This window comes from Nerophis lumbriciformis, linkage group LG01 (genome assembly GCF_033978685.3).
Source record: "Nerophis lumbriciformis linkage group LG01, RoL_Nlum_v2.1, whole genome shotgun sequence".
Lineage (NCBI taxonomy): Eukaryota > Metazoa > Chordata > Actinopteri > Syngnathiformes > Syngnathidae > Nerophis > Nerophis lumbriciformis.
Genome location: NC_084548.2, coordinates 59,155,688 through 59,212,978, shown reverse-complemented (window position 1 = coordinate 59,212,978; position 57,291 = coordinate 59,155,688). Strand labels below are relative to the sequence as shown.

General features: G+C 40.7%; 1 protein-coding gene across 1 annotated transcript; it reads right to left on the bottom strand.

The window, feature by feature from the left end:
* Positions 1-22,013: 22,013 nt before the first annotated feature.
* LOC133624637 (uncharacterized) lies at positions 22,014-47,582 on the bottom strand. Its single transcript, XM_061988382.2, has 2 exons — positions 47,305-47,582; positions 22,014-24,939 (listed from the first exon to the last, which is right to left on the bottom strand). Exons 1-2 carry the CDS (start codon positions 47,477-47,479, stop codon positions 23,411-23,413), a joined length of 1,704 nt encoding a protein of 567 aa, XP_061844366.1. The 5' UTR covers positions 47,480-47,582; the 3' UTR covers positions 22,014-23,410.
* Positions 47,583-57,291: the final 9,709 nt, after the last annotated feature.

The window sequence follows — 57,291 nt, the reverse complement described above, 5'->3', positions numbered from 1 at the left end:
TTATAAAGTGCAATGTCAGCACAATTTTATTTCCTGCAATTTAAAATGCACTTGTTTTAATAAATAAATACAGCATTTGAAAAGCATACACAATCTGTGTTAATATATTAGTCTGTGGTTAAAAGGACTTGAAAGGACTCGAAACTCAAAATGCAGGACTTAGGACTTGACTTGAGACTTTCCAGTCTTGACTTTGGACTTGACTCGGGGCTTGCCTGTCTTGACTCGGGACTTGACTCGGACTTGAGGGCAAAGACTTGAGACTTACTTGTGACTTGCAAAACAATGACTTGGTCCCACCTCTGGTAAATACTGCATTTAAGGTCAAGATTTAGGAATTGGCATTATCCATATTATGGCAACATTGAGTCATTTTGCTGTTTTCACAGCAGGTTTTATTTACTGACATGTATCTGTTTTTATTGCATAGGAGCCAAGCGTGCCTACTCCAGCAATCATGCTCCATAACACACATGAGGGGAACCCTTTGCAGGCACAAAGGATAACCCTATACCTGGATGGTATACAGGTTTTGACTGAGGACAGCAGCATGGACATATCATATGCTATGAGTGCATTAATGTCACTCTATATTGTTTTTGCTGTCCAGTAACCAAAGGAACTGAGAAAAACTCTTATTTTCATTGAAAGATTTGTGTTGGGGATCAAGGACCACAGTGTTGTACCCATTTCAGTGAAGAGACTATACAACTGTGTCGGAAGTGGGGAGTAGTGAGTACCGTAGATGTGTTGCAGCATGGGATTTCATGCTTTATGTTCTTGTTTATGGTCAAATTCCTGCTGCTGCCCTTTGTTTGTACATATTGATAAAAAAAAATATCCCTTATTTAATACATATTTTGGACCAATACATTTTGTTTGATTTTGGCATAGTGACGTCTCTAGATTTCCATTATTGTTACAATACGTAACATTTTGAGTACTTATTACATAACACTGAAAAGTATTTCAACATTATTTAAATCAATGTGAAAACTTTGTGGGATTCCCTCACTTTCTCACGATTCTGTTCCACTGTCACAATTAGTACATACAGGATGTACACTGATTCTTTTCATTGGACCATGCATTATTTTATTGTTTGTAGATAGCTTACAATAAGGCGCAGTAAATGCAGTAAGTGCACCTTGGATTGATTGAACTAAAACTATTTTGTGTAGGTGAATTTGTGTAAATAAATCTCCAGCAATGGTGACATGGCAGAAAGAGACTGAGGACAGCATGATGTGTTTGGCCTGTCATGTTGCTGATTCCACTGGACCTATGCTGACTTTTGCCCTGTTCTCCCCTGGGACCTACACAGCCTCTCCTGTTTTGTTGGACTATCTTTAAATAAATGTTTTTCTCATTAAAATGTTTTGAATGTTTGTTCAATGTCAACATGATAAATGACCACAATATAATATGAACTAAACTGATCTGTAGAATACAATATGGTTCTTTATAGAACCCTCAGAAGACAAGACGGTTATCGGTGAAAACCTTTGAAAAGGGATGTTTTTAGAACCCCCTGTGTCAGGTCTAGATGAAACCCTTGAAACATGAAAGAGTTCTTAGTGGAACTCCCTGTGTGGGTTCTAGATGAAACCCTTGAAACATGAAAGGGTTCTTAGTGGAACTCCCTGTGTGGGTTCTAGATGAAACCCTTGAAATACGAAAGGGTTCTTAGTGGAACTCCCTGTGTGGGTTCTATATGAAACCCTTGAAACATGAAAGGGTTCTTAGTGGAACTCCCTGCGTGGGTTCTTTGTAGAACCTCTCATGGGGGGTTCTGGGTGGAACCTTACACACACAGTTCTAGGTATAACCCTTCATGTTGGGTTCTAGGTAGAACCCTCCAAAAGGGTTCCAGGTGGAACCTTTATAAAAAGGTTCTACCTGGAGCCAAAAAGGGTTCTCCTATGAGGACGAGCCAAAGAACCTTATATGGTTCTACTTAGCACTTTTATTTCTAAGAGTGTGTGACACTATTGTTCTTTTTTTTATATATATATAAATGTCTAATGATAATGTCAATGAGGGATTTTTAATCACTGCTATGTTGAAATTGTAACTAATATTGGCACTGTTGTTGATAATATTCATTTTTTTTCACTACTTTTGGTTTGTTCTGTGTCGTGTTTGTGTCTCCTCTCAATTGCTCTGTTTATTGCAGTTCTGGGTGTTGCTGGGTTGGGTTTGGTTTTGGAATTGGATTGCACTGTTATGGTATTGCTGTGTATTGTTTTGTTGGATTGATTAATTTAAAAAAAAAATAATAATAATGAAAAAAAAAATGAAAAGAAAAGAAAAGAAAAAAATTGTTTTTTTTTTAAATTAAAATCGATTCGGAATCGCACAACGTGAGAATCGCAATTCGAATTCGAATCGATTTTTTCCCACACCACACACCACAAAAAAACACGGCAACAAATGATATTTCAAGTATATAAACCGTATTTGACTTTAAATCAGATAAATATGAAAATAATTAACAAGTACTATTTTTAATGCACTTATTTTAGCTCTTTTTTATCTGCCACATGTTGGAAGGCCTGTCGGTGAAAACAATTGATTGATTGATTGACACATTTATTAGCAGACTGTGAGGGAAGAAAATACATTACATGAATCGGTACAGTTTACACAGTACAGTTCATCTGGGCCATCTACCAACTGGTCTTAGAGTGACGTAGTACTTTAGCGTGCATGTGTGTACATGTAGTATTTACAGGTCCTTAAGCTTTTGTCTGTCAAGAATGAGTGAATGTTGACCATACAGCTGAGTGCTGACCCTCACTTCACCCTGTCCTGGCATCTTGACAAGAACTGTGACTTCATTTTCACCAGAAACTACCTTTACAGGGGAATGTAAGTGCATGGAGATCTGGCCTGCTCCCCACATACCATACATAGTTCAATGAGGCCTCTCTCCTCTGACTTAGACTGGGATGTATTTTGTATGTCAGCATACGTGTATGCTAAAGCAGTTTATGCTCATAAATGATTATGTAACCACAAAGACGGACCACTATTTATAAGAACTGGCTGTTGGCTTGCCTTACACAGTCCTACAGAACATGTGATTTTCTATTGCAGCAGATACTATAATTGAAAATACAAACAACCGAACATCTGACTGTAGAACATTTTGTCATCTAGTTACCAACGATTTTAGCAGCTTTGTTTAATTATCATCCATTTAACAGATGTGCATAAAAATGTGAGTTTTGTGGAAGAAACGTAAGAAATATGAAGGAAGAAAATAAGCTTGATCTCCTCTGCAAAATGTTTTTGTGTTTAATCTCTCAAATCTCCTGTTTCCATTTTGAAGTTTACCCAAAGATAAAGATGAAAGTAAGAAGTGTGCAGTGCTTTTGAAGAATACATAATTATTTGCAAGCAATTTCTCAGTGTGGTGGTTTTGATAAGACAGAAAATATTGTTTGACACAGAAATTATTTCATTCCTTCATCTTGACTACCAGTTCACCTCCAAGGACTAGATGTGTCATCACAAAGTCCTTCAGCAATGATAAATGTAAATATTGTCAATCACAGTGTAGGCATTTATTAAATTATTATGTTTAGGTACTATGCGTCTTCGTTTTAGCTGGAAAAGGGCAGGAATAGCCTACATCTTCCTCCAGAAGAGAACATGTCTGTGACCTCTCAGGTGATACAGAAACTGGAACCTCACACTAGGGGTGTTGCTAGGCATAAAGCTCGACTGGGGCACAGCCCCCACTATAATTACTTTGCATCCCTCCAAAACACACACACACTTTGTCTCTGTCTCTGATTCAAGGGAAATAATTATGACATGTAGTCTCTTCTCAAGGATAGGGCTTCAAGGATAGGGCTATCACTTTTGTATTGCGAAGTCCAAATTAGGGCCTCTGTGGGCATACTTGCCAACCCTCCCGAATTTTCCGGGAGACTCCCGAAATTCAGCGCCTCACCGGAAAACCTACCGATTTTCAGCCAGAGCTGGAGACCACGCCCCCTCCAGCTCCATGCGGACCTGAGTGAGGACAGCCTTTAGACTAGAGATAAATTGTATTATTATGTTTATCTTACCTAAAAATAAATATATTTATTAACTAAAAAAAAAAAAAAATGTTTACTATATTTTGCTAAAAACATCAAAATTAATTGTATTTTTATTTGTATTTTTTCTGACTCCTTATTACATCCAGCCATAGAATTATACATTAAAATAAACATATTTGAAATAATTAATTTTAAATTATCATAATAATTCATTTAAAATGACCATATTTAATTATTGAAATAATTGCTTGTTTATCAACAACTTTAGCATTTTATTCATTACATTTTGAAGCTCTCAGAAGCCAAGTTATGTTATATTCCTTAAGATTTATTTATGCAAGTTTGACGTATCAATTATCTAAACACAGTTTTGTTTGCATATTTTCAGGATGTAGATATATACAGTATATATATATATATATATATATATATATATATATATATACATATATATATATATATATATATATATATATATATATATATATATATATCTGTCAATATACTCCTCCCCTCTTAACCACGCACCGCCCCACCCCCGGCCACGCCCCCACCTCCCGAAATCGGAGGTCTGTGGGCCTATGGAAAGTGATCCAGTCCACCTGCAAATGTCAAACTAAGGGGCCTTATCTTATTATGTGCTCAAACTGAAACGCTACTATTTACTTAAACTTGGTGGTTCGCTTTCTCCAAAGTGGATATAAACCTTCACCATAAGCAAAACATAATATGAGTTAATTAATTCACTTCAGTACCTAATGGTGCATCAGAATTGGGGTTTTGTAGAAAGAATGTTGTTCATGTATTGTGTGGGCCTTGTGTGTCCTCACCCAGCCAGTCTCTGGTAAACAATGTTCCATCATGCTGACATCCAGTGAATGTGAGGGGTCATAAAACACCACATAAACATACATACGCCAGCCTCTGGGTTCGACTTCTCAAGAATGCTGAGTGTCTCCTATCTTGGGAAGTTGTGAAGAAGTTGTAACGAACAGGACATTGAACTCAAGTTGGAGCCCCAAAATTGTGAACTGACTGACACTGTGTAAGAGAGACATGGCTCCATCTGTGTCCTAATTGATATGATGACATACAGCAATTTTCAAGGTCCAACTTTCAGACAAGGGTCGATGACATCAAATGGAAGTATACATCTGACCTGGCTCCTCACAGGAACTGCAGTCTTGTTCTAATACTCTGAATAAAGTTCTCCTAGGACTGTCCATTAGTCCGCCCCTGATGCTGGTAACATGTTACTTAGTAACGCAATATGACCACGTTTTTCAGTAACAAGTAAAGCGTTACTATTTTCAAACCACTAATCCAAGTTAAAATCTGTTTCCTAAATGAAAACATGTAATATTTACTTTATTCTTGCCTCTTCGGGAGTGATGTCATGCATGCATATCACGTTTCAGCACAAGGATGTGTCACGTGAGCAGCAATCATGAACATTACAACACAAACCAAAACAAGCTCTGACCTACTCTGACAGGTCATGACAGTTATTTTGTTCCAGCTTTGATTTATCGCACTATGTGGTATTGTGCCATATAAGTGTGTGTGTGTGTGTGTGTGTGTGTGTGTGTGTGTGTGTGTGTGTGTGTGTGTGTGTGTGTGTGTGTGTGTGTGTGTGTGTGTGTGTGTGTGTGTGTGTGTGTGTGTGTGTGTGTGTGTTTTGGTGCAAATATGGTGCTTGTATTGTGAATCTATACCCTGTGATTCCTGGCAAAAGGTTGGCTTACTGAAATAGCAAAAATCTACATTTTTGTGGTACTTGTTTTGGTTGAAGATTTTTCTTCAAGTATTTTTTCTTACATGTTTATGCTGTATTACTTGTTTTCTTCTGCCTGTCTCACTTTGCTAGATGCATCATATTCAGACTAATGTCTCACCTTACTGAGAGTGTTTACTTTTCCTAACTAAGAGTTTCCTGCTTGTCTCCAACCCTTCCCCCATGCATTCCTGAGCTAAGATAAAAAGTGTGTGCCTCACCGACACTCTCCTATAAACAGACAACTTTTGTCTTTTGAGGCCTCAAATAAATACTAAAAAAAAAGGTATTCTCTGAACATTTCTTATTAAATACACTATTAAATGGTAAAGCAACAGACACTTTACTTTTGCTTCTCACTGCAAGACAGTGACGTGCGGTGAGGTTCATGGCTGGTGAGGCACTGACTTCATCACAGTCAGATTTACAAACATATGAACCCTAAAGAGTATCTTATTCACCATTTGATTGGCAGCAGTTAACGGGTTATGTTTAAAAGCTCATACCAGCATTCTTCCCTGCTTGGCACTCAGCATCAAGGGTTGGAATTGGGGGTTAAATCACCAAAAATGATTCCCGGGCGTGGCGCCGCTGCTGCCCACTGCTCCCCTCACCTCCAAGGGGGTGGAACAAGGGGATGGGTCAAATGCAGAGGACAAATTTCACCACACCTAGTGTGTGTGAGACAATCATTGATACTTTAACTTAACTTTAACTTTACACATACAAACTGTAGCACACAAAAAAGCACATTTAATAAAAAATATTAAAAAAACGTTATTATGGTCTTTGCTTTACTTATAAATGAAGTCCATGCGCAGCTCCTTTTGAACAAAAGTATCGATAACTTGTTTATAGAAGTCTTCCTTATCTTTCTTCAGTTTTAAAAGTCTCTCTGTCTTGATGGAGATCTTCCTTTAATTATTACCTCCTGCTTCGATTGAAAGTCCAGTTTAGAAAACTGTTTTATTTTAGATATGTAATCCTCCATGTTAATAGTCCAGGCAAGAGGAAAAAATAAACGATCGCTGCTAACTGTTGCCGCTTGTTGTCACTTCTTCTGCAGCCGAGTAGTCGCAAGAATGATCTCTGGGATCACTAGCGCCCTCTACCACCAGGAGGCGGGATTACTGCGAGCCTCACACAGTACGTCTTCGCAGCAGTTTTATGATTGCTAAGCACAAGAAATACGTTACACACATACAGTTGTTGACAAAATACACTGTACATTATATACCTCAGCTAACTAAACTATGGAAATGTATAATATAATTAATATAGCACAGCAGGCCAGCAGTTAGCCGAGTCATTGCGCAATCCATGGTGAGGCTCAACTCAGTGACGTGCCTCAACTGGCTGGTGACTCACCGCAAGTCTCTTCTCAGTAGGATAGTCGAGCAATCACATATAGCGCTTTTGAAAGGGACCCAATGATATATATATATATATATATATATATATATACAGGGGGAAAAAAGAGGGAGGAACAATTACTTTCGAGTGTGTGTGTGTGTGTGTGTGTGTGCGTGTGCATTTACGACCCCCACCCTGAAGAATGCAGAGGGGGATGTGGACTAGTAAGTAAGCTGCAGCTCGCGACTCTTTAAATTTTCTAGCAGTGGCGCTAATTGGGAATAAAAGCTTTAATCCATAATATGAAAAAGTTGAAGCGTTGCTGCTATTAGTAACTAATAAGTGACATAAAATCTAATGCATTTTATTTATGTAGCACCGTCTGGAAACATTTTAATGGTTGCAGAGTGATGGATAGGAAACAATAAACATTTAAGAGCTAGATAGAACTGTACACGAGCTCGAACCGGAACCAGTCGTAGAAGAGATTACATATCTCTCATGTGAATTAAAAGAAAAAGAGTAAAATATGTTTTAGGAGGTGATTAGATTTAAATGGAAATATAGAAGGTGGTATTTAGATTGATTGATTGATTGAAACTTTTATTAGTAGATTGCACAGTACAGTACATATTCCGTACAATTGACCACTAAATGGTAACACCCGAATAAGTTTTTTAAGCTGTTTAAATCGGGGTCCACATTAATCAATTCATGGTAAGGGCACTAAAGGATACATTTCTGAAGCTTTCAACCAACAGCAGGTAAAGTATGCGATCCCTTCTGGATCTTAATCGTGTAGAAATTATTCAGCAAACCCCAGAGACTGTGTGATGGTCTACATTTTTGAAGAGGTCTTAAAATATTATGAGGTGAGGCAAGCGATTTGAAAACAGGACAATACAGTTTAAAAATAATTTTAAAAGTAAATTGGTAACCAATGGAAAGGTGTTGAATTATGGTAACATGGTCACCTTTTAATAATCATCAGAACCAAGTGGCACGTAGTTGTACTAACGCAAAAGTTCAATCCGACGTAAGGTGAAAACTGAATAGATAAATGAATAAATAAAAGCAGTGATTGCACGCTCAAATTTAGTAAATGATAAAACTTGTTTGATGTTAGCAAACAGACTAAGTGGAAAGATGGATCAGATAACAGAATTAATCAATCAATCAATCAATCAATGTTTACTTATATAGCCCTAAATCACGAGTGTCTCAGAGGGCTGCACAAGCCACAACGACATCCTCGGCTCAGATCCCACAGATCTTTACAGAAGGCCCGCCACACCCGGGAGGTGAACTGGGGGCCACAATCAGAAACGATATCTATCGGTATACCATGCTGTTTATTGATGTGTAGAGTGAGGAGGTCAGTCGTCTCAGAGGAGAATGGAAGCTTGGGAAGCGGGTTAATACAGTGGTGTTTCCTCTCGACACCGGAAATCCCGCAACGAAGTCCAGAGCTATGTGAGACCATGGAGGGCCAGGAATAGGCAAGGGGGACAGGAGACCAGCAGGAGGTCTGTGAGAGGGTGTGCTGCGGGAACAAGTGGTACAAGCGGCGATGAACTCACGTTTGTCCGCTGCTATAGATGGCCACCAAAAACGTCGTATGATGGATGATCAGCTCCTTCATCTTGGTGGTGTTAAAGGGGAACATTATCACAATTTCAGAAGGGTTAAAACCATTAAAAATCAGTTCCCAGTGGCTTATTTTATTTTTCGAAGTTTTTTTCAAAATTTTACCCATCACGCAATATCCCTAAAAAAAGCTTCAAAGTGCCTGATTTTAACCATCGTTATATACACCCGTCCATTTTCCTGTGACGTCGCATAGTGATGCCAATACAAACAAACATGGCGGATAGAACAGCAAGGTAGCGACATTAGCTCGGATTCAGACTCGGATTTCAGCGGCTTAAGCGAAATTGAAGAAGAAACTGAAGCTATTGAGCCATATCGGTTTGAACCGTATGCAAGCGAAACCGACGAAAACGACACGACCGCCAGCGAAACCGGAGAAAGCGAGGACGAATTCGGCGATCGCCTTCTAACCAACGATTGGTATGTGTTTGTTTTTAAGTGTTGTAATGTTTTTAAGCTAAATTATTGGTAAACACAGTTTATGTATAATAATTTACGTAAAACCGCGAGTAATGAATAAAGTTTTCATCAATTAATATATTCTGTAGACATACCCTCATCCGCTCTCTTTTCCTGAAAGCTGATCTGTCCAGTTTTGGAGTTGATGTCAGCAGGCCAGGGAAGCTAGGGTCGATATTCTTCTCTTGATCATCTTCGGTGGCATAAGGGACGGTAGAAGCAGTGTGAGCCAAGACATCCAGGGGGTTTAGCTCGCTGGTCTGCAGGAACAAACTGCCGCCATTGCTTGCCGTGCTACCGAGGTCCTTTGTCCCTGAATAGCTCACACACCGGCAGATTCAATGGGGGTCTGGCGGCAGATTTCTTTGACTTTATCGTTGGAAATGCATCTGCTTTGAGTGTCGCAGGATAGCCACACATTCTTGCCATCTCTGTCGTAGCATAGCTTTCGTCGGTAAAGTGTGCGGAACAAACGACTGACCATTTTCGTCGGCTTTCCCCACACCCTCGTATTTTGAACAAATTTCGTCCAATTTCTTGCCACTTTCGCATCTTTGGGCCACTGGTGCAACTTGAATCCGTCCCTGTTCGTGTTGTTACACCCTCCGACAACACACCGACGAGGCATGATGTCTCCAAGTTACGGAAAACAGTCGAAAAAACGGAAAATAACAGAGCTGATTTGATTCGGTGTTTGTAATGTGTTTGAGAAAATGGCGGATTGCTTCCCGATGTATATATGTGTATATATATATATATATATATATATATATATATATATATATATATATATATATATATATATATATATATATATATATATATATGTGTATATATATATATATATATATATATATATATATATATATATATATATATATATATATATATATATATATATATATATATGAAATACTTGACTTGGTGAATTCTAGCTGTAAATACACTCCTCCCCTCTTAACCACGCCCCCAACCACGCCCCGCCCCCAACCACGCCCCCCACCTCCCGAAATCGGAGGTCTCAAGGTTGGCAAGTATGCTTAATTCCTTGTTTCTTTGTTAAAAGACAAGACAGATAAGATGTAGTGATACCCAGAATGGTTTTGTAGATGAACACATACCAATGATTAAACCATCACTGTATCCCTGGAGTTATAATTACCATAACAATACTGTATGCCTTTCCCATATATTTTCACATATCCACATCATCCCTCCAAAACATACAATATAGTGCCCAATTAGACCTTATTTCACTGTCTTGTCTTTCTCAGGAATATTCACATTTAACTTAATGCACTTTTTTAGCAACATTCATAATTTTAAGCACTTTACATTTCTTCATATTCTTCTTCTTATAATAGCAGCTTTAAGTTACTGTACTTGAAATGTGCATTGACCATTCCTGAGAGCTTAACTTACATAACCATGTCTAAACACAATAAAATAGCATGTAAACCCTCTTTCAGAACACACACATTACACAAAAATACATTATAATATCAATAATAACCTTGATCCTCACCTCATGGTAAACTACCGACCGCTGTCCCACCTTCCCTTTATTTCGAAAATCCTCGAAAAAATTGTCGCACAGCAGCTAAATGAACACTTAGTGTCTAACAATCTCTGTGAACCTTTTCCATCCGGTTTCAGGGCAAATCACTCTACGGAGACAGCCCTCGCAAAAATGACTAATGATCTACTGCTAACGATGGATTCTGATGCGTCATCTATGTTGCTGCTCCTTGATCTTAGCGCTGCTTTCGATACCGTCGATCATAATATTTTATTAGAGCGTATCAAAATACGTATTGGTATGTCAGACTTAGCCTTGTCGTGGTTTAACTCTTATCTTACTGACAGGATGCTGCGTCTCCCATAACAATGTGACCTCGGAGTATGTTAAGGTAACGTGCAGAGTTCCTCAGGGTTCGGTTCTTGGCCCTGCACTTTTTAGTATTTGCATGCTGCCGCTAGGCGACATCATACGCAAATACGGTGTTAGCTTTCACTGTTATGCTGATGACACCCAACTCTACATGCCCCTAAAGCTGACCAACACGCCGGATTGTAGTCAGCTGGAGGCGTGTCTTAATGAAATTAAACAATGGATGTCCGCTAACTTCTTGCAACTCAACGCCAAGAAAACGGAAATGCTGATTATCGGTCCTGCTAGACACCGACATTTATTTAATAATACCACCTTAACGTTTGACAACCAAACAATTACATAAGGCGACTCAGTAAAGAATCTGGGTATTATCTTCGACCCAACTCTCTCGTTTGAATCACACATTAAGAGTGTTACTAAAACGGCCTTCTTTCATCTCCGTAATATCGCTAAAATTCGTTCTATTTTATCCACTAGCGACGCTGAGATTATTATTCATGCGTTTGTTACGTCTCGTCTCGACCACTGTAACGTATTATTTTCGGGTCTCCCTATGTCTAGCATTAAAAGATTACAATTGGTACAAAATGCGGCTGCTAGACTTTTGACAAGAACAAGAAAGTTTGATCATATTACGCCTATATTGGCTCACCTGCACTGGCTTCCTGTGCACTTAAGATGTGACTTTAAGTTTTTACTACTTAGTATAAAATACTACACGGTCTAGCTCCAGCCTGTCTTGTCGATTGTATTGTACTATATGTCCCGGCAAGAAATCTGCGTTCAAAGAACTCCGGCTTATTAGTGATTCCCAGAGCCCAAAAAAAGTCTGCGGGCTATAGAGCGTTTTCTATTCGGGCTCCAGTACTATGGAATGCCCTCTCGGTAACAATTAGAGATGCTACCTCAGTAGAAGCATTTAAGTCCCATCTTAAAACTCATTTGTATACTCTAGCCTTTAAATAGACCCCCTTTTAGACCAGTTGATCTGCCGTTTCTTTTCTTTTGTCCTCTGCTCCCCTCTCCCTTGTGGAGGGGGGGGCAGGGGGGGCACAGGTCCGGTGGCCATGGATGAAGTGCTGGCTGTCCTGAGTCGGGACCCCGGGTGGACCGCTCGCCTGTGCATCGGTTGGGAACATTTCTGCGCTGCTGACTCGTCTCCGCTCGGGACGGTGTTCTGCTTGCCCCACTATGGACTGGACTCTTACTATTATGTTGGATCCACTATGGACTGGACTCTCACAATATTATGTCAGACCCACTCGACATCCATTGCATTCGGTCTCCCCTAGAGGGGTGGGGGGGGGGGGGGGTTACCCACATATGCGGTCCTCTCCAAGGTTTCTCATAGTCATTCACATCGACGTCCCACTGGGGTGAGTTTTTCCTTGCCCTTATGTGGGGTTTGTACCGAGGATGTCGTTGTGGCTTGTGCAGCCCTTTGAGACACTTGTGATTTAGGGCTATATAAATAAACATTGATTGATTGATAAGAAAACGGGAGCTCTAGTTTGGGAGTCTGAATTAGGATCAGAAATTCCTATATAAACATTGTGCACTCATGTCGCCATTTTGTATTAATTACTGCAGCCAGACTACTGTGCTCTGCACTGGATTCATTCACAAACACTAACTACACCTTGCAAACACTTTAGAGTTAGGCTCCACCATCAGAATGTGTACTTAAAGTTATAATGATCACATGGATATCATTCAGTTGATTCACCAAAACTAACCTGTTAAACAGGAGGAAAAAGCACACGTTTCAGTTGTTTACAGACTGGTCGCTCTCATCAGAATGACAAGAAGCTTCAGGTCTGCAGGTAATAGCATTCAATTAGGAAGAAACGCTCTACTGCCCCCTACTGGCCAAGGTGAATACTGATAAATGTGGAATGACAGCTCCAAAAACGAATTCAAACCACAAAATAAAATAAATAAATCAACACAAAAATGTGACACATTATGGGTGGGTCTCAAGGACATTGTCACGGGTTGAGGGTTGTGATGTGATTGCATGTGGTTGCTCCACCTCGAAGCGAGTGAAGAAGATGTTCAGTTTCTCTGCCAGCGAGGCGTCTCCGTCAGCCACAGCGAGGTTGTTGGATTTGTAGCCGGCGATGTGCTGCACCCCCTGCCACACCTGCCTTGTGTTGTTGCTGCTGAGGTGTCCCTCTATTCTCTTCTGGTATGCTGTCTTGGCCTCTCTGATGACTCTCCTCAGGCTGGCTCTGGCAGCACTGTACTGTGCCCTATCACCACACCTAAAGGCCTTGTTTCTCTCCTTCAGCAGGGTCCTGACCTCACCAGTCAACCAGGGTTTTTGGTTTGCATAGACCCGGATGCGCTTCTCGGTCATAGCAATATCCGTGCAGAACTTGATATAGCTCAGCACAGATCGAATGTAGTCCTCCAGGTCCTGCTGTTCAAAGATGTCGCAGTTTGTTCTTTCAAAGCAATCCTGGAGATGTTGAGAGGCACACTCAGGACAGATTTTAACAGTTTTAGTTGTCGGGGGAGCACTTTTCCTGTGGGGGTGTATGATGGAATTAACAGCACGGACAAGTGGTCGGACTGGCCCAAGTGTGGTAGTGGCTTAGCCCGGTAGCTACTCTTGATATTAGAGTATGCCTTGTCCAGAGTGTTTTTTCCCCCCTAGTTGCACATTTAATGTGCTGGTGGAATTTAGGGAGCACAGTTTTCAGTTCTGCATGATTAAAGTCCCCAGCAATGATGTACACCGCCTCAGGATACGCAATTTGTTGACTGCTAATGGAGTCATGTAACAGCCTGAGGGCCGTACCAGCATTAGCTGCCGGTGGTGTGTAAACAGCTGTTAGCATGACAACATTAAACTCCCGTGGAAGGTAGATGGGCCTGCATTTCACAGTAACATACTCCAGATCTGAAGAGCAGTGACTGGTAATAGTCCTGGTGTTGGTGCACCAGGTGTTGTTGATGTAGATTGTCAGAATAATTGTATATAAGTTATCAGACAACTTGTTTGCTATGAGTTTTAGGTTGCCCTGCGTGAGGACAAAAGCTGTCTTTGATCTTATCAAGCAAAAGGCAGATGGCTTGTAAACCTCCACTGTGTGCGATGGAATGCGCCGTAGAGGTGTCGGTTTCTCAGATCTTGGACAGCCACAGGAAGAACCTTATCAGGACCCGAAATCTACGAGCAGAGAGGAGGCAAATCTGCCACCGCTCCAAGCACCTTTTTGTTTGAACTGTTTATGACCCAGTGCAGCTGCTGTATAATGAGACCCCTCCCCTTAGAAGCAGCTGCAACTATATAAGCAGGGAATGCCCAAATAAATGAGGAGGCGTGGAACTCTTTCCTCAGAGCAGCGGGGTGACACTGTACGAGGGTGCAGGTCCACGCGCTCTCCTCATGAGCTAAATTGAATCCTGTCTCTGTTTGATTCCTTGCTTCTTGTCTTGTTTAATAGATAGTTTGGTGTTTGAACCTGACATAGATGCATAGCCCCCCTCCTCTGCTCTCGACCGGAGTCTTTGGTCCTGTCATGCCGATGTGTTGTGCGGCCTGCTAGCTAGATAGCCGTGCCCGGGATGAGCGCGCCATCTTGCCATCCAGACCTACCACCACATTTTCTTTTTTGAATGCCAGTGAATCTTTTACAAATGTTAAACAACCACCACCATGTTGATTATGTTTCCTGCCACATCTAATAGACGAGTACCCTGCCATTACAAAGTCCACCTGAGGTTTAAGCCATGTTTCGTGTATGCAAACAACATCAGGAGTTACTTCCATCTCTGATACCACTTTCTTAAGCTCTTGTCCATTAACAATGAAACTTCTGGCATTCTATTGTAAGACAAGAAACAGCATCATTATTTCACTCAACCTACAACACATCATCTTGCCTGACAGGATTCAGCATCTCATGTATAATTTCTGCGTTCACGTCTTTACTCCCCAGAAATTCCTCAGAAGCCTTGACTTCAGTTTTCATTCTATCACTTTTCCTCTGCTGTTGCATTGCGACATTCACTGTTTTACTAATAGAGGCTATAAAGCTAGCTTTCTCAACTAGTCTGTCCTTCAGGATGTTGTGTACTCGCTTTAGGCAGCGAGTTGTGTACATGGCACTCAAGGACGATACTCCCAGAGATGAGTGCCATGTACACAACTCGCTGCCTAAAGCGAGTACACAACATCCTGAAGGACAGATACCACCCAGCACATGGCCTCTTCAACCTGCTACCCTCTGGAAGGAGTTATAGATCGATTCGCGCCAGGACCACCAGAATTTCTCAGTCTGTATCCCCAGGCTGTGAGACTGCTAAATGAACAGCCTGCCCCTTTGCTGCCCCGGACCATCGTATTACCTCACTCTTCACCACCTCAATAATTGTGCTCTGGACATTGCATTGCTGCAACATCAACGTAACACCCATCAGACATCTGACTGTTCCCACCCCCACGTCCCTCTATTCGCCATCTTCCTGACAATGCTAAAATGTAAACTATTGTCAACCTGCACATCAATGCAGTTTCTATGCCGCTGGATAAAGCTCAAACAAAATCTCGTTGTTCATGTATGACTTAAGTGTTATTATGACAATGACAATAAAGGAATTGATTGATTGATAGTATTGTGTCTTTCTTGTTCTTATCTTAACAAGGGCATGGTTCTTTTTCTTTTTGTATTTGTCTAGGGATTTATTGAGCTCTAGAGTCTGCTGCCGGCTGAGGTATTGTGGTATCCACCCCCAGCTCTGCTTGCTTTACTTGTTTAACTGCATCTGCAAATGACTCATTATTGGTTACTTAGAATTTTATTATCTCTCTTGCTTGCTTTTGGATTGGACATCCCCCATAAGCCGCGCTGTGTTCCCCACCACAGTTGCAGCATTTGATTTTTTGTTTCCTGCTGGCTTTTACTTTTCTTACCGCTGCCGTGCCTTGGAACTCTGATCCTGAGCTGTCACTTAGCGGAGTAATGCTTCTGTCTTTCCTTTTCCTGGTAACTTCCTGCCAAGCCATATCCTCATTCTCTCTGTCCGTACTGTCACCCATGTTGGATACATTCACAGTACAGTTGTTGCTTCCTCACCACTGTCACCGACTCTCCCCCTACCTGCGTCGCCAGTACTTGTCACTGCAACCATTTCGGTTGGTCGGGGTATTAGGGGGGGATGCGCTTTCAACGATGCTCACAGCTTTAATTTGAGCTTTAATGTGTCAGTTAGTCAATAGTGAATCAATAGACTGACACATTACTGCCACAATACAATAATACCGGACATCCTCATTACAAAACTGGACACTCTCAGCCCCCCCCCCCCCCCCCCCCCCTCACTTGTGCCTGGATTAAGGACTGGCTCTCCAACCGGCCCCAGACTGTGTGACTTGGCCCCTATACCTCTCCTCCAGCCGCAAGTTGAATACAGGCTCCCCACAGGGCTGTGGGCTGAGCCCTCTTCTGTAGTGCCTCTACACCTACGACTGCAGTCCGACCCACAACAACAACCTCATAGTGAAGTTCGCGGATGACACTACGGTGGTCAGACTCATCTCGAAGGGGGACTCGGCAGCCTACAGAGAGGACGTTCAGAAGTTGGCAGACTGGTGCTCAGAGAACAACCTTGCTCTGAACACCAAGAAAACTAAGGAGATCGTCGTTGACTTCAGGAAACACAGCACTGACCTAGTCTCACTCTACATCAAGGGTGAGTGTGTGGAGAGGGTCCACACATTCCAGTTTCTTGGCGTCCTTATCTCTGACAACATCTCCTGTTCAGACAACACTACTGCTATCACTAAGAAGGCTCAGCAGCGGCTGCACTTCCTGAGAGTCCTCGAGAAGTACAACCTGGACTCCAACCTGCTGCTGACCTTTTACCGCTCATCCATTGAGAGCCTGCTGACATACCGCATCACAGCATGGTACGGCAGCTGCACCGCTGCAGACAGGGAGAGGCTCCAGAGAGTGGTAAAGGCAGCACGGCGGATCATCGGTTACCCTCTCACCTCCCTGATAGACATTTACATCTCCCGCTGCCTCAGCAGAGCTACCAACATTATCAAGGACAGCTCTCACCCTGGCTTTGACCTGTTTGACTTGCTGCCCTCAAGACGGCGCTACAGGGTCTTCAGGTCTAAGACAAACAGACACAAGAACAGTTTTTTCCCTAAAGCCATAACCACAGTAAACTCTCATAGGCACCGATTTTAGTTTAGCACCTCTCTGTGTGCAATTTTTACTTTCCACCCACAATCTGAATGCTTCTGTATAAATGTATATAGTATAATATTTATTTCCTGTAAACAACACATTCTGTACATTCATTCTCAGGAATGGACTGTGCACCTTACCTCCTTTTGCACTTTTTCTTTTCTTCCTATGTTTTGCATATTTGTAGACTGTCGCACTGATACTTGAGTTTAGAGATGTCAGATAAAGGCTTTTTTACCGATATTCTGATATTGTCCAACTCTTAATTACCGATACCGATATCAACCGATACCGATATATACACCCGCTGGATGCATTAAACAATGTAACAAGGTTTTCCAAAATAAATCAACTCAAGTTATGGGGAAAAAAATGCCAACATGGCACTGCCATATTTATTATTGAAGTCACAAAGTGCATTACATTTTTTAACATGCCTCAAAACAATAACAGTGCAATACTTTTTCATAACATGGTCACTACTGCCTAGTTTCTCTTGTTATATTCTTATTTTACTGTTATATTTGTATTCTCATTGTTGCTTTTTATTTTTATTCTTTTTGTAATATTTTTCTATTCTGTTTCCATTTGTACCCCCATTATTTACTTTTTACTTTTTTTAAATTCGATATCAATTCTGTACACTGCTGCTGGAATTTTAATTTTCCTGAGGGAACTCTCCTGAAGGAATCAATAAAGTACTATCTATCTATCTATCCAAACAGCAGCTTGGAATTTGGAACATACTCTCCCTGAGAGAGACTATGAGGAGGTTGAGGTGGGCGGGGTGGGGGTAGGGGGTAGCGAGGGGGGGGGGGGGGGGTATATTATAGCGTCCCGGAAGAGTTAGTACTGCAAGGGATTCTGGGTATTTGTTCTGTTGTGTTTATGTTGTGTTACGGTGCGAATGTTCTCCCGAAATGTGTTTGTCATTCTTGTTTGGTGTGGGTTCACAGTGTGGCGCATATTTGTAACAGTGTTAAACTTGTTTATACGGCCACCTTCAGTGTGACCTGTATGGCTGTTGATCAAGTATGCCTTGCATTAATTAGTGATGAAAACAGCCAGTAGATATTATGTGACTCTTAAGGCACACACGCAAAGGAAATGCCATTAAGGTTTATTGGCACTCTGTACCTCTCCCTATGTACGTGTACACAGCGGCGTTTTAAAACGTCATACGTATTACATTTTAAAGCATTTATCGGCCGATAATATCGGCAGCCCGATAATATCGGACATCCCTACTTGAGTTGCTTTTAATCTCATTGTACCTGCGTACAGTGACAATAAAAGGCATTCTATTCCATTCTTTTCTATTCTATTCTACAAGTGGTGGGAAAGTGTATCACAACTAAATGTGTCGCTGCAGCCCATGCAAACCATATAAGTGATATTATTTGGCAGCTCCATGGTTAAGAATCACTTTAAAAGTGTTAACATTATTGAAACCACTCTAGGTTAGAGTATTTGCCACTTGGAGGCGCAGCAGTTACCTTTTTTTTTTTTTAATTTTATTTTCTTAAATATTTATTTAGTCATTTGATAAGGAAAAGATAATACAGGTACTGACAAACAGACACTTTTCCCCCTCGCCCTCAAAAAAATTAAAAGTAAAAAATACCAAAAAATATATATATAATTAAAAAAAATTATATAATAAAGAAAAAAAATCCAGATACCAATATTTCAAGCTGAACAAATGTAAAAAAAATTGCAATGCTAAATTGGTTGAGGACTGACACAGGAAACGGTACATTATCTTATGGAGGCGGAGTCGTTACTGTACACTTTTTGTTGTGCATCCCACACAGCTAACAGTTTTATTTGGATCACCTTCCAGTTGCGTGTGTTTGGAACCAGGGCCGGCCCGTGGCATAGGCCGTATAGGCAAATGCTAAGGGCGCCGTCCATCAGGGGGCGCCACGCCAGTGCCACAAATGTTGGAGAAAAAAAAAAAAAAAAAAAAAGTTGGTACTATTATTTCTAAATACAAAAAATAATCCCACGTTAATTAAAATATAAAGTAAAGCCTATTTAATAGAAATATTATTTGTTACAACATTACGCCCCCCCCGCACGGTGCGCCCCCTCCCTTCCCGTATCATGACTCTTTTTGGACGTCACCACATCAAAAAATCAACACAAGATGTCAAAACGGCCAAAACTGTCAGGTGCCCAAGGAAGAAAAAAGAGAAAAGAAGAGGAGTAGAAACGAGAAAAAACAGGTAGCAGGTAGGTAACGTTAGCCTACATGAAATTATTTGTCTGTTACAGAATGTGATAGTAACCTGGCTTTTTAGCATTAAGCTAATGTTAAATGATTCGGCAATTGCTAATCAATAAATAGCTAGTTCTGTTTTAACGTCGGGTTAATATTGTGGAGGGGGCTAAATTGTTATGGAAAATAATAATGTAATGTTAGCTAATTACATTCCTCAGGGACATTTGTATTAGATCTTTTAAGCAGGTGTTTTTTGTTTACATTGTTATTGCCTTCTGGTTAGCTAATGTTTGCCCTGCAGGTAATAGTCACTTTTCCACCCCTTTATATATTAGGTATAGTTGTAAGTAAAAAAAAAAGGTCAAAGACAAAGCTATTCGGTTTCTTGTGAGTATATACACTTCACTGCCGATGTGGGGGGGCGCCACCTAAAATCTTGCCTAGGGCGCCAGATTGGTTAGGGCCGGGCCTGTTTGGAACAAAACATGAGATCTCCTCATGGACCGCAACTACCGTACTTCTGGACTCGTTTCTCCCTCATCCCTCACTTCAAGCATGCGTTTCCTCCATGTGAAGACCTGATAAGTCTGAAAGAGAAAGAGATGATACAGTATTGTCTGCTCACAGATGCTACTCGCTGGTTGCTTGGGCACACTGCAGCTTGCCCTAGATAAATGAACCAACCCCCCCGCTACTCAATGCTTCAGTCACATGCAGGATTCTCACAGGAATGAGACACAAACTAATCCAGACCTACTGTACTTCTTCCATTGCTTCTTTGATCTGTTTTTAATTGTGTTGGACTTTAATCCGACGGCGTTAAGTGCGATAGAAACTATCTTCCTAGTGACTGGATTGAAATATGACAAAAAAATGTCAACTGATGAACTAATCGTTGTCTTTTTTCCCAGCTAACGACCACGACGGCACGTCCAAACCGCCTGCAGAGCAGCCGGACCAGGCGCACCAAGTCTTGTTTGCTGAGGCATTTGGATGAGTTGGTGAGACACACAAAACAGTTGAGTAGAAAATGTGTACCACAAGTACAAGGCAGACTTGGACACCCTGGAAGGTGAATGGTCCATCACAGGGGTGTCCAAACTTTTCCCACTGAGGGCAGCACACTGACAAATAAAAGCATACGGCAGCTATTTTGATATTTTCCATTTTTAAAAGCCGTATACAGCATATTGTAGGGCTGCCCTCTGTTTTGGTGAATGGTAAAGGTGCCTGGGGACCCAAAAGGCTTTCAGTCATTAGTGTTCAAAATATGTCATATATTAATATTTGTGTTACTTTCAACACTTCAATAGCTATAGATCCACTTCAAATCTATCCGTTGACAGATTTTTTTCTTTTGTGCCCTTTTTTAGTCAAAACCCTCTTTCTTATTCAGAAAAAAACAACATGCAACCCCCCCAAAAAATGTTAGTGTAATATTTGATGTGAAGTAATTTGAGCCATAAATAGGTCAATATTTCATTACATTAATTTGAATTCATTATTGTTTGAGCAATGACAATTAAAAAAAAAATCACACTAAAGTTCTCAGGGATCCAAATGGCCCTCACTCATAAAAGTGTAAAAAAAAAAAAGTCATATCAATATATGTTATTCTTACTTGCAACGCTTGAATAAGTATAATTATACGGTTTTATTTTTTTCATTACTTTTTTTTTAGCAATGACAGCTTTGTGTTATTAGTGACAACATTTTAGGACTGTCAAATAATCACATATACATCACATTTTGAAAACTGGATTAATCACGATAAATCACAGGTGAAACCTCACGTGAATGATTAAATGATTTGTAGACAAATGTAATTTTATTGTCGGAATGACATCCAGGAATGTTTTTATTTATGTGTCATTTATTTGAACAAAACTTGGTAACAGTTGCATCTAAATGATAAATGATAAATGGGTTGTACTTGTATAGCGCTTTTCTACCTTCAAGGTACTCAAAGCGCTTTGACACTACTTCCACATTTACCCATTCACACACACATTCACACACTGATGGAGGGAGCTGCCATGCAAGGCGCTAACCAGCACCCATCAGGAGCAAGGGTGAAGTGTCTTGCTCAGGACACAACGGACATGACGAGGTTGGTACTAGGTGGGGATTGAACCAGGGACCCTCGGGTCACGCACGGCCACTCTTCCACTGCTAAAGTTATTTCAGGATGTATTTTAAATATATTTAGTTTTATCTAAAGGTCTTTCAGGATGTAATTTGTAGTGACATTTGCCAGCGAGACCACCAATTGGAGTCTCCTCACTCATTTTTGTACCGACGTATTATTGATCTGATGACGCTCAAGCAGCTGTCCTATCCAAACGTGTTTCTTGTGTAGACAAAACAGCAACAACAACATGTAACAATATATCAACTCTTTATTGATCAACAACATGTAACAATATATCAACTCTTTATTGATCAACAACATGTAAAACAATATATCAACTCTTTATTGATCAAACGGCACAAATGTCCTCCAACATAACTCAAACCTACTTCCTGTTCCTGTCTACAGCACTAACCGTTCTGGGTAATGTAGTACATAAACATTTACTTCCTATATTACATGTATTTATTTAACATTGATTCATCAAGGGTAAAACAATTAAGAACATATTTACATTTACAATGCTGATCTAGGAAAGAGGCAGCATTTACATGGTAGAGTTGTTGAAGTGTGATGACAATGTCTCATAGCCTGTCATTAACCAAACAAAAATTAACGCTGTAGATCGCTAACAGTTCTAAATGCTCTTAGCATGCAAGGGTAAATGTAGAGATGTCCGATAATATCGGCCTGCCGATATTATCGGCCGATAAATGCGTTAAAATGTAATATCGGAAATTATCGGTATCGTTTTTTTTTTTATTAAATCAATAAAAAACACAAGATACACTTACAATTAGTGCACCAACCCAAAAAACCTCCCTCCCCAATTTACACTCATTCACACAAAATGGTTGTTTCTTTCTGTTATTAATATTCTGGTTCCTACATTATATATCAATATATATCAATACAGTCTGCAAGGGATACAGTCCGTAAGCACACATGATTGTGCGTGCTGCTGGTCCACTAATAGTACTAACCTTTAACAGTTAATTTTACTAATTTTCATTGATTACTAGTTTCTATGTAACTGTTTTCATATTGTTTTACTTTCTTTTTTATTCAAGAAAATGTTTTTAATTTATTTATCTTATTTTATTAATTTTTAAATATCACCTTATCTTCACCATACCTGGTTGTCCAAATTAGACATAATAATGTGTTAATTCCACGACTGTATATATCGGTTGATATCGGTATCGGTTGATATCGGTATCGGTAATTAAAGAGTTGGACAATATCGGAATATCGGATATCGGCAAAAAGCCATTATCGGACACCCCTAGGTAAATGTGTTGGAACATAAAAGTCTGAATTATTTGTCAAGCTTGTAACACACAGAACAATGACAAAACATCCTGCGTCTTCATTTGCTGCTGCTCTTCTCACCCGCACACTTGTGTGTCTTACACTGCTACTTATTAGGGAATCTTTCATCACACACACAAACTGCAACTAAATGGTTTCTCTTGAGTGTGTGTCTTTTCAAAGTTAGACTGTCTATGAAACCTTTAAAGCCGACTGAGCTGATAAAAAGATTTTCACCAGTGTGCTTTCTGCTCTGCATTATCAATAATGCCTTCTAGGTGAATGGTTTGTCTCCAGTGTACAGTAGACTGGACAGGAAAATGTATTTTTTCTCCAGTCTACACTCTTGTGTGTTTTTAGATGACGTTGTTGTGCAAAACCCTTACCACAGAAGGGACAGGAAAAGGGATTTTCTCCGTGTGCATTCTTGCGTGTTTTTTCAGATTACCATTTCGTGCAAAACCTTTACCACATACTGAACAGGGAAAGGGTTTTTCTCCAGTGTGCATTCTTGTGTGTCTTTTTAGATCACTATTTTGTGTAAAACTTTTACCACAGAATGAACAGATAAATGATTTTTCACCAGTGTGCATTCTTGTATGCATTTTCAGGTGACTATTTTGTGCAAAACCTTTACCACACACTGAACAAGAAAAGGGTTTTTCACCAGTGTGCATTCTTGAGTGTATTTTCAGATCACTTTTTCCCGCAAAACCTTTACCACAGACTGAACAGGAAATGGGGTTTTCTCCAGTGTGCATTCTTGTGTGTCTTTTCAGATGACAATTTTGTGCAAAACCTTTACCACAGACTGTACAGGAAAAGGGTTTTTCTCCAGTGTGTGTTCTCATGTGTATTTTCCGATAACTACGATAAGTAAAAGTTTTGTCACAGTGAGAACATGTAAAGTGTGTGTTGTCAGTGTGACATGTCTTATCATCTTCAGAGTCTTCTTCATCAGTGTCAGGAGAGTGAGACGTTGTGTCGTCACTATCTGATAGTGGAGCTAAGATCTTGTCTGCTTGTGATCCTCCACAGTGGTCTCCATCAGCTTCTGTTGTCATGTGTTGAGTTGAGCTGCTGCTTGGAGGCTCCGCCTCTCTCTTCTCCTCACTTTCACTTTTGTGGCTCCTCCTCTTCCTCTTTACCATGCTGGTGCAGTGGCTCATTCTCTTCTTTTTGAATGTGTGGGGGCTGTGGCACCTCTTCCCTTTTAACACAGAGGACTGTGGCGCCCAATATTCCTCAATGTGAGGGGATTGTGACTCAACTTTAATTTGGAAGGGCTGTTGCTCTACCTCTACAAATTGAGGGAACTGTGGCTCATCTTCTTCTGTTTTGAAGTGTGGGGGCTGTGGCTCTTCCTCTACAAATTGAGGAGGCTGTGGCTCTTCATCGTCCTCTTTAATTAGGGGGGACTCTGGCGCCTCAACTACCACAATGTGAGGGAACTGTGACTCGTCTGCGTTAATTTGGGATGACTGTGGCTCTTCTGTTTTAAGGTGAGGGGGCTGTTGTTCTACAAATTGAGGAGGCTGTGGCTTCTCATCGTCCTCTTTAATTTGGGGAGACTCTGGCGCTTCAACTTCCTCAATGTGAGGGGACTGTGACTCATCGGCTTTAATTTGGGTTGACTGTGGCTCCTCTTCTGTTTTAAAGTGAGAATGCTGTTGCTTCTCTTCCTCTATATATTGTGGGGGCTGTTCCTCTTCTCTTTTAATTTGAGGGGACTGTCGTGCCTTGTTTTCTTTAAACGGAGGGGACAGTGGGTCCTTCTCTTGAATATGTGGGTGGTATGGCTCCTCCTCTTCAATGTGGGGTGGTTGTGGCCCCTCCGTGAAGGTCCACTCCTGCTGCTCAAGGAGAGAATGTTCTCCACAGATGTCTGCCGGACACAAATAGACAAAATCATGCTTTGGAAAAGTCCAGCTTTGCTCAAATAAATCAGCATATTTTCCGATAATATCTCCAATAATCTCATCAGTTTCCACATTGACATTCAAGATGTCATAACCACTCTGTACACCAGGGAGTAACAGAAGCATTACAAGTCATGAAAAAACACAAAATGAACTCAGCAGTAAAGCCTTACATACAAGCAAGACAGCTGCTCGTACACCCAAAGGACAAAACAGTACAGGACAAAAAATAATTGATGAAATCCTGTGCAAATCAAATGTGGGAAAAACAGAAAGGACAGTCAACACAAACAAAGAACAGAACTTTTCACAAGAAACCAAAAGCAAATAAGAAAAACATACAATAAGAGGGCCATAAATTAGCCATTTATTATTTGTTTGGGTGTAGTTTTTTTTTTTTTGGTGAGCAATTGACCACTAGAGACACAACATGGAGTGCTTGGGTGACAGGGAGTCGCACAGTTTTAACCGTTTAGAATGCTCAGAATATTAATTTACTGTTGCCTGTTATTATCATAAATCCCACTTGCATAGTCAGAGGAATTAATTTATTCATCGCCATTGGTACTGCACTCCATGTGTTAGCCTTAAAAAATGCTTAAATCAATTATACATATTAGACAATGAGGTCGGTGTATTGATATTAACATTTCAATATTTCTTTTAAGCGTGATATAAAAAACAGATTTGTGCTGTAATCCTTGATGTCTTGGGGGTTTCCTCCAGCTTGCCAATATATTTGTGGTGAGGACGCCTTAGGGCAGAAGCCTGTACAGTGCAACTGTTTCATTCGCATCTGTACCTAAAAAATAGATTGTGTGACTAGAAAAAATAAAAAGGGAGCACTCGTGCGAGAATGGATTTTAACTCTTTTATTTGAATTTTGCTCTTAAAATAAATCCATAAAAGGTGCATCAAACTACAGATTTTGGGGGAAAAAATATTGTTGTCAGCAGACCATACATATCTATACATATCAACCCTGCGCCGCTCTGGTTTTCATGCCTCGTTTAGCTGCTACCAAAACAACTTGCCAGTCATGCCGATTTTATTTCAACAACTAAAGATACGAACTTGATCGTAAGTAAACTCACGTTATCACTGCTCGATGTTGTGCTCATTAGTGTTGATGATTTTTCAACGTGTAGGGGACTTGTTCTAATGAAATAAGAAAACTTTGTTGTCGGTGATGAAAAATACTTTGAATGGGAAGCAGGTAAAGGAGAACACAAAAACGCCACTTTTCTTAAAAGTGTATATTATTTTTAGTATTGTGTTATTTTTCCCACCGGAGTCTGCGGAGTCCTGCTTGAGTGAGTGAAATGCGCCTGAAATTTCCTCCGCCGCAGTGAACCACATAACGCCTTTGTATAATTTGAATAAATGATGCGTATATTTTCTTTAAAAAGGCTAAAAAATGTTGTGCATACATTTAAAACAAATCTGTGTCAATTATTGGTATTGACACATTTTTTCATATATTATCATTCTTTTGCTCTATTTTTCAATTAGCTTTGAATAATGACAAATAAGGAAGCAACACCACAAAGGTTTGTAACAGCAACATTTCCTCCTAAAAGTCACGCACGCTGTGTCGGTTTGAAGTGAACCAAGGCAATATAATCATTCATAAAGTTGCTTTGAAGCAAGATAGCATCCACTGTGACTGACAGGTCTCTGGTTGCCATCTGACGTCACTCCATTGCGCCGCATTTGTGTGTCATTAATAGGGCTGAAACGACGCGTCGACGTAGTCGACGTCATCGGTTACGTAAATACGTCGAGGACGTTTTTGTTCGTCGACGCGTCGCATATTTACGTCACACTACCGTCATGGCGGAGCGCAAAGCAGACGATGCGAGCGGTGCGAGCGAGGGGAAAAAAGCACGCCAAAAGTCGTCAAAAGTGTGGGAGTATTTCAATAAACGGCCTAAGAAGAAACGCTACTTTTACTCCGCTACTTTTATCTACATTCAGCTCGCTACTCGCTACTAATTTTTATCGATCTGTTAATGCACGCTTTGTTTGTTTTGGTCTGTCAGACAGACCTTCAAAGTGCCTGCCTTACTGGTGACGTTTCACTTCGTTCCACCAATCAGATGCAGTCACTGGTGACGTTGGACCAATCAAACAGAGCCAGGGGTCACATGACCTGACTGGCTCCGAGCTAACTTCGGGTGTTACCATTTAGTGGTCAATTGTACGGAATATGTACTGTACTGTGCAATCTACTAATAAAAGTTCCAATCAATCAATCAAAAGTGTGAAGGAAAAAAGACCCTTTTTTTATTTCAACCGTAAAGACTGACTGCACAGTTCCTGTCTTCACAATAAAAGTCCCGCTCCATCGCGCCTGCGCTTTCAAAATAAGAGTCTCCGAAAGCCAGCGCAAACAAGCTAGCAAGCTACGGAGTTTGCCGCCAATGTATTTCTTGTAAAGGGTATAAAAACGAATATGGAAGTTGGACAAATAAGATGCCAAATAACAACCACTTTCATGTGGTATTAGACAGAAAGGAGGAACTTTTTTTCTCCTCCATTTGAAAACGTGGACGTTACCAGCACTGCTTCCTGATTACAATCAATGCAAGTCATCAGAATCAGGTAATACACCAACTTATATTCTTGTCTTCATGAAAGAAAGGAATCTATATGTTAAACATGCATGTATATTCATTAAAACACCTTTAACATGTAAACAAAAACGGCAAAATAAATAAATATAAATTATATACTGTATATATCAATGTATATATATATATGTGTGTGTGTGTGTGTGTGTGTGTATATATATATATACATCCATCCATCCATTTTCTACCGCTTATTCCCTTTTGGGGTCGCGGGGGGGCGCTGGAGCCTATCTCAGCTACAATCGGGCGGAAGGCGGGGTACACCCTGGACAAGTCGCGACCTCATCGCAGGGCCAACACAGATAGACAGACAACATTCACACTCACATCCACACACTAGGGCCAATTTAGTGTTGCCAATCAACCTATCCCCAGGTGCATGTCTTTGGAGGTGGGAGGAAGCCGGAGTACCCGGAGGAAACCCACGCAGTCACGGGGAGAACATGCAAACTCCACACAGAAAGATCCCGAGCCCGGGATTGAACCCAAGACTACTCAGGACCTTCGTATTGTGAGGCAGATGCACTAACCCCTCTGCCACCGTGAAGCCCTATATATATATACACATATACATTATATATATATATATATATATATATATATATATATATATATATATATATATATATATATATATATATATATATATATATATACATATATATATATATATACATATATATATATATATATATACACACCGGTATATGATATGTGTGTGTATGTTACTCAGTACTTGAGTAGTTTTTTCACAACATACTTTTTACTTTTACTCAAGTAAATATTTGGGTGACTACTCCTTACTTTTACTTGAGTAATAAATCTCTAAAGTAACAGTACTCTTACTTGAGTACAATTTCTGGCTACTCTACCCACCTCTGCTAATAATGTTGTTGTATGCACACTGTGTCGAGCGGAAATGGCCTATCATAGCAGCACAACGGCAGCGTTCTTGCCATCACCATCAACTAGTCAATCGTCCGCGTGAGTATACGTTGTCATCATTACACAAAAACATGAATGTGTCATTTGTATCTGCGTTGTAAATTCATAAACTAAAGCACCGTTTCGCTCTGAGAGGAGCGTTTGGCGTTCCTGTTCAGTGTTTACAAAGACGCGCTCCTCTTTAACGCTAACGTTAATTAGTTGTGCAAATACCTTTTACAACATTAACAATTACGTATACTATGTACAAACGAACAATTAACTTTCACTTTAATCATACTATCATTGTTGTGTTATTAAGCAAAATAAGCAAAAGTTTTACTTTTGTTGAAATGTTTACACTGTTGTTACAGAATATTTCCGTTTTGCACTTTTTTGAATTGGATGTTTATCTTTATTTTTGCACATTTTAAAGCAAAATAAGCAATACTTTTACTTTTGAAATGCTTATACTATTGCAGAATATTAAGATTTGCACTGGATGTTTACTTTTATATTTGCACATTAAAAGCAAATAAGCTACTTTTAATTTTGTTAAATGTTTACATTGTTACAGAATATTTTGTCATGTTGTTGTCAATGTTGACTGAGTGGCCATACTTTTTTTTTTGTAAATAAAAGCCATGCCTTTTGAAAAAACTGGCCTACATTTATTTTTTCATCTTCATTTTAAATAAAAAAAATAATCGGTAAAAGGAAAAATAATCTATAGATTAATCGAAAAAATAATCTATAGATTAACCGATTAATCGAAAAAAATAATCTATAGATTAATCGATAGAAAAATAATCGTTAGCTGCAGCCTTAGTCATTAAACACATCTTGTGTTTCAGTTCGCTCTGTCTCTTGACTAAAAACTGGACAATTGAGCATTAAATTTGCTCACTAAGTCTTTTTCTTTAGAGAACACACACCACACTTAAATTGGTAGCTGTTAACAGTCAATATGGTTTCCGGTCCGTCACTCAAATACGTCTACGTGCAAAATAAACACAAATAACAATTCCTATTGTTACAAAGTGCACAGCCACATAACATGCTAATTGTTTTATATTATATAATTGATATGTATTTTCCCCACAAATTACATATATTACCGATAAATACCGGTATCGATAAGGACTATCGATAAGGGTAATGTATCGATAAATTCTTAACGATATACATCCCTAATCATGGATAAAAGATATAAAGAGGCTAGATTTGACAAAGAAAATGTCACTTAGAGGATTCTAAAATTATTTTTATATCAACTAGGCTTGTACATCTTTTTTTTTCTTATTAAAGCAAGTTCAAAACATACAGTGCAATTTGGATGTAGCCCACAGTTTTATTTTTTCCCCTCCCTTACACACATTTAAAAGCCCAGTATCACTAGTTCTATAACAAAATCCCTCCAAAACCAACAAAAAGGCTTCTTAGTTTAACAACAAATACAACTGTAAGGTTGGAAAACTCGCATAAAATAAAATAAAATGACAAGGAATAAGTGCGAGTAAAAATAAATGATTAAGAAAATAAAATGATGTACATCTAAAAAAAAAAAAAAAAAGTATCATGAAAAAGTATCATGAAAAAATATTGCTAATAATGAAAATTGAGTGAAGAGACCAAATCCAGAGAAACAAAAGTTGTAATTGAGATAGATATACTGCACATGCTGCTCAACTTGACCTAAAAAAAGCTGCTCGCATCCTGACCATCACCTCCGCGGCTGAACAACCCGTGTTAAAAGTATATTCAGACCCAGCAGTTTGGTGTTCAGTCACGCACAGCTGGGAAGTTGGAAATTGAGGACGGGATCAGGATAAATAGGCGATGTCTTACTATACTACCTCGACAGATGGGAGCTTTTCAAAATATTGGAGGAAGGGTCTCCAGTGGATGTAGACCGTATCCGCGCACACTCGAAAAGAGTACTTAATGTTCTCCAGCTTCAGGAGAAATACAATTTATTGCAGCGGCGTGATCATTCCGTGTGTGCCTATGTTGACATCATCGAGTGGTCTGCGGTTTCCTCGCTTCCCTGTGCCCTCTATGTTTATTCTAGATTGCAAATTGTGCATCTCACCTGTATATGAGACGTCTGAGTAGGTAATCCGACAAGTTGGGACACTTTGGCAGCCAGAAAGACACAAAAAGCGCTGCCAAAAATTAAGACTGCGGGTCTATCTTAGCTGATATGAAAAGGGAATTATCAATCAAAGTTTATTTATATAGCCCTTAATCCATACTTGCCAACCTTGAGACCTCCAATTTCGGGAGGTGGGGGGTGGGGGGGGGGCGCGGGGGGCGTGGTTGGGGCGGGGTCGTGGTTGGGGGCGTGGTTAAGAGGGGAGGAGTATATTTACAGCTAGAATTCACCAAGTCAAGTATTTCATATACCGTATTTTCCGCACTATAAGCCGCCCCGGGTTATTAGCCGCACCTTCAATGAATGGCATATTTCAAAACTTTGATCACCTATAAGCCGCCCCGGGTTATAAGCCGCGCCTACGCTGCGCTAAAGGGAATGTCATAAAAACAGTCAGATAGGTCAGTCAAACTTTAATAATATATTACAAACCAGCGTTCTAACAACTCTGTTCACCCCCAAAATGTAATGTGCAAATGTGCAATCACAAAAATAGTAACACTCAAATTAGTGCAGAGCAATAGCAACATCAATAACTCAACGTTGCTCGAACGTTAATGTCACACAACACACAAAATAAACATTTAAAGCTCACTTTCTGAAATTATTCCTCATCCATAAATCCCTCGAATTCTTCTTCAGTGTCTGAATTAAAAAGTTGGGCGAATACGGCATCCAAAATGGCCGGCTCCGTCTCGTCGAAGTCATCAGAGTCAGTGTCGCTGTTGTCCAGCAGTTCCGTGAATCCTGCCTTCCAGAAAGCTCGGACCACAGTTGAGACCGATATATCCGCTCAGGCATTTACAATCCAGATGTTGGCGTATGTCGTCCGGCGCTGTCTCCCTGTCTTAGTGGCGCAGGTCATCTTGTTGCTTCCTCTACCTACGCACCATTGATTCATTTATGTTCAATTCTCTCGCTGCTGCTCTATTTCCGTGTTCTACTGCGTGACTTATTGCCTTGAGTTTGAATTCTGCGTTGTACGCGTGTCTCTTAATAGGAGCCATTTTGTGGTCTTTACAGATGTAAACACACAAATGAAATGAAACGTAATATCCGCGCGCTTCTTCTTCTACGGGGGCGGGTGCTTACCTTGGTGGTTGCTTACAGTAGAAGAAGAAGCGCTTCCTCTTCTATGGGGGCGGGTGCTTACCTTGGCGGTTGCTTACCGTAGAAGAAGAAGCGCTTCCTCTTCTACGGGGAAAAAAGATGGCGGCTGTTTACCGTAGTTGCGAGACCTAAACTTTATGAAAATGAATCTTAATATTAATCCATATATAAAGCGCACCGGGTTATAAGCCGCACTGTCAGCTTTTGAGAAAATTTGTGGTTTTTAGGTGCGGCTAATAGTGCGGAAAATACGGTGTATATATATATATATATATATATATATATATATATATATATATATATATATATATATATAAGAAATAATTGACTTTCAGTGAATTCTAGCTACATATATATATATATATATATATATATATATATATATATATATATGTATATAATAAATAAATAATAAATGGGTTGTACTTGTATAGCGCTTTTCTACCTTCAAGGTACTCAAAGCGCTTTGACACTACTTCCACATTTACCCATTCACACACACATTCACACACTGATGGAGGGAGCTGCCATGCAAGGCGCTAACCAGCACCCATCAGGAGCAAGGGTGAAGTGTCTTGCTCAGGACACAACGGACATGACGAGGTTGGCACTAGGTGGGGATTGAACCAGGGACCCCCGGGTTGCGCACGGCCACTCTTCCACTGCGCCACGCCGTCCCTATATCTATATTAGGGATGTCCCGATCCGATATTTGGATCGGATGCCGATATTTGCCAAAAATTGCGTATCGGCAAGGCATGGGAAAATGCCGATCCAGATCCAGTTTTTAAAAAAACTCCGGTCCGTGTTTTCCAACGCACCTATTTAAATAATACATTCCACTTTTCTGCTGCTCCGTAATTTCCGTTCCGCATTTTCCAGCACACCTTCAACACATCCACAATTCTCACGCAGTTGCTTTTAGCTGCTGGCATTACACGACAGGCTCTTCTCACTCTTTCCTGTGTCTCCCTCTCACAGACAGCGAGCGCACCTTCTTACACACGTCACATACTGTCACGTCATAAGTCACATACGTATACGCCCTCTCCCAGCAGAGAGCGAGGTAGCGGCATGGCTAACGTTAGCTGTGATGCTAGCGCAGCCGCTAAGGTGCGCGCCTGCTCAAGCGTCCTCTGCGCACGGCAAATCTATGCCACGCACAAAATCAAATAAAAAAATAAGTGCATAACACTTTTCGACACACGGACACGACAGAGACAACAGTTTTCGTCATCATTGTTCAAATATTGTGACGTCTGTCGAGACGCTTATCTCCATTCGGTGCCACACGCCCAGACCATCAAAATGCCGACGCAGGCAAAAATTTCCAAATCAACACCGTATCAAAAAATTAGTGATTTTTTTTGTTGTGATTTCCTTCTCTGCATGAAAGTTTAAAAGTAGCATATATTAATGCAGTATGAAGAAGAATGTTTTAATGTAGACATGCAAGCCTTGAAAGAACGTTTTGAAAATCAAGAAATCAAGACTACATTTCCTGCAAATGGGTGCATTTCTACCCTATATTTTAACTTTAGATTTATTCTCATATCAAACTCTTTTGGCTGTCTTTTTGACACTTACATCCGGCTCCCCCTCCACACCCTGGATTATAAATAATGTAAATAATTCAATGTGATTATCTTGTGTGATGACTGTATTATGATGATAGTATATATCTGATAGTATATATCTGTATCATGAATCAATTTAAGTGGACCCCGACTTAAACAAGTTGAAAAACTTATTCGGGTGTTACCATTTAGTGGTCAATTGTACGGAATATGTACTTCACTGTGCAACCTACTAATAAAAGTCTCAATCAATCAATCAAAACACATAGAATCATCATACTGCTGTGATTATATGCATCAAGTATTCATTCAAGGCTAAGGCAAAATATCGAGATATATATTGTGTATCGCAATATGGCCTTAAAATATCGCAATATTAAAAAAAGGCCATATCGCCCAGCCCTAGTTCAATGATGCCATTTCTGTTTGTCATGTATAATTTTGTCTATTTTGTGTTTATCCTTGAATAAACAGGTCAGTTTCTTGTTACCAACCATTGTGTATTATTCAAACTCCCCTAATTCAGCTGGCTAGTTGTTATCAAGAGTACTAAAACCCTTTTCAACATGATTCTGACAACTAAGTAGGCTAAACAACTTTAAACTTTAATACATGCTCGGATAGGCCAGTATCGGTCAGTATCGGTATCGGTCAGTATCGGATCGGAAATGCAAAAACAATATCGGTATCGGATCGGAAGTGCAAAAACCTGGACATCCCTAATATATATATATATATATATATATATATATATATATATATATATATATATATATATATATATACACACACACACACACACACACACACACACACACACACAGGTAAAAGCCAGTAAATTAGAATATTTTGAAAAACTTGATTTATTACAGTAATTGCATTCAAAAGGTGTAACTTGTACATTATATTTATTCATTGCACACAGACTGATGCATTCAAATGTTTATTTCATTTAATTTTGATGATTTGAAGTGGCAACAAATGAAAATCCAAAATTCCGTGTGTCACAAAATTAGAATATTACTTAAGGCTAATACAAAAAAGGGATTTTTAGAAATGTTGGCCAACTGAAAAGTATGAAAATGAAAAATATGAGCATGTACAATACTCAATACTTGGTTGGAGCTCCTTTTGCCTCAATTACTGCGTTAATGCGGCGTGGCATGGAGTCGATGAGTTTCTGGCACTGCTCAGGTGTTATGAGAGCCCAGGTTGCTCTGATAGTGGCCTTCAACTCTTCTGCGTTTTTGGGTCTGGCATTCTGCATCTTCCTTTTCACAATACCCCACAGATTTTCTATGGGGCTAAGGTCAGGGGAGTTGGCGGGCCAATTTAGAACGGAAATACCATGGTCCGTAAACCAGGCACGGGTAGATTTTGCGCTGTGTGCAGGCGCCAAGTCCTGTTGGAACTTGAAATCTCCATCTCCATAGAGCAGGTCAGCAGCAGGAAGCATGAAGTGCTCTAAAACTTGCTGGTAGACGGCTGCGTTGACCCTGGATCTCAGGAAACAGAGTGGACCGACACCAGCAGATGACATGGCACCCCAAACCATCACTGATGGTGGAAACTTTACACTAGACTTCAGGCAACGTGGATCCTGTGCCTCTCCTGTCTTCCTCCAGACTCTGGGACCTCAATTTCCAAAGGAAATGCAAAATTTGCATGGTTGGGTGATGGTTTGGGGTGCCATGTCATCTGCTGGTGTCGGTCCACTCTGTTTCCTGAGATCCAGGGTCAACGCAGCCGTCTACCAGCAAGTTTTAGAGCACTTCATGCTTCCTGCTGCTGACCTGCTCTATGGAGATGAAGATTTCAAGTTCCAACAGGACTTGGCGCCTGCACACAGCGCAAAATCTACCCGTGCCTGGTTTACAGACCATGGTATTTCTGTTCTAAATTGGCCCGCCAACTCCCCTGACCTTAGCCCCATAGAAAATCTGTGGGGTATTGTGAAAAGGAAGATGCAGAATGCCAGACCCAAAAACGCAGAAGAGTTGAAGGCCACTATCAGAGCAACCTGGGCTCTCATAACACCTGAGCAGTGCCAGAAACTCATCGACTCCATGCCACGCCGCATTAACGCAGTAATTGAGGCAAAAGGAGCTCCAACCAAGTATTGAGTATTGTACATGCTCATATTTTTCATTTTCATACTTTTCAGTTGGCCAACATTTCTAAAAATCCCTTTTTTGTATTAGCCTTAAGTAATATTCTAATTTTGTGACACACGGAATTTTGGATTTTCATTTGTTGCCACTTCAAATCATCAAAATTAAATGAAATAAACATTTGAATGCATCAGTCTGTGTGCAATGAATAAATATAATGTACAAGTTACACCTTTTGAATGCAATTACTGAAATAAATCAAGTTTTTCAAAATATTCTAATTTACTGGCTTTTACCTGTATATATATATATATATATATAAAAGAAATACTTGACTTTCAGTGTTCATTTATTTACACATATACACACACATAACACTCATCGTTGAGTTAAGGGTTGAATTGTCCATCCTTGTTCTATTCTCTGTCACTATCTTTCTAACCATGCTGAACACCCTCTCTGATTATGCATTGCTGTGTGGCACGCACAAAAGTGCTTTCATCAAATGCACTAGATGGCAGTATTGTCCTGTTTAAGAGTGTCACAACATTGCTGTTGACGGCAGACGGGCTGCTTTACTGTAGACGTTCTTTATATTGTGGGAAAGCGGACTCAGGTCCGCATGGAGCTGGAGGGGGCGTGGCCTCCAGCTCCGCCTAACCGGGAGATTTTCGGGAGAAAATTTGTCCCGGGAGGTTTTCGGGAGAGGCGCTGAATTTCGGGAGTCTCCCGGAAAATCCGGGAGGGTTGGCAAGTATGCCTTAATCACAAGTGTCTCAAAGGGCTACACAAACCACAACGACATCCTCAGGTCAGATCCCACATCAGGGCAAGAAAAAAAACACACCAATGGGAACAACAATAAACCTTGGAAGGGAGTGAGAGCCACCCAGATGTCATCAAATTGGGGACCATATCCCAAGTGTTCCTATCGCCACAGTATAAGATGTGAGTGAAGCTAGAAGGAGAGAGAGGAAGGGTGCCACAAACCAGAGATGGGAGAGAAGAAGAGCAGGCGTCAGCATCTAATCAGCACCAGCTGCACTGGGGCGAGAGAAACCATCCACCGCCGCTTATCCGAGTCCGGGTCGCGGGGACAGCAGTCTAAGCAGAGATGCCCAGACTTCCCTGTCCCCGGTCACTTCCTCTAGTTCTACAGGGGGGATACCGAGGCGTTCCCAGGCCAGCTGTGAGACATAGTCCCTCCAACGTGTCCTAAGGTCTTCCCCCGGCTGGACAAACCCAAAACACAGGAGGCATCCGTAGTAGATGCCTGAGCCATCTCAGCTGGCTCCTCTAGACGTGAAGGAGCAGCAGCTCTACTCTGAGTCTCTCCCGGATTACCGAGCTCCTCACCATCTCTGAGGGTGATCCCAGACATCCTGCGGAGGAAACTCATTTTTGCCGCTTGTATTCGCGACCTTGTCCTTTCGGTCATTACCCAAAGCTCGTGACCATAGGTGAGGGTAGAAACGTAGACGGACCTGTAAATCGAGAGCTTCGCCTTCTGGCTCAGCTCCTTCTCCACCACAACAGACCGGTGCAGTGACTGCATCACTGTCACCGCACCAATCCGTCTGTCAATCTCGCATTCTATTCTTCCCTCACTCGTGAACAAGACCCTGAGATACTTGAACTCCTCCACTTGAGGCAGAACTTCACTCCCGAGCCGAGGGGTTCAGTCTAGAGCTGAAACGATTACCCGAGTAACTCGATTACAAAATATATTCGAGTAACTTTTGCAGCCTTGAGGCGTCGTTACATTTTTTTTTTACGGCATTTTGCCTCGTTAATTTCCACACGAACACAGATACTTAATAAATGCATACTTAACCTAACCATAACCCCTAACCCTACAAACGCTGGCCAAAGTGTAGAGATCCAAAACTCTCTGCTTAGCGTATGCGTGTACACAGCACACACGGATACTTGTGATGACGTCACGGTTGTACGCTGTCATTTCCAAGCTCAACAACATTGCGTTGCAGCCTTTAAACACATTATTAGAGGACCTAATGTATGTTTGAACGTAAACATGCAGTTATTTTCACACAACATTAATAAAAAAACACATCAAAATGGGTTTCAGCTGTTTTGGACATGATCGCTGTCAAACTTCCACCTGATGGAACAACTTTGACAAGTAAGACTTGTTACTGTGTGTCATAAGAAAGGTGCAACATTATTTTATGTTTTTAGTCCTTATTTAACAACAAATCATGAAGTTACCTTACGTGTCTTGCGTCCATTTTTGTAGATGGGGCCGGGCGCGACCGTGCTTGCACGTAAAAAGCGACCAAGCAGCTAAAAAATAGTGTCCCCCTTGTAGTGTACTGATGTTAAAGGCCTACTGAAACCCACTACTACCGACCACGCAGTCTGATAGTTTATATATCAATGATGAAATCTTAACATTGCAACACATGCCAATACGGCCGGGTTAGCTTACTGAAGTGCAATTTTAAATTTTGCGCGAAATATCCTGCTGAAAACGTCTCGGTATGATGACGCCTGCGCGTGACGTCACGGATTGTAGAGGACATTTTGGGACAGCATGGTGGCCAGCTATTAAGTCGTCTGTTTTCATCGCAAAATTCCACAGTATTCTGGACATCTGTGTTGGTGAATCTTTTGCAATTTGTTCAATGAACAATGGAGACAGCAAAGAAGAAAGCTGTAGGTGGGAAGCGGTGTATTGCGGCAGGTGTTGTGCCGGATAACGCACCCCCGCCATAGAATGCACCCCCTGACTGTTGTGCCGGATAACACAGCCGGTGTTTCATTGTTTACATTCCCGAAAGATGACAGTCAAGCTTTACCATTGGCCTGTGGAGAACTGGGACAACAGAGACTCTTACCAGGAGGACTTTGAGTTGGATATGCAGACGCGGTACCGTGAGTACGCATGCAGCTGCGGCTTCCAAACATTTGATCGCTTGCCCGTACGTGCGTGCCGCTATGTGCATGTCACGTACGTAACTTTGGGGAAATATATGTGCTGTATGAACTTTGGGGAGGTGAACGGTACTTTGGGCTGTGGGATTGAGTGTGTTGTGCGGGTGTTTGAGTTGTATTGGCGGGTTATATGGATGGGGGGGGGGGGGGGGGGGGGGGGGGGGGGGGTGTTTGTTATGCGGGATTAATTTGTGGCATATTAAATATAAGCCTGGTTGTGTTGTGGCTAATAGAGTATATATATGTCTTGTGTTTATTTACTGTTTTAGTCATTGCCAGCTGAATATATGGTCCCACCCGCCTCTCACAACATCATCCCTATCTGAATCGCTCCCACTGCCCTCTAGTCCTTCACTATCACTTTCCTCATCCACACATCTTTCATCCTCGCTCAAATCAATTGGGAAATCGTCGCTTTCTCGGTCCGAATCGCTCTCGCTGCTGGTGGCCATGATTGTAAACAATGTGCAGATGTGAGGAGCTCCACAACCTGTGACGTCACGCGCATATCGTCTGCTACTTCCGGTACAGGCAAGGCTTTTTTATCAGCGACCAAAAGTTGCGAACTTTATCGTCGATGTTCTCTACTAAATCCTTTCAGCAAAAATATGGCAATATCGCGAAATGATCAAGTATGACACATAGAATGGACCTGCTATTCCCGTTTAAATAAGAAAATCGAATTTCAGTAGGCCTTTAAAGACAATATACACTTCATTACACATGTACTATATCCATGATTAAATGCTTTATAATTCCACGAGAGTTTTGCAGCGGCACACGCACGTCCGTGCACTTTATATAGGCACTCAAACATGCAAAAGGGTTTCCTTAGTGCGCGCTGATTTTAGAAAGAATGTACACTTCACTGCACATGTAATACATCACCATGTTGCTGAACACGTTATAATTCTATGAGTGTTGGGTTTCAACAGCACAGGCGTGAATACGCTCTTTAATAATGTTCCCAGGATTCTGTGTGTACGTGCAGGCAGGTTTTAAAGATAATGTACAGGTTATTGTACATCTAAAGTCGATCAAAATAAACATAATAGGAGGTGTAATGCCACCAAGTCAGATATTGCTGCTTTTTTCAGGCTTCTGATTGTACAAAATGTGCATGACAGCAGGTGTAAGCGTTTGTGTGTAGACAGAGACAGTTTTGAAACTACATGTGTGTTAATGGAGATTGTTTTAACCCCAAATATGTGTTTTTGAAACTCTGTGTGTCATGATCCATGTCCCGGATCATGTTTTATGTTCTGTTAGTTTTGGACTTCATAGTTCCTGTTTTTTGTGCACCCTTGTTTGTTTTAGTTACCATGGTTACTTATTATTTCCACCTGCCTCTGATTAGTGTTCGCCCGCTCACCTGCTGCCCGAGCACTAATCAGAGGCATTATTTAAACCTGCCTTGCCCTCAAGTTAGTGCTGGAGTATTGTTTGTTGTATGCTGTGGACTCCCTGTTTCATGCAATGCTCTGTTCATGCTTGTTTTCTGGAGATATCATAGTTCATGCTGATGATTTCATGCTTAGTTCATGCTGCTCGTGCCTTGCCAAGTAAGTTTTGTTTATTTATGCCACAGTTAGCGACTTTTTGTTTCATGTCCATAATTCAGGCTAAGTGTTAGCTTTTGTTTCCTGCGTTAAGTTGTACCTTCGCCTTGTGCGCCTTTTTGTTTTCACCTTTTTTTTAACATTAAAACCATGTTTTCTTGTACACCGCCTGCCATCTCTGCATCTTCGGGTTTGTCACCTACAAACCATGACACTGTGTTCGTGTGGACATGGCAGCTCACGTTTCGCACGGACTGTTTAGGTGTTGCACAGCGTGTTTACGTCACAGATCATACAGCCCCTACACTGCACAACACCGCTCTTTTAAATACACTTGAGTTTAGAAAACTTTTTCGCAGACATAACTCGCAAAACGAGAGAATTAAGAAGCGACAAAAGTTGTCTAAGGTGTGGGAACACTTCACACTGAAATCGAAGGAAAACGAAGTCGTATGCAAACATTGCAAAGTGGAGCTCGTATACCACAATAGCACAAGTTCGATGCTGTAGCACCTGTCGAGAAAGCATCCGATTGAGGGACGTCCGGAGGCGAGGTAAGTCATCTAGTATCAAATGTAAATGCAAAAGTTGTGTTAGTAAAATAAATGTTATTCATTATGATAACCAGGATGTGTTCTCTCACTCCCGCCAAGTCATCAAATGCCACCAAAAGGTGTTGAAAACTAACAATGCTATCCGAGCTGTGGGTTTAATTAGCCTTTAATTACTAACCACGCAAAAGTAGTCGTGCAAAGTTATTTGGGTTATTCAAGTCATGCAACCACATGCTACTTGGATAGCTTACACTTGGAGCCACTATAGTCTCTGTAAAATGTAAGAGTTCCAAGTTCCTGTTCACAGTGGTAGTAGCACTTGTGTTCCAAGGTCCTGTCAGCCATATTCATTCTGAATATGAAGCTGCACATTTCAAATGCAGTATTAAAGGCACTACCTAATCCACTCCTAATGTTTGATATAATGAAAACTGTTCTTGCTTTATTTTTGATACTAAGAATATAGTTTTATTTTAACTTTCTCGGGGCATATTAATTTTGAACTAATTTTATATATACCGTATTTTTCGGACTATAAGACGCAGTTTTTTTCATAGTTTGACCGGGCTCCAGTGCGATTTATATATGTTGTTTTCCTTCTTTATTATGCATTTTCGGCAGGTGCGACTTATACTCAGAAAAATACGGTATGTGTTTTCATCTCAAACATGTTATGATGGCAAAATTAACATTGATTACTATTTTGCATGCAAAAAATGCAATGAACCTTATTGCATTCTTAAAATGTAAAACTGTTGTCATTAATAAGTGGCTTGTCTTTTTATATTGTTTATGTATTGTTGGCAGGTTGAAAACCGCTCAGCGGATTTGCGTGGAGAAACCACTATTTAAATGGCACCGTATAATAATCATCAAAAACGCACGAGAGACAAGAACTTAATTTATGCGGTCACACCACACAGCACATAGGGCTGTGAGCGCACCTGTTTTTATTAGCACACACAAATTGGCACAATCAACCACGGAGGCATTTCAGCTGTGCGTGACAGGCTTCAATAATGAAAACAGGCGTTTTGGAAATAAGACAATTAGGCCAAACAACAATTGAGGGCACATCTTAACATGTATAATTAAACGTTAATTAAGCAAATATATTGCTCCGGCACGGCTGCACCAAATAATAATTTAAATACATTTAATAAAGTCAAAATACAAATAAGGCAACAAGAGAAGTATCCCACACTTGTCTTTTGTAAAGTCAATTTGTACAGCCGATAGGGGCATCTACATCAACTATATAATTTGCCTGAGAAGCTGCAGAGGACAAAAAAAACGTCTTATTTTTTAAGCTAAAATATGATTTATTCGATTACTTGATTAATCGATCGGGATATTCGATAGATTACTCGATTACTAAAATATTCGATAGCTGCAGTCCCTTTTCTGAGATAAACCAAAGTACCATTTTGTGGACATTGGCTGCCCAATAATAGCTGATGAAATTGGGTCGCCCAAGCACTGGAGTAAAGTCCTACCCGTTCTTGCGCGCTCATCATCCCAAATAAAAGAAGAAAAAATTACGATTTAAAATAGGACTTAGAAAGAAAATATGGGGGAAGATTGAAATAGATTTTTAAAGTCTATAGTATAGTGGCAAACAATTCCACCTCTGTAGGTCTGCTTACATCGCAGCAGTTAGCGTGGCGACATGGGTAAAGTTAGTTGTAGCAGGTGGTGCTAGCGGAGCGAGTGGTAATACGAGAGAGAGAAGGTGCGAATCTGGTAACACATGGAAGAAGAAGAATTCATTCCCAAGACGGGGTCCATCGTCTGGCGGTGGTTTGGCTTCAAGGGGGAAGATGTTGAACAGACAACCGTAATATGAAAAGTATGCGGCAAAAGCGTTGCTACAAAAAGTCGCAGCACTACTAATTTGTAGTATCATTTGAAAAGTCACCCGCTAGAGAATAAGGAGTGCTTGAAACTCTGCATGTCCACATCTCGGCCGGTGCCACAGCAACAAAATGCCCAAGCAAGCAGCACTGACCCAATTGAGCCTGGCGTCTTCCAGTTCCACATCAACACCGTATGAAAAAAATTGCCCAAAACAGAAGGAGACAATGTCCGCAGTAACCTACCACATAGCGAAAGACATACACAATTTGATTTCCTATTATGCAGCTAATTTTTATTTTACAGTTTTTGAAATATCTTGTGTGACATCATGCACAAAAGTGCACTTTATTTGTTTTAAAATATTGTAGTGGCATTCTGTACAAAAAGTGCACTAATAGCTTGTTTTAAAATGTCTGACAATCTTGCACTCTGTTTTGAGATTACATGAATGTTTCTGCCACTGCTTAAAGGACAACTAAAATGCGATTTTCTTATTTAAAAACGGGGATAACAGGTCCATTCTATGTGTCATACTTGATCATTTTGCGATATTGCCATATTTTTGCTGAAAGGATTTAGTAGAGAACATCGACGATAAAGTTTGCAACTTTTGGTCGTTGATAAAAAAGCCTTGCCAGTACCGGAAGTAGCAGACGATATGCGCGTGACGTCACAGGTTGTGGAGCTCCTCACATCCGCACATTGTTTACAATCATGGCCACCAGCAGCGAGAGCGATTCGGACCGAGAAAGCGACGATTTCCCCATTAATTTGAGCGAGGATGAAAGATTTGTGGATGAGGAAAGTGAGAATGAAGGACTAGAGGGCAGTGGGAGCGATTCAGACAGGGAAGATGCTGTGAGAGGCGGGTGGGACCTGATATTCAGCTGGGAATGACTAAAACAGTAAATAAACACAAGACATATATATACTCTATTAGCCACAACACAACCAGGCTTATATTTAATATGCCACAAATTAATCCCGCATAACAAACACCTCCCCCCTCCCGTCCATATAACCCGCCAATACAACTCAAACACCTGCACAACACACTCAATCCCACAGCCCAAAGTACCGTTCACCTCCCCAAAGTTCATACAGCACATATATTTCCCCAAAGTTACGTACGTGACATGCACATAGCGGCACGCACGTACGGGCAAGCGATCAAATGTTTGGAAGCCGCAGCTGCATGCGTACTCACGGTACCGCGTCTGCGCATCCAACTCAAAGTCCTCCTGGTAAGAGTCTCTGTTGTCCCAGTTCTCCACAGGCCAATGGTAAAGCTTGACTGTCATCTTCCGGGAATGTAAACAATGAAACACCGGCTGTGTTCGTGTTGCTGCAGCCGCCCGCAATACAACGCTTCTTCTTTGCTGTCTCCATTGTTCATTGAACAATTTGCAAAAGATTCACCAACACAGATGTCCAGAATACTGTGGAGTTTTGCGATGAAAACAGACGACTTAATAGCTGGCCACCATGCTGTCCCAAAATGTCCTACAATCCGTGACGTCACGTGCCGGCGTCATCATACCGAGACGTTTTCAGTAAGATATTTCGCGCAAAATTTAAAATTGCACTTTAGTAAGCTAACCCGGCCGTATTGGCATGTGTTGCAATGTTAAGATTTCATCATTGATGTATAAACTATCAGACTGCGTGGTCGGTAGTAGTGGGTTTCAGTAGGCTTTTAATAACTGTTTAATAAATACAGTTTTGGTAAATTTACTTAGTTGTGATTTCCCTCTCTGCATTGAAGTTTTAAATTAGCATATATTAATGCAGTATGAACAAGAATGTTTTAATGTAGACACTTAGAATCATCATACTGGTGTGATTATATGCATCAAGTGTTCATTCAAGGCTAAGGCAAAATATCGAGATATATATCGTGTATCGTGACATGGCCTAAAAATTTTGAGATATTAATAAAAGGCCATATCGCCCAGCCCCAATACAAAACCTACTTTTCTTACTTGTTGGTACCTGTTTTTGTGTATTTTGGATCCCCATCAGTCCTAAAAATGTTAAATCAAGGCATGGTGGAGATATTTAGTCACATCAACGGATATTTCCATTTATGGGCTAGTTTATGGGCCAAACTATACCGATATGAGTTTTGATCCATATCGCCTAGCCCGACACTTGTGTTAGCGTCAGTGCTAGCACAGTTTAGGGATTTTCTCTGTGTTTGAGCGTTGCAGTAGGCCTTATGTTGGCATTGAGTCTATATGTGTGTATGCGTGTACGTTGTTTGAGTGTTAATATTGGAATTGTAATATTTAGGGCATTTCATATTGCTACTACATTTTTTCTGTGTTACAATTTTTTTTCATTTAGTAGCACCAGTGATACTACCTAAGCATAGAGCACTGTGTTTTGCAGGCTTTTCAGACCGCGGGTGCCTTTGTTCATGCAAGCAACCATGCTTAATTATTTACGATTTCTTCCGACAAAAAAAATAATAATAATATATTTATCGAACGCATTTTATATTGATATCGTTTTATCGGGCCAGCCGTAATGAAATCTACTCGGATGAAAAGAAAATTGTCTTCTGAGACAAACTGAACAGTCAAGTGATGCCATGACAAAAACTTGATGAATGAGAACGTTCACGGTATTAAGGCCACAGTGCGATATTATTGTGATATACCTATGAAGGCTCTCATTCCTCCAGGTCGTTGTCATCTCAGGACGTTCAATCATTCGCAACTGGACTGTTTGGTTTGTCTTGGAAGACGTTTTGCCGCTCATCCAAGTAGTCTTTATCAGTTCGTGCTCATAAACACTGTCCTTTCAACCATTCCTAAAAGACTCCAACAAATAACTGGAATTTGAAACATTCTGCTCACTGAAGGTGAGCAGAATGTCATTTGTGTCATTGATTTACACTGAATGGAATGCTTACGTGGGGGATTGAGACTATTTTGAACTGGATATTGTGTTCTGCCACACAATACCTCAATGCTAACGAGGGGAATTTACACTTCAACGACTGTCGTTGGCTTTGATAGTTAGAATTGCTCGTTTGCATTAAAACAGTTGTTTTTTTTCTCACTACGATCAGGCGAAACCATCCTTGCCCAGGCACACCCTCCTGGTTTTTGGAGTATAAATAAATGGGGTTTCGGCACCAACCCTTGGACTTGATCTGACCAATCTAAGTCTATGAGCACAAAGTAATGAAGCCTACTCGGATGAGTGGCGAAATGTCTTCCAAGACAAACCAAGCAGTCCAGTTGCGAACGATTGAACGCCCTGAGATGACAGAAATATTGAATGTGACAGATGTACATAGGGGAACAATTGCAGAGGTAGAAAATATTATGACATACAGAAAACTATTAATGCACAATAGATTAAGAGGAAGAATAGAAGGCTGACAAAGACTAGGATTTGATCATACAGGGCTAAATAAAACAACGACAACAATAGGAAAATGTCATGTGCCTCATGTAAAACTGTTGAAGATGTAAAACACATTATATTATATTGCAAGAAGTTTACTGAAGAGAGACGTAAGTTAAAGGAAAATATCAGCAAGAGAGAGAAAGATTGGAAAATAGAAGATGTATTACAAACTTTGAGAATGAGGGTTTGCAGTAAATATAGAGCTGTTATTAAATACCTCAGAGATACAGGATTATATATTATATGGAGCAGGGGTTCTCAACCTTTTTTCAGTGATGTACCCCCTGTGAACATTTTTTTAATTCAAGTACCCCCTAATCAGAGCAAAACATTTTTGGTTGAAAAAAAGAGATAAAGAAGTAAAATACAGCACTATGTCATCAGTTTCTGATTTATTAAATTGTATAACAGTGCAAAATATTGCTCATTTGTAGTGGTTTTCTTGAACTATTTTGAAAAAAAGATATAAAAATAACTAAAAACTTGTTGAAAAATATACAAGTGATTCAATTATAAATAAAGATTTCTACACATAGAAGTAATCATCAACTTAAAGTGCCCTCTTTGGGGATTGTAATAGAGATCCATCTGGATTGATGAACTTAATTCTAAACATTTCTTCACAAAAAAAAAAATCTTTAACATCAATATTTATGGAACACACTGAATATTGCATTGTTGCATTTATTTTCACAGTTCTTTTTGACAGACATTTCAGTGAGAAACCTAAGCTTGTGCTTCACTGAGTTTATGAACTTACATTCATATTTTCTTGAAGTATTATTCAATAAATATATTTATAAAGGATTTTTGAATTGTTGCTATTTTTGGAATATTTTAAAAAAATCTCACGTACCCCTTGGCATACCTTCAAGTACGCCCAGGGGTACGCGTACCTCCATTTGAGAACCACTGATATGGAGGTATGCACCTACTAAATCACCAGATTACTTTTACAAACAGTTTTTAAAATCAACTAACACACACTTTCATGACACCAGGAATGCCAGCAATGGCTATTTGGTCCTGGGAGCAGGAAGTGCCAATCTCCTCAAACATACAGTCATGTATAGATGTACATCATTCTGGAATGGGTTGCTCACATTAATCTCTCACAAAGTAGATTGTCATTGAAGACAGCTTTGAAGATACACCTATTGCAGCTGCCCACATGACGTGAATTTTTAATACTGGTTTTAACTAGCTTTTTATCTTATGTTGTATTTTTCCAGTGTATAATGCCTGGTAATGCATGTATTCTTTGTATTTTAATTGTGTATGCTCCTATATGGACCCCAGGAAGACTAGCAGTCGCCTTGGCGTGAGCTAATGGGGATCCATTCAATAAACAATAAGTTACGGCTAACTACAAGAAGAAGAAGCACAATAATAATGGCTTCGATGGAAGCCTCCGCAAGCCACGGTGCAATGTGCACTATTTTACAGTAAACATGTGAGAGTAAGAAGGAAACAAACCTGCTTTGTTTAACACAAGTCGAGGCCGCTTGAAGACAGCGTCCAGTAGTCGACGTTGTCGCTGGTTCTCTTCCTCGTAGTCCGCTATCGTTCTTTCGAACACCACAAATATTTCCTCAACCGCCGCATTTAGTCGCTGATTCACCAACGCTCTCAGCATTTGGACTGTACGCATTTTGGCACAATCACGACAATTAGACGTGTATCCGCTGAGCGACGTGTGGCCTACTTCCGCGTCTCTTTGTTAGCGGCTAGCAAGCTAAGCAAAGCCCAGCGCATCTATCTGCAGGCGGCAGACACTTAAAGGTGTGCTCTGTAAGGAACGCCCCCTTAAAGGAACGCCCACAGTAGTGTTTATTTTATTATACACACATCCATCCATCCATTTCCTACCGCTTGTCCCTTTTGGGGTCGCGGGGGGGGTGCTGGAGCCTATCTCAGCTGTATTCGGGCAGAAGGCGGGGTACACCCCAGACAAATCGCCACCTCATCACAGGTAGACTGATTGATTGAGACTTTTATTAGTAGGTTGCACAGGTTTAGGTTTGGTTGTTATCATCAACAATTGAGAACAGAGAAATGGATATTGGAACAGTCAGGTCTGACTTGGTAGGATATGTACAGCAAGTAGTTGAGAGAGAGAGAGAGAGAGAGAGAGAGCGAGAGAGAGAAGGAGAGAGAGAGAGAGAGAGAGAGTGAGAGAGAAAGAGAGAGAGAGAGAGAGAGAGAGGGAGAGAGAGAGAGAGAGAGAGAGAGAGAGAGAGAGAGAGAGAGAGAGAGAGAGAGAGAGAGAGAGAGAGAGAGAGAGAGAGAGAGAGAGAGATCAGAAGGCATAAGAAAAAGTTTTCATTATTAAAGGGGAACATTATCACCAGACCTATGTAAGCGTCAATATATACCTTGATGTTGCAGAAAAAAGACCATATATTTTTTTAACCGATTTCCGAACTCTAAATGGGTGAATTTTGGCGAATTAAACGCCTTTCTATTATTCGCTCTCGGAGCACATCGGGAAGCAATCCGCCATTTTCTCAAACACCGAGTCAAATCAGCTCTGTTATTTTCCGTTTTTTCGACTGTTTTCCGTACCTTGGAGACATCATGCCTCGTCGGTGTGTTGTCGGAGGGTGTAACAACACGAACAGGGACGGATTCAAGTTCCGCACACTTTACCGACGAAAGCTATGCTACGACAGAGATGGCAAGAATGTGTGGATATCCTGCGACACTCAAAGCAGATGCATTTCCAACGATAAAGTCAAAGAAATCTGCCGCCAGACCCCCATTGAATCTGCCGGAGTGTGTGAGCAATTCAGGGTCAAAAGACCTCGGTAGCACGGCAAGCAATGGCGGCAGTTTGTTCCCGCAGACGAGCGAGGTAAACCCCCTGGATGTCGTGGCTCACACCGTCCCTTATGCCACCGAAGATGATCAAGAGCAGAATATCAACCCTAGCTTCCCTGGCCTGCTGACATCAACTCCAAAACTGGACAGATCAGCTTTCAGGAAAAGATAGCGGATGAAAGTATGTCTACAGAATATATTAATTGATGAAAATTGGGCTGTCTGCACTCTCAAAGTGCATGTTGTTGCCAAATGTATTTAATATGCTGTAAACCTAGTTCATAGTTGTTAGTTTCCTTTAATGCCAAACAAACACATACCAATCGTTGGTTAGAAGGCGATCGCCGAATTCGTCCTCGCTTTCTCCCGTGTCGCTGGCTGTCGTGTCGGGAATGTAGACAATGAAACACCGGTTGTGTTATCCGGCACAACAGTCAGGGGGTGCATTCTACGGCGGGGGTGCGTTATCCGGCACAACACCTGCCGCAATACACCGCTTCCCACCTACAGCTTTCTTCTTTGCTGTCTCCATTGTTCATTGAACAAATTGCAAAAGATTCACCAACACAGATGTCCAGAATACTGTGGAATTTTGCGATGAAAACAGACGACTTAATAGCTGGCCACCATGCTGTCCCAAAATGTCCTCTACAATCCGTGACGTCACGCGCAGGCGTCATCATACCGAGACGTTTTCAGCAGGATATTTTGCGCGAAATTTAAAATTGCACTTTAGTAAGCTAACTCGGCCGCATTAGCATGTGTTGCAATGTTAAGATTTCATCGTTGATATATAAACTATCACACTGCGTGGTCGGTAGTAGTGGGTTTCAGTAGGCATTTAAGACCTTTGTTAGATCGGAATCTGGGTTTAACGTGGTTAGTGGAGCTCCCCCTGGTGTTGTGGTTATGGCGGTCATTTACGTTAAGGAAGTAGTTTGTACTTCGGTATCAAGGAGGTGTAGCGGATTTTATAGACTAGGCTCAGTGCAAGTTGTTTTACTCTGTCCTCCACCCTGAGCCAGCCCACTTTGGAGAAGTGGGTAGGAGTGAGGTGGGATCTGGGGTGGAGGTCTAGAAGTAATCTGACTAGCTTGTTCTGGGATGTTTGGAGTTTAGATTTGAGGGTTTTGGAGGTGCTAGGGTACCAGGAGGTGCATGCGTAATCGAAAAAGGGTTGGACGAGAGTTCCCGCTTGAATCCTCATGGTGCTTTTGTTGACCAGAGAGGAGATTCACACAACATTCACACTCACATTCACACACAAACAACGTATATTCACAAATGTACACACAAATCAAGGCACTTTCAAACATCCACCAGGTTGAGCAATTATCGTCTCTAACAAACAAAACATGTCAAGGAAAGAAAAGTAAAAGACAATACATAGGTTTAGAAAATAATAATAAAACATTCAAATACAAAATTAGGGCTAAACTAAATCAACTTAAATTCTTCCAATAGAGATACTAATTTAAGGAATTTTCTACTTTTCACCATTTTCCAAGATGTGTTTAATACTTTGAAATTAGGGATATCCGATAATGGCTTTTTTGACGATATCTGATAATCTGATATTGTTTAACTCTTGATTACCGATACCGATATCAACCGATACCTATATAAACCGATACCGATCTATACCGTCCTGGAATTAACACATTATTATGCCTAATTTGGACAACCAGATATGGTGAAGATAAAGTCCTTTTTTTTAAAAAAATAAATAAATAAAATAAGATAAATAAATTAAAAACATTTTCTTGATTAAAAAAGAAAGTAAAACAATATAAAAACAGTTACATCATCATCATCAGCAGCCGTTGTCAGTCCACTGCTGGACGAAAGCCTCAGCATGTTTCTGCCATAGTGAACGATCTCTAGCTGCTCCCTGCCACTGCACTGTTCCCCAATATTTGTCTATATCATCTCACCATCTCACTCTCTGTCTTCCTCTATTTCTGCTCCCATCCATGGGTCTCCATGATGTCATTAGGGAAGTCCATCTATTATCTGTTCTCCTACTGATATGTCCAGCCCTCTTCCACTTACTTAATTTGATAGTTCTCATAATGTCTTGGACTTGCGTTTGTTTTCCAACCCATTCATTTGTTTTTCTGTCTTTATATGTGATTCCGAGCATATTTCTTTCCATGTTGTGTTGTGCTGCTGCTATTTTCTTTTCCATTTTATTTGACAAAGCCCAGGTTTCAGCTCCGTATGTCATGGTTGGTAACACGCATTGATTAAAGACCTTTCTTTTTAGGCTTAACGGTATTTCTCCTCTCATGATGTTGCTCAGTTTTCCATATTGGCACCATAGCTACATAGAAACTAGTAATTAATGAAAATTAGTAAAATTAACTGTTAAAGGTTAATACTATTAGTGAACCAGCAGCATGCACAATCATGTGTGCTTACGGACTGTATCCCTTGCAGACTGTATTGATATATATTGATATATAATGTAGGAACCAGAATATTAATAACAGAAAGAAACAACCCTTTTGTGTGAATGAGTGTGAATGAGTGTAAATGGGGGAGGGAGTTTTTTTGGGTTGGTGCACTAATTGTAAGTGTATCTTGTGTTTTTTGATTTAATAAAACAAAAAAAAACAAAAAAAAACAGATACCGATAAAAATAAAACGATACCGAGGCCGATATTATCGGACATCTCTATTTGAAATCATTAAGCCAATGTGAAAATATAGGTTTAAAAAATCAGTTATCCATCAATAACGTGACATCATCGCGCTCGGAATATATATATATATATATATATAGATATAATATATATATATATATATATATAGATATAATATAATAATATATATATAGATATAATATATTTATATATATATATAAAATTGAGGTGTTTGGCCACAATACCCAGCAATATGTTTGGAGGAGAAAAGGTGAGGCCTTTAATCCCAGGAACACCAAGCCTACCGTTATGATGATAGTATACTGTATATCTGATAGTATATATCTGTATCATGAATCAATTTAAGTGGACCCCGACTTAAACAAGTTGAAAAACTTATTCGGGTGTTACCATTTAGTGGTCAATTGTACGGAATATGTACTTCACTGTGCAACCTACTAATAAAAGTCTCAATCAATCAAAAAGCATGGTGGTGGTAGTATTATGCTCTGGGCCTGTTTTGCTGCCAATGGAACTTGCGCTTTAAATGAGACAATGGAAAAGGAGGATTACCTCCAAATTCTTCGGGACAACCTAAAATCATCAGCCCGGAGGTTGGTTCTTGGGCGCAGTTGGGTGTTCCAACAGGATAATGACCCCAAACACATGTCAAAAGTGGTAAAGGAATGGCTAAATCAGGGTAGAATTAAGGTTTTAGAATGGCCTTCCCAAAGTCCTGACTTAAACGTGTGGACAATGCTGAAGAAACAAGTCCATGTCAGATTACCAACAAATGTAGCCTGAACTGCACCAATTTTGTCAAGAGGAGTGGTCAAAAATTCAACCAGAAGCTCGTGGATGGCTACCAAAAGCGCCTTCTTGCAGTGAAACTTGCCAAAGGACATGTAACCAAATATTAACATTGCTGTATGTATACTTTTGACCTAGCAGATTTGGTCACATTTTCAGTAGACCCATAATAAATTCATAAAAGAACCAAACTTCATGAATGTTTTTTATGACCAACAAGTATGTGCTCCAATCACTCAATCACAAAAAAGTAAGAGTTGTAGAAAATATTGGAAACTCAAGACAGCCATTACATTATGTTCTGTACAAGTGTATGCAAACTTTTGATCGCGACTGTATATATATATGACTTAGACTTAGACTTAGACTTCCTTTTTATTGTCATTCAAATTTGAATTTTACAGCACAGATAAGAACGAAGTTTTGTTACATAAGCTCATGGTAGTGCAGGATAAAAAAAAAAGTGTTTTATGCCATTTGTGTCAAAGAAAACATCATGTCATTACATTTTGTAATGACAAAAACACAAAATATGCAATCACCACTACCCCCCCCCTAAAGAAAACATGTCAGAGTGGAATATTTGGTGTGAAGTAAATACAACCTTAAATATGTCAATATTCATAACATTGATTTTAATTCATTCTTTTTTTCTGAGCAATGACAATTTCAAAATACACTTAAGTACCAGTAGAGTATAAAAACAAGTTGACTTTATATGTTTTTGTGTTTTACCCATTAAACATAGCCAATTGTATTTACAATCCGCAAACTATGTGAAAATAACGTTTAAATATCACAAAATGCCACAAATTCAGTCAGCTATTTTGAATATTCCACTCCGATTATCTTCGGCTATTTACGTAGATTCTACGTCACTGTAGTAACGCTTCTGACCATGTTATTAGATCAGTCATACTGGAAATACGTACAAATTGGAAAGAGAGGTGCTGTTTACCATTCACAATCCACATGCGTGGCTTTTTTATGCATTCAAAGTCGTAAATAAACATCTAAGAATTGATTCAACAGATTAAGGGGGCCTCTGTTGCGCTCATTATACTCTTTAAAAACATCCAGAAAGCCATTTACACGTCGTGACCAGAATATTAATCAAATAATAGTGATATTATTATAAGCGCTGTTGCGCGTGACCAGTCTTCCTCTCAGGGAATGAAACACACTGGTCCATCCCAAGTTCTTTTGGATGACATATATGTTGAGTAAGAAGGACCACCGAGACAGAACAGTACTTGGCCAAGTTTTACTAAAGCTTTGGGAGACCAGCCCTTACAATGCGACAATAGCATCAGCAAGAAGAGGTCTAAATCCAAACAAAAAGAGTCAGCTTATCTAGTGCGAAAACAGCCCCTCCGGCCCAGAAATAAATACAGCTGTTGTTCCAAACAGATAAGGCCTTCTCCACAGAAAGGGAGTATACCCCAAGCAGACATTCCAGCGCCTTCAAGGTTGACGAAGAATTAACTAGCTGACATAAGATAAAAACCCCTAAGAGTTCTTATGGAAAAATATTAGCTGCTCAAACATGACTATGGATTAAGAAAGAGCACTTAAAAAATATATGCATTCTCCACAGATCTTCCCCAGAAGATCTCTCATATCAGAGCAAGACTTGTAAAGCCCGCCCTACATTAAAGTAGGTGCTGTTTCGGTTAGTTACATGTAAAGGGTAGAGGGATGGATAGAGTCAACGTCAATGTTGTCATTGTCAGGAAAGGAAGCTAACAGTCCTCGAATGTCACTACTGTGCTTGACCCCCTTCAGCGACACAACAAGCCCCGTAGTTGGATGGGGTTGGCCTTCAATTGCTCTCACAATGATGCGGGTGCAAAAAGATTTAGCACAAGGGGCAACAAAACATCCACAGAAAGCCATAATAGCAAGGAATACTCCAATAGAAATCAGGGCGGATTTGATCAAGTCGGACCATTTACCAAAAGTCCTGTGTAACCAATCTTTAGAACACGTCATTCATACGCTCAACATTCATAGTGGAAGTGACAAGGAAAATCGCACCTATAAGTGGGAGTTTCTCAGCATCAAAGTAAACACCATCAGGATTATTCATCGAATCAAAGGAGCCCGTTACACTCCTACGGGACACAATATGGCGGCTTCGAATGTCAAAGCGGCCACGGATACGAGAGTTCCAATGGGTGTCAATTTGGTGCCCACTCAGGTCAGTGGGGTCCCTAGTAGGGTTGGGTATCGTTTGAATTCAAACGATTCCGATTCCGATTCCGATTCTTTGTTTCGATTCCGATTCCTGACGATTCTCGATTTCGATTCTTCTTGTACCATGCCGGGATCAATGTGTTTGACAGGTAGTCCCTGGAAGGTGGTATGTATTTTGGGTTGAGAGTTTCCACCATATCCCTGCAAACATAAACAAACATGTAATGTTGCTGTTACTGTTTAGCCCAGTATCAATTAGCTTAGCTCTAACGTTATTGCTTAACTAACCTAAATGTTGGAGATTCCACCTCTGAAAAGGGATGCAGTCTTTTGACTATGTGTGCAGTGACCTTTCTGTGGCACTCTTCCGTCTGTGGCACTGACATCTTCCCCATTGCCGCTACGGTGAACGGAGTACGCTGAGCACATCGCGGAGCCTGGCTAGCAGGTTGTAAATTGTCTATGAAAAAATACGCGGGCTAATTTGTTAGCTGCCTCAACGTTGGCGCAAAATACATTATTTATTGCATATATATTGTTTTACTTACCGGATTCGGACTGCAGTGCAGTCACCAAGATGCCAGGCTGGGCGTCGGTGCCAGGCTGGGCGTCGGAGCCAGAGGAAGAGGCAAAGGAGGACGGTCGGCGCAGCGCGTGGAAGACGGGACACGCATTTATTTGTACTCCATGAACTCAGAGGTGCTTCATCATGTTCGACGTGCACCCTCCTAAGCACGAAACAGTCCTATCGCACATGTTACATTTCGCCGATATTTCATTTTTTTTAGTAAAATAAAGCCACACTTTCGACCGCCGACCCCCGCTATCCATGCTTGACTGACTCGCTCGGCTACATAGGCTCGGCTATGCTAACACTTCCGGCGGTGGGCGCTTCTTCGTTGGTGTTCAGCGGCTTCTTCTTCAGGTTGGCCGACTTACTCTTTTTTTCCGGTCGGCGGACTGGGTATCAAAACTAGGAATCGAAATTTAAACTTTTGAAGGATTCCGGGAGAATCGGAAAGTTAGTCCCGGTTCCAATCGATACTCGATACCCAACCCTAGTCCCTAGTCTAACCATAACACAAAGCCCAACGGCTGACGTCGGGATTCTAATGTACAATCTGGGTTCTCCATAATACCAAAATAAGTCAGCCCAAGCCCCAGGGTCTATTTTTGAGCCATTTAACAGATTGGTGCACCAGGAAGTGTCAATGTCACCCAATTTGTTGGGGGATAATTACATTTTTGGCTATGAAGGGAAGAAGTCAAAAAGCAACGTGTCAGTGTTAACATCAGTCATTTAAGAGGAGTTGTCAGGATCGTCATCTTGGTCAAAACACGTAAGAATCACCATGGCAGTCAGTCGGGGATCAATATCAAAAAGTTCACTTATTTCAACGACACAACTATTTATGCTAAAAACAAGCAAGAGAAATTGGACAGCGCCGAGCATATGGGCTGGTCTCAAGCAAGGATATACGATACAGCAGTTGAGCAGGTCTGGAAGATCTACATGATGGTTGACGGCAGCTCAACCGAGGGATATCTCTCGGTATCGTCTTCTGGGCTGTGAGCTACTACAGCCTTGTTTTTCTATGACAGCGAATCTTCTGTTAGCTTCTGTCCTTCATCAGGTGCCGCAGGCACAAAAGGCACTACTTGGGGGTCGAAGGGTGCGGGATGTGGCGAGGTCAATGACAACGTCTGTCAGAGATCTGCCAGGTTCCTCAGCAGGAATGTAGAGGGAGAGTTATACAAGGTGTCGCCTTGAAGGGACCAGTCCACTTGCGCTTGATAAACCTGGACCTCGACCCACTCAACAGGCGGAAGGGAACCTGGAGTGGCAGATTCTGAATTTGGTCAAAATACCATTTTGCTTTCACACTGATTCCTCCTTCAGAGAGAGCTGATGTTCCTGGGAAGGGCTGACCTGTATGCAGTTCATAGGGCGAAAAACAACTGTTTTGTTCACGGACATACGGATGTACATTAGATTAGATTTAGATTTTTTAGATTTAGATTTATTGGTCCCCTTGGGGAAATTCATTGTCACTGCCATACATTTAAACACTAGACATTACACATCACACACAAAAAAAAATAACAAAAAGACATCATACAAGATTAACACACATTAAAGCCAATGGCAACTGTAACGACCGGGGCGCATGGTGATGCGGGGTTCGTTCTCTCAGGAATGCAGACGGGCGTCAGACACAGCGTGTAGGTAAGAAAGTATTTATTTAATAAATAAATTATACTGGAACAAAGAAAAGGGTGCTCATAGCACAAAAGGTAAAACTAAGAAAGACTAGCGTGGGAGCTAGCGAGTAACCGAACCTAGCGTGGAAGCTAACAGGTACAGATCCAGAACAAAAGTCGTCAACTGTTGCATGAAAACAAACTACGAAGCAAGAATGAATGACAGGGAGGACAGGCTTAAATAATAATGTCAGTGATGACAAACAGGTGCGTGTCGGGAACAAACGCGGCAGGTGAAAATAATAAGCAGCCATGGCAACAAACTCAGGTGTACAAAACAGGTACTCAAGGAGTCCAAAACTAACCAAAAACACAAGTATCTTGAAAACGTAAAAAGAAAATATGATCCGGGCAGCGGATCATAACAGTACCCCCCCCCTTAAGGGACAGATTCCAGATGTCCCCTAGAAAAACTAAAACCCCCCCAACTATAACAAAGTTCAAGAGTCAAGGGAGGGTGGAGGGAGGATTTGGCGGAGGGTCGCCAGGTCACATGTCCCCGAATCCACCGGGGACGAGTCAGGTGGCGGCGGCGAATGGAACGCCGCTGCCGGAGGCGAGGCGGGCGACCACGGAAAGGCCACATTTGTGGCTGCCGAGAAGGTGGGCGTGAGTGGCGCCAGAAGTTCAGCAGCCGGAGAGTTCTGCGACTACGTCTCGGGTGTCGCTGCTGTTTGCGCCACTGGCGTCCATACTCTAACCTCCGAGAGCGCCGCTTGTGCCGCCAGAC

What these genes read in the sequence shown, in the direction of transcription:
- LOC133624637 (XM_061988382.2), bottom strand. Translation starts at nt 47,479, where the DNA reads ATGCGTACAGTCCAAATGCTGAGAGCGTTGGTGAATCAGCGACTAAAT. An exon ending in ACTTGTGTTAAACAAAGCAG is followed by an intron (nt 24,940 to 47,304) that starts GTTTGTTTCCTT and finishes TGTGTCCGGCAG; the next exon opens with ACATCTGTGGAGAACATTCT.